At 46.0% G+C, this 72,089-nt stretch overlaps 1 protein-coding gene and 1 long non-coding RNA gene across 10 annotated transcripts; one reads left to right on the top strand and one right to left on the bottom strand.

Moving 5' to 3' along the window:
- The first annotated feature begins 33,070 nt into the window (after positions 1-33,070).
- On the top strand, positions 33,071-68,478 carry LOC144115824 (uncharacterized). Of its 8 annotated transcripts, none has more exons than XR_013311560.1 (3): positions 33,071-35,815; positions 37,825-37,932; positions 67,781-68,478. It is a non-coding gene; the product is annotated as an uncharacterized LOC144115824 (long non-coding RNA). The 8 variants fall into 8 exon arrangements; XR_013311564.1 differs by having other exon boundaries at positions 33,071-36,470; positions 37,825-37,898; XR_013311559.1 differs by having other exon boundaries at positions 37,825-37,898; positions 67,781-68,477.
- LOC144115822 (uncharacterized) lies at positions 43,091-55,433 on the bottom strand. Of its 2 annotated transcripts, XM_077650325.1 has the most exons (5): positions 55,223-55,433; positions 52,929-53,255; positions 46,960-49,182; positions 44,543-46,619; positions 43,091-43,493 (listed from the first exon to the last, which is right to left on the bottom strand). In XM_077650325.1, the coding sequence occupies exons 1-3, from the start codon at positions 55,353-55,355 to the stop codon at positions 48,812-48,814; spliced, it is 831 nt and encodes a 276-aa protein (XP_077506451.1). In that variant the 5' UTR covers positions 55,356-55,433; the 3' UTR covers positions 43,091-43,493; positions 44,543-46,619; positions 46,960-48,811. The 2 variants fall into 2 exon arrangements, with proteins under 2 accessions (XP_077506451.1, XP_077506450.1); XM_077650324.1 differs by having other exon boundaries at positions 44,543-49,182.
- Positions 68,479-72,089: the final 3,611 nt, after the last annotated feature.

Below are 72,089 nucleotides of genomic sequence, written 5' to 3'. Positions count from 1 at the left end.
AAATGGGTTGGTGACATAGATGGCGCAGTGGCCATCGGAAATCGAGACAACGGCGAATGGAATGAGGAGGCTCTGATGGCGAGTGGCTGCTGCGGTAGGTGTGAAAAGAACAGGGCCGCTGAGGAAAGAGTCGGGGCGGAGCGGAACGAGGGCGGAAGAGGAGGGAGGTATGTCGGTGTCGGCAGCTACAAGAAGCTTAGCGGAGCGCACAGGTAGGTCACACAACGAAACATCACACAGGGGAGAAAGCTCAAGTTCCGCACGGGCACAATCAATCACTGCACGGTGGGTCGAGAGGAAATCGCAGCCGAGGATGACATCGTGAGAGCAGGCGGTCAGCACAACAAACTCGATGGTATAGGCGACGTCGTTGATAGAAACGCGGACCGTGCAGGCTGCGATGGGGTGGATGCGCTGAGAGGTGGCCGTACGTAGTGAAAAGTCAGACAGCGGCGTTGTCACCTTACGAAGTTTGCGGCGAAGAGCATCACTAATTACTGACACTGCAGCACCCGTGTCGACGAGCGCGAGAACGGGGACGCCTTCAACAGACACCTCAATCACGTTAGCAGGAGAACACGGAGGACTTAAAAAGTTGGCAAAACACGCAGTTCTTGCCTCCTGAACTGCGGCAGTCAGTTTTCCTCTGGGAGAAGGTCCGGGCGGCGGAGCATCGGAGAAATGGAACGTCGACGAGGGGAAGGCGAGCGACGAGTAGGGTACTGGGAGCGATGTGTAGAGGAGGCAGAAGAGACATTAGGCAAGGGCGGCCCGGAATCGTAGCGGAAATTGAAATCGCCAGAACGAGGAGATCGCTGACGGCAAAAGCGTGCGACATGGCCCGGAAGACCGCAGGAATAGCATATCGGTCGATTGTCCTCGGTACGCCAGGGGTTCGTAGGGTTTCGGCGGGGTCGACGAACCGGGACCTGCGGCGGGGGTATAGACGGCGGTGGAGCATAAAAGGCCGGGCTGCTAGGGTAGGCGGCAGAGGTGGGCGAGCGCCGTGTACCGGTGACTGCTTCAGCATAGGTGAGTGGCGCTGCCACAGGAGGAGGTGGGGGACTGGATGGCAGAACTGCAGCGACCTGCTCCTGAATAGCACGACGGATAGTGGGTGTGAGAGATGGCGCCAGGTCGTGCGGAGGGCAGACGGGGTCGGGAATGTGATGCAGCAGAGAAAGCTGGCGAGCGATCTCTTCGCGGATGAAGTCTTTAACCTGCTGCATGAACAGGGACTGCTCAGCAGACGAGCCACCAAGGGCCAAGCCAGCAAGACCCCCCGCAGGCGCGCCGGACTGCCGCGTAGATGCGCGTTGCTTGCGGAGTTCGTCGAAGCTTTGGCACAGCTGGATGACGGTAGCGACGGAGGTGGGGTTCTTCGCCAGCAGCATCTGGAAAGCGTCATCGGCTATGCCTTTAAGTATGTGGTTGACTTTATCCCCTTCGGACATGGAGGGGTTGACACGCTTGCACAGGTCAACGATGTCCTCGATGTAGCTTGTGAACGTCTCGGAAGGGAGCTGAGATCGAGCACGAAGACGTTGCTCGGCGCGAAGCTTCCGGACGGCGGGGCGGCCGAAAACGTCGGCGAAGCTCGTTTTAAAGGACGACCAGGTGGGAAGATCGGCCTCATGGTTGCGAAACCATAGGTTGGCAACGTCCGTTAGGTAGAAGAGGACGTTGCTAAGTTTCACGGAATCGTCCCACCGATTGTAAGTGCTGATGCGCTCATAGGAGGCCAGCCAATCGTCGACGTCTTGGTCATCGGTGCCACTAAATGGAGAAGGGTCACGCTGGCGCTGCACCCCGTGACAGAGTACGGTGGCAGGGATGGGCTGCGATGGTTCACTCGGACCTTCCGGCATGGTGGCGGAGACGAGGAGCGTTCCACTTCGAAGTTCCAGGATGAGGACCGGGACGGGAACCGAGGCACCTCCACCAAGTGTCAAGGCGTTTATTTGAAGCACAGGTCGGTTGGTCTTGGTTGACCGGCGACACGACGGGCACACTCACAGGCGTCGTTCGAAAAACCCAGCTGCACTTCGTCTGCTTCTTCGTTGTCCCGTTTGAACTCGTCCGCTTCTTCGCTGCGCTGCGCCTGTCGGTCCCATTACAAGTGCAGTATAATTAGTTTTTCACGTGACCACAGAAATCAGAGCTGCTGCAGGCAGAGTAACCTGGGAAATGGGAAAAGCTAAAATGAAATAATACAAATTCGTTCCATTACGGGCTATGAGGGACAGCGCACTGGAACGCTTCGAACTAATTCGACCCCCCGGGGGTAAACAGCCGGAGCGTTGTTGCATTTCGCGTACGCTGAAATGTGGCCATAGCGGCTGGGTCCTGAGCCGGCCTTACATCACCCGGCACCCTGTGCAAGACTTTGCCACCCCCCGCCACCCGCCTCTCCCTCTCTCTTTGAATGTATTTGTGGAGGTGTTTCTCTTGATTTTTATTGGCCGTACTAACGGGGGACACTTCTAGTTTTCATTCTTTTAACAGTCTCAATGTAGTATTTGTACTGGCGTGGGCAGGACACTTAGTTGTTTTTTTATTTTTCTTCCCCCTCTAATTTATACCCCTTGACATCCTTTGATCTTGCTATTGGCGGTCAATTTTTTACACGTTTTCATAGCATTTTGAAGAAGATGAATCTTAAAAGCAAGCTGCTTGCGATAACGCAACTCATCTATTATATTGGTGAAATAGAAAAATTTATTGCTTAAAATTATTACAGCCCAGCCTCAAAGGACAGATGCAAACGTTCTTCAAAGGAGGCTCTCAAGACAGTCCCTTCAGACGATTGATATGACATCGCGACTAACCCTGTTAATCCGTGGTTAACCCTCTTGCACCTGGCGGCCCCTTGCGATGTCACTCTGGGAGGTGCGGGAGAATTAACTGCGATATCATGACAATCGGCCGACGAAGCAGCGTAGCGGCTGGCAGCGTCGCAAATTGCGACAGCCACCATATTTACATATTTATATACAGTCAAACCCGGATATATCGAACTCGTAAAAAAACGGGAATCACTTCGATATATCGTGTAATTCGAAATACAACTTTTAACAAATTTGGCAATGTACAAACCGCACCTCAGTAAAAAGCATTCTTTATTTGATAAAAACATGTACGGTGGGACTATTAATGCGAGAAATAGTCAGCGAGCTCTCCGGTTGTCGGAACATCGTCGTCGACGGAGACGAAGTCTGTTGCTGCAGTCCCATCACAAACAGCACCCGGGAACTCGGCAAGCTGGCTAAACAACTCATCAAGTTCCTCCAGCGGTTCACCGCTATCCAGGGGTTCATGGTGATTGTTTGATGAGCTCGCGCCAGCCTCGCCGGAAACAGAGAGTCCACAATGACGGAAGCAGTTCTGAATTGTTTCTTGTTTGACGTCGTTCCATGACTCATTCAGCATGGTTATTGCTCCCAGGAGGTCAATTTTCAGCTCCCGGCCAGTGCGGAGGTTTAGCAAAAGCCTCTGCACAAGTCGCTTTCTGTAGCCTGCCTTCAGTGCACGAATGACACCTTGGTCTAAAGGCTGCAGCACCGACGTTGTGTTCGGCGGAAGAAAACGAAGCTCGATGTTGCTGACGCTGACGTTGCAATGGTGGGCAGAGCAGTTATCAACCAGTAAGCAGACCTTTCTGCCTTGGCTTACCAGGTCGTCGTCCCAGGACTTGAGCCACTTGCCAAAAAGTTCGCTTGTCATCCAAGCTTTCCCATTCGATCTGTAAGACACCGGGACAGAAAGTGCGTTCTTTAGGCACCGCGGTGATTTGCTCTTTCCTATTACGAGCGGTCGAAGCTTGGTTGACCCGTCGACGTTGGTGGCGAGCAACACGGATATTCTGGCTTTATTGACCTTCCCGCCGTGGGACTTGTCATCACGACAGGCCAGCGTTCTGTTCGGAAGCATTTGCCAGAATAAAGCAGTCTCATCGGCGTTGAATATATCACGAGGATGGTACCATGTTTTAATGTCGTTCCAATTTTCATCAATCCACTTTTGCACGCTGCCGAGATCTACAGCGCGGCTTTCACCGGTGACAGCACGGCCGACAATGCCGTGACGCTCTTTAAACCGCTGCAGCCAGCCTGAGCCGCCTCTGAAGTCGTGTCTGTTCAGCATGAAAGCGAAATCCTTTGCTTTCTGTTCGATCATTGGGCCAGAAACGGGGATGTTTTGCGACCTAACGTCAACAAACCACTTATACACTGCAGCCTCTACGTCTTCAAATGCAGCCGTCCGTACTCGTCGAGCGCTGGTGGTAGCAGCAGGCCTATTGTCCGCCTTAGCCCTAATGTCGGCCTTATTTTTCAAAATCGTACTCAGCGTGCTTCTGGGGATGCTGTACGCTGCGGCGACATCCGACTTCTTTTCTCCGCGCTCAACTCTTCTGATGAACTCCAGCTTTGAAGATATGGTTAGGTTCTGTCGCTTCACAGCAGCCATCTTTCACGAAGCGGACGAGCTCACCGCTCCCACAAAGCAACGAAGCACACGGAACAAAGCAGTCGCAATGGCAGTCGCGCGAGTCACATACCAGAATGCAGGCGCACGTGGCTGCGAGTAAACAGAGTGCGCGGTCGAACCACTTCTGCTAGGGGTGGCTGGGTGGCTGTCTGAGGGAGCGAGAGCAGCGCTGGGACTCTATTTATAGCAGCGCCGTGCGAGCGCTGTTGGGCTAAACCACTTTGGCCAAGTGGGGGGGGGGGGGATGGATGTTGGCGCAGCTCGCCCGGCCGCCACGCGGGAAAGCCAACTTCTGGAGCAGTTTTGCGCGGCTTGAAGTTCGATATATCAAGCGCGGCTGCTATTTTTGTTCGATATATTAGTATTTTTTGCTATATATTCTCATTTTAGCAATACAATGTTCATAAATTGTTCGATATACGGGGTAATTCGATGTAAACGGGTTCGATATAGTCGGGTTTGACTGTATACCGTTATGAACTGCTTCCTTGATGACGTCCATGTAAAAGCGCTTTTTCGTAGCACAGAAGTGGACACAATTAAATTCACCAATTTGTTTGCAAAAATGGAAAAAAGTTGGCGGTATCTTGCGGTATCTTTAAAAGCAAAGTTTCGTACCTCAAAAGCGAAGCCTCATTTTTTCAGTTGTGTTACACAGGATGGATCCCGGCAATACATCATGCATGCATATTACAGAAGTCAGAATGAAAGAACAGCAAAAAAAAAGTCGCCAATAGCTGCAGCAATAAAAGTATAAATAGTGATCATGCGTGAAATTTTTCATTCATACATTCATACTAATATATTTTCTATAGAAACGAGCACATTTATTAAAATTAGTTGACCAAAACAAAAGGTTCTGAACCGTTAGAACTCTAAGTGCAAACTCGAGTCACCATATTCGGACAACGCTAGAGTCACCAATTTGAAAGCATTACAGGTGAACGTGACAGTAACAACCTGAACGTCTATCTAGACGCTATTTGCTTCTAGACTCCAAATTATGTGTTCTGCCCGGCAACAGCTGAACAGCTTCAGAATGTTTCTGAGTAAAGCTATATCAAATTTTCTTAAATAAGTATTAAAAGAATAAACTTATAACATTTATATCCGCGAACACTTTTTGATGTCGGCCGTTTGAATGCCGCTACGCTCTTTAAAAGTAACAAGAATAGCTAAAATTCAGGCGAGCTAGCTCTCATACCCTAATATATCATGATCACATGCCCCAATAAACTTTTTAGATAATAGCAAAGGGCTGACAATTTGCAAAGTTGCTCCACGACAAGCATATTTGAACAGCCGCGAATACTTTATGTAGCTGCGTTAATGCATGGTCATCGTAACAACCTTCTTTATTTAAAGCTCCGGTCGAGACACTGGGTTGGAGCTCTGACATGTGTTCTTGTCTGCAAGGCAAAAGTCACCCGATAAAAAGGTAAGCGTCGAAATGGACGCAACTTCAGCAGTCCGAACCATTTCTGCAGCGTAGCTCGCTACCGGGCGCCGTCTTTCATATTTTAGGCAATATCAGGTTTCAATTAAAAGGCCTCAGGAAGCTTCTTGATCAAAGCTATGCCAGATCGTTGCACACCATTTTAAACACCATATATTTGGGTACCTAAAACCGGGAAGCATTTTCGATATCTATCCGTGTTACGGTGCTATACAGTTTCAAAGTCTGGAAAAATGCCAAATCTTTGGCCCCCTCCCATAGGCAGCATCGTATAATATTCAAACGCGCTGGGAAGCTCGTGTGTTAATAGCACAGGACTGAAACTTCGGCAAATTTCTCAGCTAAGTGTATATTACACAAATCCCCGAAGCATTTTTTGTAGGTGCTTTTGTTCACGTTTTACGATTTTTTTTGTACCCCTTCCCATTCAGTTACGCTCCCTGTCGCCGCCACTGCCGGTAGATGGCGCAAGTAGTAGATGTCCCAGAAAGCTGGGCATGAATCTCCTGATGTAAGGATTCTATGAGCTCCCTCTTTGTTGCATTGTCTTACTTTAACGCCTCGAGTTCTCGATTTATAGCCTGGGAGGGGCTGCTAGCAAAGCTTACCCTTTTGGCTTCTGCTCCATTCTGCTGGCCCCAGGGGTTGTTCGGGTCCCGGGACGGCAGCCCATGGTCTTTCTGTGTGGCCGACAGGCCCTGCCCCCTTCCGTTGGTGGTCGCCTCTGCATCCGCCCCAGGGTTGTCCCTGGTTGCAGAGTTGGAGCTGGATCTCGATGCGGTCTTGGATCCTGGCCTCGAACTCGACCTGGACTCCTTGGATCTCCCCCTGTGGCCTGGGTTGGTTCTAGACTTGGGGCGGCTCCTGTCGAAGCTGCCGGGTGCTCCCCCCGCAATTTGCTGCTGCTGTTGTAGCAGTTCTGTTTTCTCCCATATCTTCTTTGTTAGGTAAGGGATCCTAAAGATGTGCTTGCACCTATTGTCCCCCAAGAGATGTGGCTTTCCGCAAAGTTGGCACTCAGGGTGGCAATCGTGCTCTTTCTCCGGGTTTTCTTGGCCGCATCCCCAGCACGTCCTCTCTGTTGGGTTTGAGCATACGTCTGCCCTATGGCCCAGTTTGCCACACGCGTAACAGACCTCATATTTCTTTCGGTATAAGTAACACCTCATACTCATTCTCAGCATAAAAATCCGCATGGGAACTCGCCAGTCTTCAAAAAGGACCATGATGGTTTGTCCGTTGGCGAATCTTCTCACCCCCAGGATGGGCGGGTTCCGTTCATTCATTCTGATGATCTCCTCCAGCTGTTCATTGGTGCGCGCGGTGTCTATCCCATGGATAACACCTTTCCCGCAGTTTTCTGGGACGGCCTTGTAGGCCGTGACGACCACGTCGCAGTACCCGCCCGTGGCCAGGCTCTTTATCGTCAAGTATTTTCTTGCCCCATCTCCATCCGTGGTAGCGATCAGGATGGATTGCTGCTTTAAGTTCGGGATCACCGTGTCTTTCGCCGCTTCCCTTAGGTCGACTCCAGCTGCCTGGGCAATCACGCAGGCTAAGTTCAGGCTTCTAACCTTATTGAGGATGCTTCCCACTCCTCCGCTCGGTCTCAGCACTATCTTCAAAGCCTCGCTTGGCAGTCGGATCGGTAGTTTTTCTATCGACTTCTCCGCTGATCGTCTGCCGCCTATCGGCCGGTATCCCTTCTTCCTCGCGGGCTCCTCTCCACCGCCGACGCTTGCCAGCACCGGCACATCTCGGTTTTTCTTCCTCTCGAACCAATTTCCTTCACGTAGTTCTTCGTCCGTAGCTGTTCTTCCATCTACGGTAACCACGTTTAAGCTCCCAGCGACCACGTCCGCTGCCGGGGCCGACGAAGACCCGGGTATGTTCCGATTCGGTAACGTAACCTCCGGTCGGCACTTCCTGCTTGGTGACGATACTTCATGGCATAGTTTTGGGGTTTGTGACGTCGCCTCCGGTTTCCTAACATCGCGTGGTGTGTGACGTCACATGACATGTGCATCACCTGTCTTGCTCTTTCCTCCACTTTCCCCCCGTACTTCTTTCGCCTCCTTTCTCGCGGCCCTCCCTCTGAGGCGGCCGCCTTTCGATGGAGGCGAAACGCAAGGCACCCGTGTGCTCCATCGAAAGGCGGCCGCCTCAGAGGGAGGGCGATGGAGGCGAAGCGCAAAAGGCACCCGTGTGCTGACCCGCCGCGGTGGCTCAGTGTTTAGGGCGCTCGGCTACTGATCCGGAGTTCCCGGCGGCTGCGTTTTTATGGAGGCAAAGCGCTAAGGCGCCCGTGTGCTGTGCGATGTCAGTGCACGTTAAAGATCCCCAGGTGGTCGAAATTATTCCGGAGTCCTCCACTACGACACCTCTCTCTTCCTTCCTTCTTGCACTCCCTCCTTTATTCCTTCCCTTAAGGCGCGGTTCAGGTGTCCAACAATATGTGAGACAGATACTGCGCTATTTCCTTTCCACAAAAAACAATTATTATTATTATTATTATTATTATTATTATTATTATTATTATTATTATTATTATTATTATTATTATTATTATTAGAGAGGGAGAAGTTGTTGCCAGGAAGAAAGAAAAGGAAAGTGCACAGGCCTGTTCACTGGCTCAAGCCGAGCCGCAATCGCTACCACGTGCAGATAGTAGGAGAGTTGAAAGATTGGATAGAAAGACAGGATAGTAAAGACGCGCTAAAGACAAGGCCGATCCCGGAGGCAGTGCAATACCGGGCTAACCGGTGGCGGGAGTGAAGCATCCTTCAAACTCTCCGCCAGAGAGAGAGAGAGAAAAACTTTATTGTTGGAGAGGAAGTCGGGGCACGCCCCTGGGTCTCCGCACGACCCCACTGCACTCAAGTGTTTATGTCCCTAAGGTCCATAACACTGGCAGCCCGGCCGGTGGCGATTGTCTGCACGGCCGGGTCCTCCGAGCGCAGCAGGGTCTCCCAGTCCTCCCAGGTCTTGAGGTCCTCTAGGCCGCGCGGGGAAGGGTCCGCCGGGCAGAGGGAGAGGATGTGGAGGGAAGAGGCGAATGGTTCTGGGCACAAGGTGCAGGCAGGAGTGGGGAAGGAGGGGTGATAGTGGGCTAGGGTCAGGGGTGAGGGGAGTGTGTGTGTCTGTAGTTTGCGCCAGAGTGTTGCGTGTTTGTTATCTAGGGAGCGGTGGGGTTGGGGATAGAGCTGGCGCGAGGCTCTGTAGGCCTGCGTCATCTCGCTGAACGAGTGCATTCGCTCCCTCGCGAATCCCCGATCCAAGGCCACCTGAACCCGGTTTAAAGAACCTCGGGCTAAAAGGTTGGCGGCCTCGTTTCCGGGATTCCCGGGGTGCGCAGGCACCCATATAAGCTCTACATGGCAGGGGGGGGGGGGGGGGGGGGGGGGTGCTTCGGGCGAGCCCAGTATGCCAAAAGCAGGGACGTGTACTCGGCCTCGCGCAAAATTTAGAATTGCAGTTTTAGAGTCTGTTAAAATGTACTGGGCTTCCGTGCGGGTAATCGCAATTGCGATGGCGGCTTCCTCTGCAGCCTCTGGGGTGGTGTCAGGAGGGAGAGGTAGTTTGAGGAGGGCGGATGAAGAGCAGTCCACCACGGCAGCGGTTGCTTCGTCACCCGTGCAGGCGGCGTCCACCCATACGGCGTCCGGCTCGGAGCCGTACACTCGGTGGAGGGCCTTCGCACGGGCTCTGCGGCGCTGCTCATGGTGGGAGGGGTGCATATTTTTTGGCAGTGGCTTGATGGCCAGCTCTCGGTGAAGGGATCGAGGAATGGGGAGGAGGGTTGGGTCGTTGGCCGGTATTCTGATTCCGAGGGAGTCCAGGATATACCGGCCTGTGGAGGTTTGTGTAAGCCTTATGTATTGGGCCTGTCGATGGGTCTCCACGAGTTCCCCGATCCAAAAATAAGTCCAAAATAAGTTCCAAAAATAAGTCCAATTGGACCCGTAACAGATACTCTACGGGGTCTATTATTATTATTACCCATGTGCTCATGTGCTGTGTGATGTCAGCGCACGATAAAGAGCCCCAAATGGTCGAAATTATTCTGGAGCCCTCCACATGGAACCTCCCTCTCTACTTCTTCCTCCCTTCTCCCACGGCGCGGTTGAGGTGTCCAACGAAAAGTGAGACAGTTACTGCGCCTTTCATTTCCTCAGAAACCAATTTTAATTGGCACACCTAGAATTCTCGACATGGCCCCTCTAACGCTGAAGCGTTAAAAGCTTTTCTTCTCTCCCTCTTTGCTTAAAGGGTCCCTGAAAAGGGTGTTTGAGGTTGACTATAAATACACTTGTATGGTGTAGAGTACAGGCCACAGAGCGTTCATGCCGCATACAAGTCCTGAAAAGCGGGCCAATCATTTACAATATATTTTTCAAAATTCGGGCTTCTACTATCGTCTAGGCGAATGTCCGAACCCCGTAGAGTATCTGTTACGGGTCCAATTGGACTTATTTTGGGAAATGTGGCGGAGAGTTTGAATGATGCTTCACTCCCGCCATCGGTTGGCCCTTATTGCACTAACTCCAGGATCGGCCTTGTCTTTAGCGCGTCTTTTCTATTCTGTCTTTCTATCCCATCTTTCAACTCTCCTACTATCTGCACGTGGTAGCGATTGTGGCTCGGCTAGAGCCATTGAGCAGGCCTGTGCACTTTCCTTTTCTTCCTGGCAACAACAGACAGACAGACGTCTAGCATACGTGTACAGATAAAGCACTGAATTATGTTCATGCTTATAAACCAAGCGCAGAACAATTTTGGACTCAAAGTTATTGCAGAATAAGTTGCAGTTAGCACTCACATGAAACTAATTTTCAAAAAAATCACGAAATTCATGTCATGGCGCCATCCTACTAGTGCCTGTCAACAGCTGGAGAACGTAGGCTGTCTGCAGTAACACACGCTAAATTATTTTAGTCCCGTACGCATGTATTCAGGCGATGCGTGTAAAGCACACAATACGGATAGAAAACATAAAAGTTACCGCATTTTTATCTACCGCAGTGCTCGAAATATCTGGTCAGCATCATCACCATCATCATCATCATCCTGACTACGCCCACTTCAGGGCAAAGGCCTCTCCCATATATCTATAGTCAACACGTGCTTTTGCCAGCTGCGACGACCCTATGCGCGCAAACTTCTTAATCTCATCCGCCCGCCGAACTTTCTGCCGCCCCATGCTCCGCTTGCCTTCTCTTCGAATCCATCCCGTTACGTTTAAGGACCATCGGTTATCTTGCCTTCCCGTTACATGTCCTGCCCACACCCATTTCCTCCTCTTGATTTCGACTACGATGTCATTAACCTGCGTTTCTTCCCTGACCCACTCTGCCCTGTTTCTGTCCCTTAACGTGACGCCTGTCATCTTTCTTCTCACAGCTCGCTGCGTTGTCCTTAATCAAGCTGAACCCTTTTCATTATCCTCCACATTTCTGCCCCATAGGTGAATGCCACTAAGATACAGCTGTTATATACTTTCCTCTTGAGGGATATTGGTAAACTGTTATTCATGATCTGAGAGAACCTGCCATATGCGCTCAACCCAATTTTTATCCTTCTAGTTATTTCCATCTCATGACCTAGATCAGCATTCACTACCTGCTCTTCCTTTATCACTTCCAGCACCTTGTTGCCAATTGTGAACTGCTGTTCCCTTGCTAGACTGTTGAGAATTACTTTGGTTTTCTGCATGTTAATTTTTAGACACATGTGCACGTTCTGCTCTGTCTAACTCATTTATCATGGTTTGCAGTTCACCTCCTGAGTGACTTAGCAAGGCGATGTCATCAGCGAATAGAAGATTGTTTAGGTATTCTCCATTAACTCTTATCCCCAACTGTTCCCAATTCAGGCCTCTGAATGCCTCCTATAAACAGGCGGTGAATAGCACTGGCGGGATCGTGTCTTCCTCCCCGACACACTTCCTTATAGGAATTTTATTGCTAACTTTATGGAGGACTATGGTAGCTGTGCAGCTCTTATTGACATCTTCCAGTATTCTATAAGGCTCTTCTACAACCTGATTACGCTATTTGTGCATGACTGCTCAGGTTTCGACTGAGTCAAATGCTTTCTCGTAATCTGTGAAGGCTATATATAGAGGTTGGTTATACTCTGCGCATTTCTCTATCACCTGATTGATCGTTTGGTCTATTGACGAGTAACCTTCACGGAAGCCTGCCTGATCATTTGGTTGATTGAAGTCTAAGGTTGTACTGACTCTATTAGCGATTACCTTAGTAAATATCTCATAGCCAACGGACAGTAAGCTGATCGGTACGTCTGTAATTTTTCAATTTCCTGACATCTCATTTCTTATGGATTAAGATAATGTTAGCGTTCTTCCAATCTACCCGTACGCTCCTGGTAGGGGATAGCACAATATCCTCTCCGTTCTTCAATAGATCTGCTGTTACCTGATCCTCACCAGCTGCTTCCCCCACCACTGCATTGCTCCTGAGGCTTTCTTTGCTTCTCTTTCGTTTCTGGCGGGGTGTCCCATTGCTCCGTGATACTGCCTATCTCATTTACGTCCTCATTACATTCGCTACTGTATAGATTTGTGTAAAACTCTTCGGCTACTTTATCGATATTGCCAATGACATTGCTCTCTTTGGCTATTAATGCATACATCTGGTTTTCACGTATGCCTAGTTTCCTCTTTACTGCTTTAAGGCTACCTCCGTTCTTTAGAGCACGCTCGATTCTCTATATATCAAACTTCGTTATGTCGGCTACCTTGCACTTACTGATTAACTTTTATAGCTCTGTCAGTTCTATTCTGTGGGGTCTGATGCTTTCATCCTTTGGCGTTTCTTAATCAAATCTTTAAACTCCTGAGAAAGCTTGCCGGTATCCTGTCGAACCATACTACCGCCCACTTCTCCTGTGCACTCCCTAATCATAGCTGTGAGAGCATCGTTCATTGTTTGAACATTAAGGTCGTCGTTCTCAGTTAAAGCCAAATATGTGTTCTGCAGCGATATCCTGAATTGCTCTACTTTACCTCTTACCGCTAGCTCGTTAATGGACTTCCTCTTCACTAGCTTCTTCCATTCCCTCTTCAAGTCTAGGCTAATTCGAAACCGTACCATCCTGTGGGCGCTACAACACACCTTTCCGAGGACCAGCACATCCTGCACGATGCCCGGGTGAGCGCATAGTATGAAGTCTATTTCATTTTTAGTCTCACCTTTGGGGCTCTTCCACATCCACTTCCTGTTTTCTCTTCCTGTTCACTCGTTTGCGGAAGAAGGTAATCATGATCCATAAATTATTTCTCTCCGCGAACTCCATTAATAACTCCCCCCTGCTGTTTCTAAAGCCTATGCCATGGTCACCCACTGCCTGGTCTACAGCCTGCTTCTTTCCTATCTTGGCACTGAAGTCACCAATCAGTACAGTGTAGTGTGATTTGATTTTATTCATTGTTGATTCCGCGTCTTTATAGAGGCTTTGGACGATTTGGTCATCATGGCTGGATGTAGGCGCGTAAGTCTGTACATACCAGCTTCCGTTTGTACCTGTTATTAAGCCCAATTAGAGTAACTGCCATCCTCTCGTTAATAATACAGAATTCCTGTATGTTGGCTTCTATATCCCGATTGATGAGAAATCCCACGCCTAGTTCTCGTCTGCCCGCTCATCCAGAACAGCATAGTACGTACCCACCCCTTAGTACTGTATACGACTCATCTGCCCTCCTAACCTCACTAAACCCTATGACATCCCATTTAATACCCAGTAGTTCTGCGAACTGCACTGCTATAGACTAGCCTCACTAAACGTCGCCGGATTCAGTTTCCAATGGCGGCCTGTCCGGAGCCAGAAATTCTTAGCACCCTTCGCTGCGTCACAGGTCTGACCGCCGCCGTGGTCAGTTGCTCCGCAGCCGCTGGGGACTGAAGGCCGAGGGTTAATTGGTTTGTTCATGGAATGTTGTGGCCAAGTACTGCACCAGGGTGGCCAAATCCTGCTCTGGTGAGAGAGTGCGTTGTCGGTTCTGGTCACCGAGATCAAACCGCACCCCAGGCCTGGTTATGCAATTCGATCGACTGGCAGAGTGTTTTTCTGTTTAGCACCGAGATTTCAAACCCCAGTCCTCTTGCACACAAGGTGGATGATCTACCTCTACTCCATCGCTAGACCATATAATCCTTTTGAATTAATAATCACTTAACTAAACGAACTTTCCGAATGCACAAGGCAACCACTTGGCAGCTAGCTGCCTAAATACTAAATGTATGTTACGTTGAAAACAATAAATACCGTATAATAGCCTTTCAGAGAGAGGACAATTGTCAAGAGAGCGTTCATTGCACTATGCTTGAAGTGAGCTGAAGACAGAGATTGTAATAAGCTAATGTTATTTTACCTGAAAATGGCATTGGTGTTAGTTTTATTTTTCCCCCGTCTCTTCTTTTCTCACTGTATCCCTCAGTGGCTGCTAGTTGAGTGTTTTCTTCTGATTTTTGCTTTCCATCCTGCTCTGAGTGCCAGCTTCGAAGGTACCCCGAGTAACTGCACTAGCGCTACGCTAGTGCCGTTACACGGGAGTCGCTGTGGTTCGCGGTCGCTACAAAAGTTCGTCTTAACCAAAGGACACGCGAAATAGATCATCTTAAGTGGTATTCTTTTTTTTCACATTGAGTCCTTTAGGAAACCAACCAAATGGGTCTCACTTGTTCATCTTATTCGAGGATTCGTCTTAATCGAGCTCGTCTTAACGGGTCTCTACTGTACTCTTCCTTTTCACTGACCAATGAAACATAGAATTCACCACAGCGTGACATTGCGAATGCCATTCCTGTCGATTTATATTCACCGAGAAAACTGAACTGTTATTTTCAGAGATGAGATGCTCGTGTTGTTTTTATTTTGCTTCGCATAACGATTGCAAACTTCTGTGCCTGCTTCACCGCTTACTTTTATCAACCCACTGCTGCGTGGGCTGTACTGATGCACCCCTTTCGACTAATTTCACTGTACACACACTTCAGCAAGGAACAGCCCCTGAGCAGTAAGAGAGACAGGATAACCTATTCTCGCAAATGAAGGACACAATGCTGGCTTTCAACTACATGAAAAGTTGAAAGTTAGCGCCGTGTGTGTCCGCGTATGCCCTCGTCCGCATCCTTTGTGCTGTTTCAATTGGATAATACAGTGAGTTAAATGAGGTTCTGTCGTGTTTCGTTACCTTTAAACCATGATGGACCTCGGCCAACTAGCCCAAAAGCCAGTTCTCGTCCTCCCTCAGCACTGTCAATGCTTGTGGTGCTTACCCCCTGCGAGAAATCAAGGCGCTGGTGCTGTGGAGGCGAGGGAATGCCATGGCAACACGTGCCAGTTGCAATGGGTTCGCCTCCAGTGTCAGGTGTCCAGCATTCTGATGCGACATAAAACCGGCTCCCTCACCAGCGCCAGCTCTGTTGGAGAGGCAATGTAACCTGCACAGATTCCATCTATAGATTCTAAGCTGAAGAAGGATTGATTAATCAAGCTCGTATTGGAAAGACTGTGAGCTTTGCAGTGTGCATTTCAGCCCCGCTGATTTCTTTTAAACTGCCACCGGTGGGCAATGATTTTGGCTGACGTAAGTCGTGCTCAAACCTTGACGGGGAACCTTTTCTAGCAGCGGACACTTGAGCCTAGAGATATTAACGCAGGAATGCATTTAACGGCTACACTTGAGCCTCTCTTTGCCCCAAATTCTGTCCGTCCGGTTTCCGTCTGTCCACTCAGACCCGACCTTTATATAAGACCTGCATATGTGCACCAAAATGAAACGAGGTTCAAAAGTTCTCGTTTCCTGTCTCTTGCAAGTGTTAGTTCACGATATCGTCGATTTGAGGTGGGGGCCAAGTACGCAGGTTTTTAAATTATCACGATGCTATTTTATTTTTATGTTCTTTATGTTTTCTCTTTAAGCGAAGTGATGGGGCACGCACTTGTGATCTGGTGGTTTTAGGCTTCTCTCTTGCGCTTATATATTTGTGCTCATGTGATTAAACTATCTGTTGAAGTTGAGCGTTTTGTCCTGCGCGTGTCTCTTTCCAACGTCCTGTCTATTTTGCACTGAAGAAATGCATTCGAATTAAAATAAAACGCTACGCACGCAGGGCATCTGAAAGGAGATTACTGTAACCACGGTGGATGGAAGAGAGATGCTCCGACAGCGCGGCTGTGCTGTGGCTATAGAGAGCCGCCACTTAGTGTGACCGGAAGTGAGCGCCGCCCTACTAGCAGCACGTGTTCAGGCGGCTATCCTCTCCGCCGGTCTGCTGGCGTTGCTATGGGGCAGCGGCACCCGCGCGGAAAATGTACGACCTCAATCAGCATCAAAGACCTTGATATCTTCCTGTTTTTCGTTATTTAACAGCCCAATTCTGGGCATGTAGAAGCTTTCATACCGCCCACTGTCCAAATACATCAATTTTCGACCGCGAAGAGGCGCGTCGTCTACAAGGCAGACGACGCGCGGCGCTCGGCGCCTCGAAGCGGGCACCGCAGGCCACGTGCCGCAGTGATTTGTTGCTTTGTCTGTGCAGTCGAAACGCTGTTGCATGACATCATGGCCCCCGATACCAATGCCTGAGTGGGGCGACCGGCAGCTCAGCTTACACGTGTACGACGATGGGCTGGACCGTTTAACGCGTTCCCTTCGACTGTAGACACGTGCTTTGAACCATTGTCTTGAATTTTTAGTGCATTTTGATACTGCGAAAAATGCATAATTATGTTGTGTTAATACGGGCAAGAAGTGTTTTGTACCTGGCCGCGGTAGTGGCCACGCGTCCCGGAAGGAGCGGGTATCGCACTCCACTGCTCGCAAAGACAGCACAAAGACAGCACTCGCCTGGAAGAGTGGTGAAAGGCCATTTCGCTTAGCGACCGTGTTCGCCCGAGTGCGAAAAGCATTTCGACGTTGGTTACGTCAGCCGAAGTGGTTTTTTTTTTAAACCTGCTGCAAAGCGTGATGCGTACAATCGTACCACCGCTTGCATCGCGTTGAATTTACATGCGCTGCGCACAAAGTGGATCTAATAGTGCACATTCTAAATTAACACTTTGCAGTTAAGGATTCCACCATTTAGCAAACAAAAAATCTGTCAGCAGCAATTCGTGCAACTTAGGAAAACTCGCGAAGCTGGTAGCTGAGGCGTCAAATGTGAAACATGATCTAAGTTCAAACAGCCGACTTCAAGACTGAAGGAGGGCACATCACGCGCGGGTTCTACGAGGCTCAAAATTTCCAGCAGCGCACAGTAATGCAAAATTGTTGAACTGTGGGTGGAGCAGCTTAGCAAAAGGGCACCTAGGGCGTCAGCTCGTTGATATAGTTGATGTGTCCTGAGCTTGTCAGAGAGTATACGTACGTCTGCCAACCAAACCAAATATATGCAATGCTGGTTGTGTTTCTGTGTTTCGTTTCTATCTTTTCACCATTTCAAATTCATTCAAGTAAAGGGATGCAGTTTCCTTAAACGAGATCAGCGACCTCACTGAATTAAATTTAAGCGATAAGAGACAAAAGGAAACGTGTGTGGGTGGCTAGCGCGCGTGCACCTTTACATTATCCCTACTCATCTGTTTGCGTCCCTTCCCACCGACTCATGTCGTTGAAATGTGGCTTACATTTACGGCATTTTCTGCATTATTCATCTAGGCGGCCAGCCGCTGTTGAAGCTTGTACTGCGTCATACTGGTCACCTAACTGAAAGCTGCAAGAAGTGCCGCATATATATATATATATATATATATATATATATATATATATATATATATATATATATATATATATATATATATATATATATATATATTATATATATATATAAGTGTTACGACAAACGCGACTGTTCGTTTTAAAGGTTTATTGCGCCAACAGTTTCGAGAGTGGTATTCCCTTCGTCAGGGAAGGCTCCCAATGAGACAGTCTTGTCAATATAAGGACACAATGCGGGGGGGGGGGGGGGGGGGGGATGTATAAACTCCGCCCTCAAAGCAAACTTGAGAGTGAGGGCAAGGGGCCGTATAATGAACCGCGCAGCAGCTCTCACAGGGGCAGTGGCTGAATAAAAAACAGAAAAACGCAGAGCAAAACGGGGAGGTGGAAATAGTAAAGGAGTAGAAAAGACAACGAATTTGAACAGCGATAGAAAAGGGAGAGGAGCGATAAACACGGCTCTCGGCGCACCGGGAATCCGCACTTCCCCCCTCCCTCTCTACGACACTCCCGCAAGACGCCGCCGGGACCGCGCGGGCGGCCGGCCCGTATCAGGTATCCTGACACGCTTGCTGGGGACGCGCACGAGAGACACTTGTTGCGCGCCGCAGCGGCAACCTGCAACCGTGTCGTATGCGTATCTTTGCTTCTTTTCTTCGGTAGGCCCTTCCGTCGGGCTTTTCTACCAGACATCCTGGCGCCCTTCTTCCCATAAATATACTAGGCCGTTTCAACCCGTGTCCGGCAGTGCGCTTCCCGTGAAAAAGTGGCAGCCGTGGGGGAAAAAGACAACAAATATTGAGCGAAGCCCGAGTGCGTAATGAGAAAGCAGAGAGGAATTTGGGAGAGAAAACGAAAAGGAAAAAGAGCAGAAAAAATTATTAGCACAAGAGAACTTTGAAAGAAGAAAATATTAACACACACAAAAAAAATGAATAGAATGTGGCGCCAAACAAATATCAAATGGTTAATGAGAATGAATAAGGCGCGGAAGACATAGCACAGAATACAAGAAATTTATCAAACGGAAGTTTAGAAAGAAGAAAATAATAATAATACATGTGTGCGGAAACCGTGAAAGGTTTGCGGCCCGCGGGGCTGCCGCGTGGTCCCAGTGGGCTAGGTGATAGAGTTAGAATATAGGTGTCTATTCCAGATAGAACATGGAAGCTGGCTGTAAGTTGGACAAAGGAGATTATTGACAAAATAAACAGCTACATTCCCAGCCATTTAGAGCGTGGTTGAAGTTGTCAAGAACAACATCCGGCGTATTTTGATTGATAATGCTGTGCAAATCCTATGACGGGTGAAATTTCCTGCGTTGTCTCCCTCAAGCAGGTGAGCCTCCCAGGAGTAGCGTTCATGCCATGGGAGAACGTGCCAAACTTGTGAATGAGGTATGACTCCCTTTGTTCCCTGTAATAGGTGCTAGGGAACCCGGACTGGAGAAGGATGACGCGGATGTTTTCGAAACTGCAGAGTGGCAAACGCAGGTGCTTGGAAAGGGGTAAGCTGGGTAATGATGCACGTGACCTTTGTGGTTGTTAAAGCGGAAGCGAAATGATGTCTTGGTCTGACCAATATACTCTTGTCCAAACACCTCACAATGAAGTTTGTAAATCACATTGCTTGAGTCGCAGTCGAGGTCTTCGCTTATGTGAAACACAAAGTTGTCGAACTTGGATTTTGCCAGTTTGGTGTCTAAAATGTACGGACAGACTTTGCACCGAGGTTTTCCGCATGGGTGGCACCCACCCTGGGTAGAGTTCTTCTTTGTTTTCGCATTGACAAGCAAGTCTCTCAGGTTCTTGTCCCGGCGGTACACCACTCTGGGCGGTTCCATGAATATTAGTGACAACTTATTACTCTGTCTGATTATATTAAAATGACGGCTTAGTATGTTACTTACTCTGGGAGCCGTTGAGGAGAATGTAAGGATTAAGTTTGTTTTGCTGTCGTCTTTGACCTTGTTTTCTGCCAGGATGGATGTGCGCTCTAGGTTGCGAGCACGTTCAGTCGCGTCATCGACTATTTCCCCGGGGTATTTCTGTCGTGACAGAGCGGGTTTGACAGTCCTTGTATGTTGGTCAAATTCCTCTGTTGTAGAACATATTCTTCGGTATCTGTGTGCCTGAGAGTATGGAATGCTTGTTTTGCAGTGTTTCGGATGGCTGCTCTGGAAATGAAGATATTGCTGCCTATCCGTGGGCTTTTTGTATAGTGTAGTCGAAAGGCAGTTACCGTCTACCGATACCTCCACGTCGAGAAAATTAATTCTCGAGTCGGAGATACTATGGGTGAACCTGATTGAGGGGTGCAGGGCATTAAACTGAGCTATGAATTCCAACAGGCTTGCCTCATCATGTTCCTATACAAGAAATATGTCGTCCAGGAAACGCTTGTGAAAAGTGGTTTTTTTTTTGGCTGTTTCTCAAGGAACGGAATTTCTAGTGACGCCATGAAGATTCCGGCGTAGTTAGGTGCCATTTTTGTGCCCATCGCAGTACCGCTCATCTGGAGGTAGTGCTCACCATGAAACTCAAAATTGTTCGAATTCAGGACCAGTTCAATAAGGACGGAAAGAGTTCCATTGTCCAAATCTACCGAAGAATTTGAGCTTTCGAAGGCTGCCAGCGTTGCTGCTATGCCGTCGGCGTGCGGGATGTTTGTATACCGGGAGAAAACATCCATAGTCGCTAGAAAGCCTCTTGTGGGGATGGTCAAGTTGGAAATCTCCCGAAGGAAATGACTTGTGTCCTTGATGTTAGAAGGAAAACAGGGAACTCTTCATGGCGTCACTAGAAATTCCGTTCCTTGAGAAACAGCCAAAAAAACCACTTTTCTACAAGCGTTTCCTGGACGACATATTTCTTGTATGGGAACATGATGAGGCAGATTTCCCAGTTTTCCTTCTTACATCAAGGACACAAGTCATTTCCTTCGGGAGATTTCCAACTTGACCATCCCCACAGGAGGCCTTCTAGCGACTATGGATGTTTGCTCCCTGTATACAAACATCCCGCACGCCGACGGCATAGCAGCAACGCTGGCAGCCTTCGAAAGCTCTAATTCTTCGGTAGATTTGGACAATGGAACTCTTTCCGTCCTTCTTGAACTGGTCCTGAATTCGAACAATTTTGAGTTTCATGGTGAGCACTACCTCCAGATGAGCGGTACTGCGATGGGCACAAAAATGGCACCTAACTACGCCGGAATCTTCATGGCGTCACTACAAATTCCGTTCCTTGAGAAACAGCAAAAATAAAACACTTTTCTACAAGCGTTTCCTGGACGACATATTTCTTGTATGGGAACATGATGAAGCAAGTCTGTTGGAATTAATAGCTCAGTTTAATTCCCTGCACCCCTCAATCAGGTTCACCCATAGTATCTCCGACTCGAGAATTAATTTTCTCGACGTGGAGGTATCGGTAGACGGTAACTGCCTTTCGACTACACTATACAAAAAGCCCACGGATAGGCAGCAATATCTTCATTTCCAGAGCAGCCATCCCAAACACTGCAAAACAAGCATTCCATACTCTCAGGCACACAGATACCGAAGAATATGTTCTACAACAGAGGAATTTGACCAACATACAAGGACTGTCAAACCCGCTCTGTCACGACAGAAATACCCCGGGGAAATAGTCGATGACGCGACTGAACGCGCTCGCAACCTAGAGCGCACATCCATCCTGGCAGAAAACAAGGTCAAAGACGACAGCAAAACAAACTTAATCCTTACATTCTCCTCAACGGCTCCCAAAGTAAGTAACATACTAAGCCGTCATTTTAATATAATCAGACAGAGTAATAAGTCGTCACTAATATTCAAGGAACCGCCCAGAGTGGTGTACCGCCGGGACAAAACCTGAGAGACTTGCTTATCAATGCGAAAACAAAGAAGTACTCTACCCAGGGTGGGTGCCACCCATGCGGAAAACATCGGTGCAAAGTCTGTCCGCACGTTTTAGACACCAAACTGGCAAAATCCAAGTTCGACAACTTTGTGTATCACATAAGCGAAGACCTCGACTGCGACTCAAGCAATGTGATTTACAAACTTCATTGTGAGGTGTGTGGACAAGTGTATATTGGTCAGACCAAGACATCATTTCGCTTCCGCTTTAATAACCACAAAGCTCACGTGCATCATTACCCAGCTTACCCCTTTCCAAGCACCTGCGTTTGCCACTCTGCAGTTTCGAAAACATCCGCGTCATCCTTCTCCAGTCCGGGTTCCCTAGCACCTATTACATGGAACAAAGGGAGTCATACCTCATTCACAAGTTTGGCACGTTCTCCCATGGCATGAACGCTACACCTGGGAGGCTCTCCTGCTTGAGGGCGACAACGTAGGAAATTTCACCCATCATAGGATTTGGACAGCATTATAAATCAAAATACGCCGGATGTTGTTTTTGACAACTTCAACCACGCTCTAAATGGCTGGGAATGTAGCTGTTTATTTTGTCAATAATCTCCTTTGTCCAACTTACAGCCAGCTTCCATGTTCTATCTGGAATAGACACCTATATTCTAACTCTATCACCTAGCCCACTGGGACCACGCGGCAGCCCCGCGGGCCGCAAACCTTTCACGGTTTCCACACACATATATTATTATTATTTTCTTCTTTTTTTAACTTCCGTTTGATAAATTTCTTGTATTCTGTGCTATGTCTTCCGCGCCTTATTCATTCTCATTAACCATTTGGTATTTGTTTGGCGCCACATTCTATTCATTTTTTTTGTGTGTGTTAATATTTTCTTCTTTCAAAGTTCTCTTGTGCTAATAATTTTTCTGCTCTTTTTCCCTTTCGTTTTCTCTCCCAAATTCCTCTCTGCTTTCTCATTACGCACTCGGGCTTCGCTCAATATTTGTTGTCTTTTTCCCCCACGGCTGCCACTTTTTCACGGGAAGCGCACTGCCGGACACGGGTTGAAACGGCCTAGTATATTTATGGGAAGAAGGGCGCCAGGATGTCTGGTAGAAAAGCCCGACGGAAGGGCCTACCGAAGAAAAGAAGCAAAGATACGCATACGACACGGTTGCAGGTTGCCGCTGCGGCGCGCAACAAGTGTCTCTCGTGCGCGTCCCCAGCAAGCGTGTCAGGATACCTGATACGGGCCGGCCGCCCGCGCGGTCCCGGCGGCGTCTTGCGGGAGTGTCGTAGAGAGGGAGGGGGGAAGTGCGGATTCCCGGTGCGCCGAGAGCCGTGTTTAACGCTCCTTTCCCTTTTCTACCGCTGTTCAAATTCGTTGTCTTTTCTACTCCTTTACTATTTCCACCTCCCCGTTTTGCTCTGCGTTTTTCTGTGTTTTATTCAGCCACTGCCCATGTGAGAGCTGCTGCGCGGTTCATTATACGGCCCCTTGCCCTCACTCTCAAGTTTGCTTTGAGGGCGGAGTTTATACATCCTCGCCCGCTTTGTGTCCTTATATTGACAAGACTGTTTCATTGTAAGCCTGCCCTGACGAAGGGAATACCATTCCCGAAACTGTGGCACAATAAACCTTTAAAACGAACAGTCGCGTTTGTCGTAATACTGTACTTACACTTGTAAACTGGCGCATTGGAACCCCTACAGAATACTATATATATATATATATATATATATATATATATATATATATATATATATATATATATATATATATATAGTTCAACGGCCCACCAGACTGTAGATTCAGGAGCCTATTACATTTTTCTAAAAATGGTAGGGACTTAGTTAAACCGAGTAGACGTGCGAAAGCAGGCGTTCATTCTTCAATTGGAGCAGGCACTTAAGCTGCGCCTTAAGGGGATGACGTGTTACCTTTGGAGGGTTAATTAATGCCCATACATGCAGAATTGGTCATTCTCTAGTTGACCATATGAGGTGCAGTTATGGTGTCGAACCCTTGACCCCTGACCTTTGACATTAGGTTACATTTGGGTTGACCTCTGACCTTAAGAACATCCGATGGGGTGATGTGAAGCCACGTGATGAAATTCGATGGGGGTGTCGTAAGACCATGGGATACCACCTCATAGCCACGTGGTCGTGCGGGTATATATAGAACGGCGGTTGCGAGCGTGTAGCGGAGCTGCCATGGACGAGCCTCAGACGCTTAGCAAGCGTGCTTGGTTTTCGCTGAATTCCAGGGTTAGCCAAGTTAAGCCGCTGCCGGTGAAATGAAATCGGAAAAGCGGTCGCCTTACTCGGCTGCCATGTTGACCAAAGGCAGGCCAAAGGTAGGCCATGCCAAAGGTAGGCCATGGGCTACCTTTGGCATGGCCAAAAAAGTGCGCGTTTGGCGACAGGGCGGCGTAAGGTTGGTTTCTGCAGCCCGGAAAGGAGCCGCAAAGGTATGGACCTCAAAAGGGAAGGTAAAGGTTGATTTGCGATAACGGGGCGTTCCACTATTGTTGTCATTACGTGACAAGCCCCCGGCACGCAAAACTCTTCGTCCCATCTCTCTCACTTCATGCGTGGGTGAAGCAATGGAACGGATCGTGCTGGACAGTTTTCAGCATCATCCCCCTCAGAATGGCATTCGCCCGCACAAGATCTTATTCTCGTTCTCCAGCCTACCTTCCTCTCCACACACAGTAGATGTGTAAAAACATCCGATAATATCTCCATACTTCGCTGTCTTCAGGAAATTGAGGGCATGGTACACCTGTACATCCGTAACTTCCTAAAAGGTTGCATTGCACATCTCCGCATAGCAGGCGAAAATTCCCCACCCTCTGCTGTCCCCTGTGGCGCACCACAAGATGATGTCCGTTCTCCCATCCTTTTCAATCTTGGAATTCCCCCCCCCTTCTTTTACGCAAACTCCAAAATTTACACGCCTGTCCCACATCTTTTATGCTGACGACATCATCCTCTGGTTCATCCAGGGCTCCCTTGGTGAGGTCGAGGAAACACTGCAACAAGGCAGACCTCGATATCACATAAGAGTTCCCGATTTCTGCAGCTATAGGGCTCCAGCCAGCGTCAGAAAAGTCCGATCTCCTCCTTTTATCGCGTATCCACTGTCAGCAAATCAGCACATATCTCTTTGGTTCACCATTCCATTCCATGGGTTTCTCTATGCAAAAATTTAAGCATTCATATTCATGAAAGATCTTACTAATTCGGCCATTAAAGGGACAGTGAGGAGAACTCTATCAATTTTTTTTTGTTCGCAAAATCTGATAGTTCGTCATTTTATGGCTTTGTTGCCGCTTGTCCAGGAGCAAAAAAATGCATTTATTTCAAAGAAATTTGGATTCGAAGTTGAAAAAGTTTTTCCCGCCCTCCGATTCAAACTAAGCGCACTCTTATGACGTCACGGCGTCCTCTTCTGACGTCACATGATGGAGTGACGTGAAACGTGACGTAAACGCAGACTCCGTGATTTCTGTAGCTAGCGGTGCGGTCTAGCAGCTGCCGAAATGAAGGCTACCGCCGCCGCACGTTGAAGGCATCTATCAGAGGTCGCTACCGTCGCTCCGTTTACGTTTGCACCGGCGTCTTGCCAGCGTTACGGTGGATCCCGTTCCCGAACCCGACGACGTAGTTCTCGCAAAACTCCGGCCTGCGTTTAAGCGACCTCAGCCCCACAGAGCGTGTGATGCTTCTGAGGGAGCACGGTTAGGTTAGGCGCCGGCGGGTCGTTTCCCCCTTCCGCCGTGAGCAGCCGTTGCGAACTAAATATCATAACCCCAGTGCGGGGATTCTCGAGGGGCCAGGACAAGGTCGGCGCGTTGCGCCCACCGAAGGCTGGCCGGGGCTTTGGGACCAACGGATTGTGATACCTTGAACGGCGCGGTTGCACGATGCAGCAGGCGGCGTCGAGGTCTCCCACGGTTGCAAGGGCCAAGTTATTTATTTTTTTGCCACAAAAAAAACGGATGGGTGCTCAAGGGCGGTCGCGTTTAAAGTTGGCGGCTTGTAACTAAAGCCGAAGTCCACGACGCTTCAACGGCTTCCGCTAGATCCAACGGGTCCGCTGGATCGGGCTCTCTCGCCCACTTGCATGTACCTTCAGATGTGTACTGTGAATGGATTAAATTAGCCGAGAGCTCGAAGAGAACAGCTCCGCCCAACTGCCGAAGCTATTGAATGGAGCCGCAAACAAACGAGTTGGAGGAGAGCGGAGTCACGGTCTCTGCAGGTTCCAAATCTCTTTTTCTTAACTGCCTTGTATCTTGTCTCCCGTCCCTAATAAACGATTTCCGTTAAGTAGTTTGAAGTTGACTGGCACAGCCGGGAACGTTTCTCCGGGCGAGCGTACGAAGACAAAAGTGCTCTTTATACAGCTAACTGCCTTGTACGATCACAGACCATCGTGCCATCACAGCTTTTCATCGACCGTGGCGATCATCTGACCAGCCTTAACAGACTCCTTCAAAGGTTAACTAGCACTTCAAGTGGCACTTGGAGTGCCTCTGCTGTTCGGCGCTTGTAAATCGAGGCGCGTCAAAAACAAAACCACGGGGCACGCAAACTTCATAGACGCGAAGCTCCATAAAAAAACCGAAACTCTCCTGGCCGCCTGTGGCCCCACCAAGCATCGGTTTTCTTTGCTTCCAACATTCAGGTTGTCTTTTGTCTGTCTACCTTGTGTGATAAAAGTACACTATCGGTTTCAAAACAAAACTTACTTCAATATTGAACCGCACAACCTTCCTTTGTCAGCCTCAGAGATTCGTAGCTACCATTGAGTAAGGAAAATTCCTCCAAGGTGGCGTCTCGCGTAGGGCTAAACGGAGGAACCTGATCCTCATGTCACGTGGTTTTTAATGACGTCATTTCAAAATGGCGTTTATCTCGGTACTTTTTTGGGTACTTTTTGTCGCAAAATTAGGTAAAAATGGCGCTGAAAACTTTTGAAACGTCCCTAGCCACAGTTCCTAGGTCGCTGGCGTCTCCATGGTTGCCACGGTGACCATCGCTGCCATCGCCACGGTGGTTTGTTTACATGGTTTTTTAGCGCGCGGTGCATTGACGTGTGAAAGAAGTGGTGTCGTCAAAGGCATGGAAGGTTAGCGCAAAGGCGAGTGATATTGACCGCGCTAACGTCCGGACTTGTGCCCTAGTGCTGTCTTTATTATGTAAGCTTGCAGTGCGACCGGTTCCAGCTAGTGGTATGATATGGGAAGCTCGTAAAGACTACATTTGGCAAGGCGGTGCCTGCATTGAATGAGTGTGTCGAGAATTATGGTTTCCTTGTGTTCCGCGTAACTGATTCGGACCTGTACGTACTGATACGGCAACCTCGCATGCATAATGTCATCTCTATGCCCTGTGCGATGTCTGTATTCTGTCATCCCATTTGTCAGTTGTGGTATTTACCATGTTCCTATAGTCCTGCATATGTGCCCACCGGCGGCAAGCTATGCGCAAAAAAGGCACTTGTGTACCGAAGGAAGGCGGACAAGAAGTACTGCACTAGCCTGTGAAAGGACATATCTTCCGTCTTACATGTTTGATATGCCTGCAAAGTCTAACCACCAACTAGCCAAGCTGTAATGGATTACTTCGCATTGACGCCCATGTTGCGCAAAGCACACGGTAGGCCACAGCTGCTTTGCACGACGCCGCAGCGTTTCCCGCGGAGAAACCTCACGCAACGCGACGCATCGTGCCACATATGAGCTGTGGTCCCTACGCCGCTTTCTTCACTGATAGGCTTTTAGCGAATTTTGTAGTATGGTCACACCACCTAACCTTGTAATATCTGTGAAAGCTGTTAGTGAGGTGTTTTTATAACCTATAAGTAGAACTTGTGAAAGTAACATGGTTCTTGGTGTATTTTTTCTAACGTTCAGCATTGGAATGAAGCCAGACAAGGCTAAAACTTGTTTTGCTGGCTCTGTCATTCCTGTAGTGGTTTGTGATAATGTGGGAGGCATGACAGGCTTTCAGCATCTGCGTAGCCAGAGTCAGCACAATGTGGCCTTAGGGTTCGCTTGGAAACGTTGGGTTATTGCATGGTAAGTAAAACATAATACAGAGAGAAAAGTAAACACTCTGAATGAGCAGTCTATTGCACCTTCTGTGTGTAACATTTTCTGAGCTTAAATTCCTAGACACCATGAATGCATTCCAAATTTCACAGCTGTTGTTTCTGCTGCTGCAGTTAGTAAAAACGCAGACTGATAGGCTAGTTAGTATGGCATAATAAGGATAAAACAGCACACCTGTACAAGGGCGAGACTGTGTCTTGTCTTATCTTCCTTTGTCCTTGTGGAGGTGCGCTGTTTTAGCCTTATTAGTAAAAGTATGCTGTACATATGGACGTTGGATGCCATGCATGCTGTAATCTGTTGCATGAACTTTGTGCTAGCATTTGTAGCTAGAAGGGTTTCTTTTTGACGTTAGCGCTGTATAAGTGAATATAATTTATGCACGTACGTGAACAACATGCTGGCTTGGCCTTATGTAGGTCAATGGATCATTACGAAGTGCATGAGGTGTCACATTAATTGCATGCCTGGTATTACAGCATGTTGCCACTTTTGAGGGGAAAATCTGTTTTTTTTTGGAATGGGTACTCAGAAGTGACTAGGCAAGCTACCTTTAACTTCAAATGAGCTTGCACCTTAGATGGCAGCTCGATGGGGCAATGGACGCTAAAAAAAAGAGTAGCCATGATCTTTTAATATAAAGTGAAGAACCAGCATAAACCAATATCAACACATCATACATGTGACATGCTTCTGTGCATATAGTGAAGAGCTTAAAAATGCATGAAAATGTAAGCATGGCTTGTCTACTTATATTTGGTTATTCCTTGTAGAAGGAAGCATGTTGACAAATTTTTCTATGGTTTAAGGCAAACGTCTAGACTGGAGTGCAATTTCAATAAGGAAACAGTTACAATTGGCCACATATGAGTATGAAGTCTTCAACTTGGAAGGTCTGAAAAAACTGTGTGCCTTTCCTTTCTATCTGCATTCTATTTTTACTTCCTCACTTGACATGCTGCTGAATGGATGGATCTGCTGGTTTCTGAATTACTGGTTCTGTAACATGCACAGTCAGAACATATGCACACCACAAGTATGAGGCAACGTGGTTAAAAGTGCAATGAGAAAAGAGCTTATCGATACATTTTTGAAGGTAGACAGCTCAGTTTGCTGATATGTTTAGGTGCGTTTTATATTGTTAAGGCCCAGTAGGTATTAAAGGAGCAGAGGCACCAAAATTTTAGTTGTTTTCTTTCAGTTAGAATGATTCGCAGTAGCTTGGAAAACCTAGACAACTGCATGGATTGCTCCAACAAGAGACACTATATTTATAACTGTATTTTTCTCTCACACTGTTTAGCTTAAACAACCGAACGACGACTATGAAGTCAGCGGTGCGTTCAGGTCACGTGAGGCATGCAAAGACTGCAGTATTGTCACAACTTTGTTCGTTGTTATTTATATCAACTCGTACACAAACCTGCGAAGAGTTGGAATGACATAAAGTGAACTGGCAACGATTATATCTCAATTTTTTGCATGCCTCACGGGACCTGAACTGACGAAAAATTAAAAGGCTCAAGTGTGTAGCAAACCAAGAGCAATGGAAACCAAGGAGGGCTTTGGGCAATTGTAATAATTTAAATGAAGTGGGTAAATTGCCTTTTGTTAATTTTTACATTGCAGGTATAGTAAAAGTACACTATGCCGCCACCGTCGTGCTGCCACAGTGGCTGAATGGTTAGGGTGCCTGACAACTGAGCCCAAGGACACGGGCTCAATCCCAATTGCGGCAGCCGTGTTTCAGTGGAGGTGAAAGGCAAGGCGCCTGTGTACTGAGTGATATCAGTGCACGATAAAGAGCCCCATGTGGTCAAAACTAATCCGTAACCCTGCACTATGGTATCCCTTATAACCCTGTTGCCTTGGGGCATTAAACCTCATATTCCATACCATACCATAACTTTGGTGTGTGTTCTGTGTGCTTGACCATTTAAGCTGCAGTAATTGCTAGCACTCTTGAATTTTGACGCCATCAGATGTGCGTACACGTACTCTCACCTCTCTTCTCACCAGATCGGCACCCATCAGGACCCTCTTTCTTCTCCTCCTCCCCTTCCTGAGTGCAGAGAAGCAGGCCAGATATCAATCTTTCTGGCCGACCTCTTTTCCCTCGTTTCATTAAATTTACCTATCTTAAATTTTCATGAGTATTTGTGTGTGCAAATGCACAATATGTGGTGTTGACGAGGTGCATATCAACTATTACATATGCATGCCACCCATGCTATGATTGGCATGCATGTGTGCATTCATGCCTGTCATGTAAATAAATGTAAGTAGCACAGGCTCCATACAGTGGCCAGAGAGCGCTGCGGAGCAGCACTGCTTTCAGCACTACCGTGGCAGGTATGACGATACTGGGAAGGCGAACACGCTGGCTGCACTACTTGCTCTCAAGTCCTTGCTGCGTTTTGTACATGACCGCCGGCCGTGTTCTTGCTGCATCATGCGCTGTGCTTTCCAATGTCGCAAGTGGCCTTTTCTGGTTTTATGCCTATTAAAGGCTTTTAACAGTGCGTTGTTCCCACCGCTCTGAAGGGCTTAATTCAGTTGCGCTTTATTTTATTGCGGAAATTCACTCTTTGGCATCAGTGGAATGTAGGACTCCAATGAGTAGTGCATACCATGGTTGTTAAGGGACGATTATGGTGTATGAAACATGTCAGATACCTATCATCTCTTGAAGGTCTCTTGGTTGCATAGACTCGGCTAACTGTAGTAATTGGCATGCGTTCAAATTGCACTTTTTTGCATATTTTCACGAGGTGGTTAGTGTAGATGCTTGTTGACTAATTCGACACAAATTTGCAGCCATCGCTCTGAATATAAAATAAGATGAAATAAAGCGACAACAGCTAACTTGCACTATGGCGCGGTATGCGTAAGCCGCGCAACACAGGCAAACACTAAAGTTTATGGGACATACAGATTTAAAAAAAGCCCAATTGCTTGGCACTCGATCTAAGCATGCAGCCACAAACTGGAACATGTTCGTTACACTTCCCTGCACGAACTGCACAGTGCACCCCTCCTCCAGCAGGCGAGGAAATCCAGCTTTTTCGTGATTTCGATATTCAGAAAACTTGTGGGCGTCAGTACGTGCTATTGGCAGCAACGGTTACAGGATGCAAGTTCTCGGATTTAAAAAGAAGTTGTAGCGCTACCTCTTACCCAGTCGCTAGGTGGTATTACCAGTGGAAGGAACGCCCCGTCATGCATTCGTACATTTCAGGTGATATGCTTGCGTGCTGAAATAATCCCACAGTGCTGAAATAATCCCACCCCCTCCTCGCATTACGTTAGCTTCTGATTCCGACAGCACGTACGTGTTTGATATGTTCACAAACATCAAAGAAACTAAAGCACGGTGAGAAGCCACACAAACGCCGAAGGTGCGGTTAGATGCCCACAATTAGAAAGTAGCTCTAGCGCTATCAAAATTCTAAATGCATGTTGCAGGAGTTGTAACGTGTATGCAATTTGAAAATGTAGCTTTAAATGCGCGGCAATATGACTGACGTTGAACTTGACAGAGGTTGTTGACTTGACTCTCCGTACTGCTACAGTCCACCTCTCGGTCGTGCAGCCTACCAGAAAACTTGCACATTTTGATGCCAAGCTTCCTGCCCGGCTGTAATAATTCTGGACGCAGCATAACCGGCAGTAGTGTATTTTGCTTCCTGAAATTTCTTAGGTCGTTTCCGCTAGTACTCGCAATAGTTGCAGTGCCGTGAAAGCATCTGAGAGAGTGCTGCAGCACACGGCGCTTCCGCTCCCCCGCCCCACAGTTTTGTGAAAGCTGCGCTAGTTGGCGCAGGGCTCGTGACTAAACTTGACTGTACGGAGCCTATAAGTAGTGAACTAGGCGTGGTGTCAAAATGTGTGTAAAGCAAAAAATTCTCGTGTTTACATGTGCTGATGAGTCATTTTCATTGTAATGGCAAGCATGATTATGTTGAAGATTGCAGCAATATATCAGCACACTATGATTTTGAATGGTCAAATCTTTTGACTTGCATCTGTTGCAGTGTAAAGTACACATTACTGCCAATTAACATGATTAGTGTGAGTGGTTTTATTGTACACTGTTGGGAGTGAGGCTTCCAGTCCATCCGAAGTGCTCTGATGAAAAGTACCTTTTATAATGGTACTTGTGGTTGCTTCATGTCATTGAAACTAAACTCGAATAACAAATAATGTGATTTTGAGCCGTATAAGTGAAAATTATGTGACTGCTTTGTTCATGACACTACATTTGGTTTGGTTCTATCCGCTACAATGATAGAAGACTGTGCTGCTTTGAAACACCAAAAAGACATGCACTGAAGCCTTGGATGCGCACCAAGAGACAAAGCGTGCATATTGTTGACCATGCAACGTTGACCCTTTTGTGTCGTACGTTTCCAGCTCCTATTACAGTTTTTTTTGCTTAATTTTTTTATGGGCCGATTTAGAAATCTGCTAAACATGGTCGCACGTCTCAGCTTTAGTCTAACCAGGCAGCTTTGGAGAAAGCGCACATATTTATAATGTTTTGGTTTTATTTTCGTGAATGACACTGCTGTATCAATTTTATTGGCGCTTCCTTTCAATGAGTGTGTTGATTATCGACAGCTGCATAAGTGACTATCTTATTTATAATGTAAATTCTAACTCATTGTTTTTTTTTTCTAGTTTATTCCCAATATAGGCTATTTTTATTTGCGCCTCTTTGAGGAAGATCGCGATGATGATGATGGATGGATGGATGGATGGATGGATGGATACGGCTGAACCCTTTACATCGGGCGGTGGCTCAAGCCACCTAGCCATGTCTTGTGAAATTTTACTCCTGTCTTGCTTTTAGCCACCAATCAGATAACCTTCGCTTGGTTACTTCTAACCTCTTAAAATCCACTTTCCCTTCACTATCCCTAAACCCCAGTGCCTTGGGTAAGTCAGCCCCGCTGCCTTCCACTGTAGGGTGAAGCCCTTTACAGAAAAGTATCAAGTGTTCAGCTGTTTCCTCCTCCTCTCCGCACGCAATGCACAAAGTGTCTATCTCCTGGTACCTGACTCTATACGTCTTAGTCCGCAAAACTCCAGTCCTGGCCTCAAACAACAAAGAACTTCCCCTACAATTATCATAGATATTTTCTTTGACAATTTCCTGTTTAAAGGTCCGGTATGTTTCTAGTGCCGATTTCGTCAGCATCCCTGTTTTCCACAAAGCTCTCTCTGTTCCTTTAACCTTTTTCTTAACCGATAATTGCTGATTTGCCCCCTTAGTGCTGTCCAGATATTTGCTTGTCAATTTTCTAGTTCGCTTTCTCCATTTCGTGTCAACGTTCTTTATACACAGGTATCTGAAAACTTTCCTAGCCCACCGCTTTTCCTCCATCCTTCTCAATCGTTCCTCAAATGCTATCTTACTGCTAGCCTCTCTGCTCTCGAAAGACGCCCATCCCATATCACCCTGTACCCCCTGATTTGGTGTATTGCCATGTGCTCCCAAAGCTAACCTCCCTACTCCCCGTTGCCTAATTTCCAGCCTTGCTTGAACATCTGGCCTCATACACAGGACCGCATTCCCGAAGGTCAGGCTAGGGACCATCACCCCTTTCCAGATTCCTCTTACCACCTCATACCTATTGTAATTCCACAGTGCCCTATTTTTCATGACAGCTGCATTCCTACTAGCTTTAATCATTACATATTTTTCATGCTCTGTCAGATACTCAACACTGTTATTTATCCACACCCCAAGGTACTTGTACTCATTCACTACTTTTAGCACGAACTCCTGTATTCTATGCTCGCCGCCCTCTTCATTAAATGTCATGACTGCAGATTTTTCCTTACTATACTTGAAGCCTAATCTATCTCCCTCTGTACTGCATATGTCTAACAACTTCTGCAGGTCTTCCTTGTTGTCAGCCATTATCACTATATCGTCCGCATATATTAGTCCCGGTAATGTCTGTTTAATCAATTCCCCTTGCTTGAAAAAAGATAGGTTGAAACCTAGTCCGCTCCCCTCTAGCTTGGCCTCCAAACCTTGCAGGTACAACATGAACAACAAAGGGGACAGAGGACATCCTTGTCTAAGCCCCCGCTGTATCTCTACAGGCCATGATACATTTTTTTCCCATTTTATGAGCACTCTGTTACCTCTATATATATCTTTTAAAAGATTAATTACTCCATTTTCCACATCCAATGTGCCCAATATGTCCCACAAATGCTCCTGAGTAACGTTGTCATAGGCTCCCCTAATATCCAGAAATGCTAGCAATAATGGCCTATGTTCCTTTTCCGCAATTTCTATACACTGTGTCAATGAAAATAGATTGTCCTCCAACCTCCTTTGTTTCCGGAACCCATTCTGTAGTTCCCCTAACACCCCCTCGTTCTCCACCCAAGCCTGCAGTCTATCCTTTATAATTTGCATCACCACCCTGTAAACCACAGATGTCACTGTTATGGGGCGATAGTTACTTACGTCTGCTTTGTCCCCCTTTCCCTTATATATCATGTTCATTCTACTTAATCGCCATTCATCGGGAGCTTTCTCATCCACTATCATTTTATTCACTACCTGTATTAATGTTTGCTTGGATTTTGGTCCTAACTTCTTTATCAACATAATCGGGATACCATCTGGTCCTGTTGATGTGCCACTAGGAACCTTCTTCTCTGCCCTTTCCCACTCTCCTTGCTCAAGTGAAGCTATTGCTGTAACCGGTCTATCCTCCTTCGATAAATTATGTACCACGTGCTTTGCTGAAAATTTTTCCGTCATCCTTGTTCCTATGTGTTTTATTGCTTCATCCCCTTCTAGTCGAATACCCTCATCTGTAACAATAAACCTTTGTTCTAGTCTAGTCTTATTACTCATTGCATTTAGATGTTTCCAGAATTTTTGGGCTGCTTTTCTATCCTTTTTATTTACTTTTGACATCCATTGGGCACCCTTTCTTCTAATTTTCTCATTAATCAAATAGGATGCGTCCCTTCTACACTTTAGGAAGGTGTCCCATTTTCTGTCTACTTCGGGTTTTGGTTCCCCCCTCTTTTTGGAATATCTGTGTTCCCTGGATGCTTCCTTGCGCTTTTCTATTGCCCTCTTGGCCTCCTCATCCCACCAACTCTTGGGTTTGCATCTTTTCCCTTTTAGCTTTACTCGCACCTTAGCTAGCTCTAGCTCCAGTAATCGAGTTAATTTGGTAAAAGTCCATTCTGTTTCACTATCCTCAAAAATTACTTTCTCGATTTGTTTGGCTGCTACTTCCAATTGCTTTTCTGAGTAAAAATTTCCCCCTGATTGTTTATCTTGATTCAGTCCTACATTGCTTTTTCTTCTGAAGCTCAACTTGATACGCTTGTGGTCACTACCTAGACTTCTGGAACCATCTTCATCTATGCTCATTACCCCTAATCTGTTATACATCCTCTGTGACATTAGTGCATAATCTATCGTCGAGTGCAGACTCCCCGCCTCCCATGTTATGAGCCCTTCGCACTTCTCGGTGCTGTTGCATACAACTAAATCATGCCTGTCACACATGTCCTGCAGCATGCTTCCTGTCGAATCCGTGTACCCATCCAGGTCTTCTATGTGTGCATTCATGTTGCCTAATATAATTATCTCGCCCTGTCCTCCTAGCTCATCAATGTCGCTTGCAATACATTCTAACATTTTCCTGTTTTCCTCTTTGGCATTAACCCCTGTCCACAGGTATACAAAGCCAAGGAGTGTTTGCTTGCCTGCCACTGTTCCTTTTAGCCATAAATGTTCCCTGCATCCCAGTCTAACCCTTTGAAAATTCATACTTTTATGAATGAATGCCCCAATTCCACCTCCCTTTCTGCTGCCCTCTGTTCTATTGCAATATTCCCATGCGTAGTCTCTGGTAGCGCTCTTAAAGCGCCCCCTACAGTCAGTGAGCTAAGAAGAAAAAATACAACATGGCGGTTGTTTACGTGCTTCGAATCGCGGTCGGCGGTCGTTGCGAGTGAAGAATTCGCCGGCGTCGCGTCTTTGTGGCCTGTGTAGATATTTAAATTTGCCCTTTTTGTTTGTGACCAGCAGACCGCCCGTAGAATGCGTGTTTACCTCCCATGCGCCCCTAAAGGTGAGTGAACAGGATGCAAGCGCGTGCCGTCCAGTATTGGCGTCCCAGATCTGGGTGTTTCAAGCTCATTGCGGAAAAGATCTGTACATATAGCTCTTGTTATAATCATCACGATGCAGTGTGTAGGCTGTGATACGTCATCGCCGTGACTATCTCATGGAGCAAGGGTTGGAGAACGTTGCAGCATGTCTTTTCTAGCCCGCCCTCTAACAGTCCAAGGCACTGATCTGGACACCAAATGTCGACAGTACCGATTGACGACTGTTGTGGGTGCTTGTGTGCGAAATTGCATTGATCTGCCAGATCGCAGAGTGAAGCAATTGTCGGCAGAACAATCGCAAGGCTTACCCGACTGTAGCTTGCAACCACCTCAGCGGTCCCAATGCTTGGGACAGAGCGAAGAAATAAAGCTGCACAGTGCGAACGCTGGATTATCGAAAACCGTGCTTACGTCTCGTATAGTAGCTATTGGAATTGAGTATTCTGGAATGCACTGGCAATGCGTACTTCTGCTCTTGGGGCCGAGTGACCCGTCTTCCTTCATGGCGCAGGCAGAGTGTACTGAATGCGTGTGCACACGCTGAGCGGCGCATCTGAAAAAGTGAAAAGTGTTTCCATGTTCACTGCACGCTTTCATCGACGTAGGAGTTCTAAGGTAATCCTGTGAGTTCACGTTCTGTTGGTATACAGTCATATTTGGTTTGTGCAATCAGTGACTGCCCACATACTGTTGAAAAGCGAGATTTTTATTGTCTGCCAAAGATGATGTGGTGGCATGTATAAATTAATATAGCATAGTAACAATGTGACACTGAACACTTTTGTTAAGATGTAATAGCAAGTAATTTCGATGTTTGTGTAAGCCAGTGTGTTTGCCTTCATTGCTAAAGAGACTGAAGCAAGTGTTTGGGTGTTTATGAGTGGGGACAGAACTGGTGTATCAAGTAGGTGATAGACAGGTGCCCAGACCATGCATACTCTGATGCTATGTACAAGTGTCGCATTTTGTCAGACTTCAGCTGCGAGTGATTCTTCGTGTCCTGCATCTTTTTGTTCAATGTAAAGAAAGTTGGTAATAACAAAGCAGAGTAGCTCAGAATGGAATAGGCTTGGGCAGGTTGGTAATTCATTGTAACACAGTGAGCATAGCGCGGGAAGAACGAGAGGGGACAAGCACTATTCTTGTCCTGTTTCCTCTTCGTCCTGCGTTCTTTCCGCGCTATGCTTACTGCGTTACAGAGCAGCTCAGTGCGGCCAGACTTCACGGGATACCAAGGAGGACACATTAGAGTTGGGTCATAGCAATGATAGGTTACGTCATTCTAATGAAAAGGGGCTGCTTTTGCTGAGGATGAAGCTTTTATAGGCTATAATAGGCCAAAAGGTGAAATGGAAGTGTCATCATCCTGGCCGTTTTTACAAGCAACCTGTGCCAAGTTTTTGAGCGCAGTGCACCAAAGCCAGACAACATTGCTATTCACTTTCTAACAGTAATCACGGAGCCCTTCTCTATGTTTATATCACGAGTTTGAATCGAGTGCTCGAAAAAATTTGTAAATCTGATTTTATTTTTGGTGAATGCAGCAAACATCAACATAACCAGAAGACCAGACGTTAGATGGAGTTGTGCTGGCATGGTCATACTTGCCAGCCTAATTTAGAAGACTGTCAAAAAATGGTCGCGCATCTTAGGGTTTAGTTGTAATCAAGCAGAGTAAGGAGGAAAAGAATCTGGAGTCGTTTTTGCTGTGAATTTCGTGACTAGAGGAAAGGGGAAAAGAGGGAAGGTAGTGCTGAAATTAACTAGTGTTCAGCGTTAGTAAGGCAAGTCAGGAGGCATGCTGGGTGCATTCCGGTAAGTTGCACGTTGTGAAGACAGCTGTGCCAGACTGCACCAAGCGCGCATCAACTCCACTGGCCGCACTGTGCTCTGCTGGTTTTGCACCGGTGGCTGAAGTGGCGGGCTGTGTGATTTTGAGCTTTGTTCGGAACTCCCTACTTGTCTGCAGATGGTATAGCTGTGAGCGAAGTTCTCAAGGAAGCCAGTGAAGTGCGAATGCATGTGAAGGCTGCTGGTGATGCGGTATGTTGTAACCACCTGCTGGGCAGTGAGACTCGTAAGAGCTTTTGCATGGCACGCATGCAAATTCGAGAGCCTATTGCAGCAAGTGCAGGAGGGCGGAATTATGGGAATTTTCGTGCTTTAGAAGAAAGTGTTATATAATGCCTAGCATTTGTGTTTTCAAACCTGTTATGAGCTCTGTGTGCTGTTGTAATGCTTTTGTTAATATTCTGTTATGCTTTTATTAATCAATTGTGGTGTCATCTGGGCGCGCCGTGCCCGAAATTTTAGGCAAATGGACCACGGAGTAGGCACTCCTGGGACTGTATGTGACCTAATTGGCTCTTGCATGGGTTTACACATGTGTAATACTAGGTGTTTGCATGAACCTGACAATGTCGGGTCAAGTTGGCCGTTCAGGCTTGTGTAAATGCTTAGTAATCGTTGGGTCGGGCTAAGTCAACCAAATTGCAAGCAGTTCGTTGCTCAGCCCCATCTTCTTGGCAATGTGCACACAAGCATTGTCAAGTCATAGAGTCAGATCATTCGGAAACTGTTTTGTACTGGCACTTCTGGGACAGAGGGAGCATGCCACAGTTGTGGGTGGCACTTTTGCATGTTCTGTCTTGCTTAACACTGGGCATTACTGTACCTACGCCGGTCCTTACTCACCAAGATTAAGTTCAGGAAAATTCGCCATCAAGTACAAGTGTTCTTGTTGAGGCCTTTTCCCGACTTACCTTGGGTTCCTGTAAACGAAGCTGTAGTAGTAGACTCCTGCCATACTTAGGCATATGCATCATTAGTGGAAACCACTGCTGTATGGTTCACTTGTGTCCCTTAAGGATACGTTTGTTGTTTACAAGCACATGATGTTAGCTTTATATTGGCTGCATCAACGAGATGTTGGCTCTGAATTTATCGTATGGAAGCTCATTTGCCATTTTGCTGGATAAATAATCATGTTCTTAAATGTGGCAGGTTTTGATTGCTGATATTAGCACCATTGCATTGCTGAGTGATAGTAACAAACTGGTAGTCGTGTTTGTGCAGTAACCTTTTCTGTGGCACTGCTGTGCCAGCAATAGCTCAGCAAGTCTAGTAGGCAAGTCTGATGCGTCTTGCAGAATGTTTTAGAAGTTGGCAGGCATCACAGAACACCTTTGTGTCATGCTGGTATGCAGAAGGGTTGAAATGCGGGCCAGTTGGTGCATTGTACCTTGAAAAAAAAAAAAACAGTCACAAAAGACAAGGGACAAGAGAAGGAGTGTTCACGCCACAACGACAGGACCAGTCGTTGGACCAGTCGTGAACACTCCTTCTCCTGTCCCTTGTCTTTTGTGACTGGTTTTTTTTCATGCTGGTAGTGTGAGGTGCTGTAACTTCGTACATGTGAGCCAAATACGGTTTAGCATTGAAGTATTATTAGGATGGTTTTTGTTGGCTTTTCTCAGAAAGGAGCAGGAGGTATGTGCACACTTTTCATTTCTACACTTTTCACATCCATTTTAGAGCGCCACTCTTTGCCACCCGTTCTTGGATTCCACGTCGTAGTCGGCATTACACGCCACCTGCCACGGCAAGAGCGGATGAATGGAAAACTGGAAGGTGGCTGCCACGGGAAGATCCCGGAGGGCGGCTAGTAGCGTAACGCGCCACCTCCCAGCTGTGGCAGGTAGTAGCAAAGCGAAATGCCACCTATCACTGAATCTTGCCGTGGCAGGTGGCTCTCTTAAATTTTGTACCTTAGCATATTGCAAAACTAAAATACATAAACAGCTGCGCTTAAAATTCGCATTACCGACTATCGCAATTGGCTGTGTATACATACAACCTTTGTCCGTAAAGTTCCGAGACTTAGTCCATTAAAAAAAAATGCGTTGAAATCATTGAAATCATTTGTGCAGCACCCCTTCGAAATAATCTCTCTTGCAGTCTATACACAGCTTCCAACGCTTCTTGAGGTCTTGGAAACAGTTGGAAAACGCTTCTTTTGGCAGGGCTGCCAGCTCCTATGTCGTGGCGCCTTGAATGGCCTCCCCACTCCCCATCCAGCGACCTTTTAGGGCTCTCTTCACACGAGGAATCGGGAAAAAATCGCATGGGGTGAGGTCAGGCGAGCATGGCGGATGGGGAACTACAGTAATGCTGTGCTTGGCGAGAAATTTTGTCACGCTGAGAGTAGTGGGCGGCCTTGCGTTATCGTGGAGAAGGCTCCATTGTCCAGATGCCCATAAGTGAGGGCGACGGCGTCGCAGTGCATCACGCATGTGTTGGAGCACGCGGATATAAAACTCCTGATTCACCGTCTGCCCTTGTGGGACGAACTTGTGGTGTACGACACCTCAGGCATCGAAAAAAACTATCAGCATCGTCTTTGTTTTGGTCTTCTGTCGCTGCACCATTCTCGACGCCGGAGAGCTTGTGGACCGCCATTCGGCGTTCTGCCTCTTTGTTTTGAGGATCGTATTAAAAACACCATGTTTCGTCTTCAGCAATGATGGTGTCGACGAATGCCAGCATCCTTCTCTGCCTCAGAGAGTAAATCAGCGCTCACTGATGCCCGCGTGTCCTTCTGGTCCTGTGTGAAGGAGTGCGGCACAAGTCTGGCATTCAGCTTTTGTTTCCCCAAGTTCTCACATAGAATTTGGTGGCATGTTGTTCTTACTAATGTCGAGAGCATCTGATAGCATGCGGATTGTAATGGTGCGGTCTTGCTGTATGATTTTCCTGATCCGAGCCACGTTGTTTTCATTCTGTGAGGTTTAAGGGTGCCCCTGCCTTGTGTTGTCTTCCACAGACGTTCTCCCCGAAACGAACCTCTTGTGGAACTCGAAAACTTGTGCCCGCGATAATGTCTCATTGCCGTAAGCGCCACGAAGGAGCTGCTACATATGTGTGGCTGTCATGCCAAGCTTCACACAGAATTATAAGCTTACACGTCCATCTCTCCACATTCACTCACAGTAGAATGTGCAGACGACAAGTGACAACGTATTTACATGTAGTGCCATCTAGCGGCTCCCTCAGCAACTAACATAAATAGCTCAGGTTAGCCCGAAAAGATTGTGCTACACATACGCACCAACATTTGTTTTGGGGAATTATTTCTAGAGAAGAAAATAAATCAGTCTCGAAACTTTACGGACAAAGGTATTTTTTGTCCGTGGTTTACTGCTGCTACAATAGCACACATGGCTCAGTCTGTGCACTCTACTGCGTGCTAGCGCATGGTATGCTTCAAAAGCAAGGGTTCGGGCAAGTTGTTTGTTTTAGTTAAGGTTGGTCGCAGAACAAAAAGGGATGACACGGGAACCAGACGCATAGCACTGACCATCGAAGAGTTGAGTCAGTGCTGTGTGTTCGGTTCTCGTGTTTGTGCTGTCTTTATTCGTTGCAATGTGATCAACCTTAGCTTCAAAAGCAGTCTTCACACTCTGTACAGGGGGAGTGCACATGCAACTGCTGCACAGAAAAGGCCTTAATAAGGTAATAAACATTGTCCATTTCGCGCTCGTGTCTGTGTACAGCACCTGGTGCTAACTGCTCGCTACACTGCACATTTCAATTTAGGCGCCAAATGTACTTCCTTGTGATGCATGGTGTAGCGAGTACTTTTCTACTTGGCATGTAACAAACTGTAGCTGTGATTCAAAAATATCATTGTAATGCGTCAGCATCAGAACCCCCATGTTGGAATAATTCGTCCATCCATCCGTCTGAAGCCTCAGGTGGCAAAGTGGAGAGAGTGGAAAGAGAGGAGAGGGTAGGTGGAGATGGTTGGCAAGCGGTTGACAATCACAGTCGAGGGGTGGGGAGAGTGGATGTGTCACAGATAGCTGGATTTCATTAGGTGAGTGGAGTGGGCGTGTCACGTGGTGATTGATGGGACCCATTCGTAGTCTGAACCTGTCAGCAGCTGCTGCGCTCCGTCTGGCAGGAACATAATGCTGACGCATACTGTGCCGCATGAGTCACATTGATGGTCTGTGATTTATTTTTAGCCTTAATTGATCAGCATTTAACACATGTACCATTCGTGATTAAATTTTATCGGTTTTCATGCGGCACTGCAGGGACCAGCTTCGCGACATTCATGCGTATGCCATCTTCACGTTTGCTACAAGTAACAAGCTCATGCATTTTGTACTATATTTCATGATTAATTTCAAAAAAACCTAATTAATGTAACAGTCCTTATTTTGACATCACCTTATACTGACACCACAGGCTGATTGTGACCATTTAGATTGAACTAGCGAGAAACTATTTTCTGCAAAAGAAGTGAGATACTACTACACGTGAACAATATTGACAAAGGCTTTGACCCTACAGGCACGTTTTGTTCAAATGAAAGAAACTTTTCTAATCTTCAAGTATTCCCATCATTATTGTGTTCGGACAATAACTGGAAGTTGCAGCAAAAATGCTGTTAATGAACATGCATTGAACACCTTGTCAGTTGTGCCCATGTGATGTGGGTATTGCAATTAATAGACAAGTTGGTTGTTTGGTTTATGAGGTTTAACGCCCCAAAGCGAATCAGGCTACGAGGGGCGTCGTAGTCGAGGGCTCCGGTAATGTCGACCACCAGTGGTTTCGCACAGCACACGGACCTTTAGCATTTTGCCACCATCAAAATTAAATCACCGCAGCTGGGATCGAAGCGGCGTCTAATGGAATCTATTGAATTTCAACGTTACACACACAGATTAGTTTTTGCTATGTGCAAGTTGTATTTAATGTCTGTACTAGGAAGGGTAGCTTTCTAAAGCCACAGATGGGCTTGTAGGGCATCGTAAACATCCATTAGAATCAATGTTTTTGTACAGTGATCACACAATGGCAGCGTATCTATGACTGCAAATGTTTAAATCAAGCGTAGTATCTTGAAGCTTATTAAAAATAGATCATATGTAAAATTACCTTCCAACTTCTCAGAAATACCACATTCGTGGAGAAATGCAATTGAAAATTGCCAAAATGCCTAGGAAAAGAAATTTTGGCAGCCAAGAAAGGAAAAGGAGCACTTTATGCGAGGACTGTGGAAGGATGAGTTGCACCCAATTGTGGAAAACGATGAACCCTAAGAAATGATATGTGAAGGTGTTGCAATTCACATTTCGTGCATACTGGGCTGCCTTGCATTACGACAACTTGTCCAGGTTGACTGCCACAAGTCAAGGAAAACCCCTGATACATACAACCGCAGCTTTCTGTTAGACATTTTATTTGCAACATTCGTTATCTAGCTGACAGGTTATCAATATCCCGAGGTGAATGTGAGGTGCAGGATGAAACGGGTGCCATGTCTGGATACTGGAGAAAATGTGGTGTGATGAGCCTTGGGAGCCTTCCTCTTCACGTGGCTCCAGGCAGTTTTGCGGCCACATATTACGGTTGACAGTGCTTCATTCTGTAACCTAATACCACAGTTACTTGCATAATGGATGCAGTCTGTGGGAAAAAATTTGAATGGTAATTTTGGTGCATTTATTACATGCTGTAAAACTTGGTGTGGTCAATTAAACTTCCCCAAATTTTGGCGACTGAAGTAGGCAAGGCATTTATTATGCAAGTGCATCCATTATGTAAGTAAATATGGTGTACGAAAGCCTGAAACAAAAATAGAAATAAGTATCTGCATGAGTGGAACAAATTCCTAGCAACTTTGCCACAGCACCATACCTATGACTGCCAAGCAAATTCATTTATGAAGTGCTTTACTATTGTGAGGGAAGGCCATTCTCAACTAGTTCTACCACGGCAATATAAGTCCGTGTGACACATTGCACCAGCAATGTTCCGAAAAATGAGTAATACTGTTTGTCTGCTGCAGCAGTATTGTCTTTGTTAAATAAGATGAATGGTAGTTATGTGCTCCACGATAACTACATATTCTCAACTGTCCTCTAAAAGGGCAGTTCACTGTGACATCACGACATGACAAAGAGGTATGTATGCAGCATGGAGTGCCACTTGATACTGCTTTTCCTGAAGTGCACCACATGCAAACAAAAATGATAGTGAATGCAAGGCAGGTATGAACAAGCAACAGAGTGCACTAATTGCCTAAAGATGAGAAATGCTTGCTAATTGTCAAGAGGTTCTCTGTTGAGCAGCACCAGAGAAAATTTACTCACACATGCAGATTCTGAGTGGGGAATGAGGGGCCTGAAATATCTTATTTTTAAACTGTGGGGTTTATATTTGAGAGCGACACATGGGCTATGAGGGACACCATAATGGAGGTCTCCGGATTAATTTGCACCCCCTGGGGCTTTTTAACGTGCGCTGACTTTGCACAACATATTGGCATTCTTGTATTTTTCCTCCACTGAAATACAGCCGCCACGGCCAGGATCAAACCCTGGGGTAAGCAGTCTAAAGACGCCAGAGCCACTGAGGTGCCACAGCGGGATGAGTTCTCCATTCCTAGGAGGAAAATTTCGGGAAGAAAGAATGACTAGAAAGGAATTACTTGAGGCCTGTAGTGTACCCTTATTGGTGCTGCTTGACATGGGATATCAGTTCCCTTGTTATGACCATGCGGGCTTCAAGAAAATTAGCAAATGGCACTCCTCTTCCCTGCTGTGTTTTGAGCTTGCTATGCTGAAGAACTTTGTCAAAGCAGCCCAGCAACTACCTCACAAAATAATCCTCACCTGAAATCTGCCATCTTCAGTTGGCAGGGTCTACAAACAGCCAGCACATTCAGGTGCTACTTTCTGCATTAAATATTTTCCCTCATCAAATCTGCAAAAAACAAACACAAGCAAGGCAAGCACACAACTTGTGAAAAAGCTACATTTTCTCTAGTCAAGGACAAGTGAGCACCTGTCCCTATGACCAGTGTGGTTCAGCCTAAAATTTGGATGGCTAGTCTGGTGTAAAAATTTAGTTCTCTATAAAAAAGTTTTGCAGCCCATTCTGCTCTGCACACAAAGATACAGCAAGCTTCCTGCAATGCAAGCATGACAAGGACTATGTATTGCTGGACTGTATCAACAATGCCTAGGATTAGAATGCCTCCTTATAGTTAGTGGAGGTGCTGGCTTCCCTCAACCTGAACCCGCAGCTCTGCAGCTGTACATTGCCCCAGATGTTAGCATGGCTCAAGTCAGCAACCTGCAAGCCCGTAGCATTAAATGGAGTTGTACTCAGGATCATTGATATTGCCACTTGAATGACAAGGTAGGCTCACTATAATTCAGGGCACCAGGGTTCTTCCGTTACCTGACTGCACTTTATACAAACAGCCCGCTTTGGCCTGCTACATTAGAATTTTATAAGTTCCACCCAAATACTGTCTGGCATTGCACAAACCTTTTGCTTAAATAGTTTTTACTAAGTGAGAATGAAACATACAGTTAGGAAAGAGTTAGGCAAATACTTCAGTACATTACCAGCAATGCATCCATATGCACTTAGGCTAAGTCTTTACTGTAAGCTTGCCTATGCCACAGCAACTGGTCCATCAAAACAACAATATGGCATTTGCTGCACTTTCCTTGGAAATTGTTCAGTGCAGTCATGCTGCGAAAATAAAATTCAGACTCTTTGAGAACAGCCATACACATCACTGGTGCTCCCTCAGTAACGGCATCTCTGGTGTCCGAGTCATCATCGGCAGCTTGTGAGCATGTCTCATGGACATTTTCAGCCAGTTTTTTTTAAATCTTAGTTCCCTTTGTGCTGTCCAAATCATCAACAGCTTGTGAGCTGAAAACAGTGATGAAACATGCTAACACTTCATTTGCTGCACTTTCCTTGGAAAGTGTTCAGTGCAGTCATGCTGCGAAAATAAAATTCAGACTCTTTGAGAACAGCCATACACATCACTGGTGCTCCCTCAGTAACGGCATCTCTGGTGTCTGAGTCATCATCGGCAGCTTGTGAGCATGTCTCATGGACATTTTCAGCCAGTTTTTTTTTTAAATCTTAGTTCCCTTTGTGCTGTCCAAATCGTCAACAGCTTGTGAGCATGTTTCATCGCTGTTTTGAGCTAACACATCTGCTGTCCTGTGCTTTTTGACCTTAATGGCATGTTATACCTGGGCAGAAGTATTGCAACAATGTGTATTGTGAAAGTTCTGGTTAACAGAAAAGTGACAGCTGAGTTTAATTTGCACATGCTTCCTTAGACTGCATATATACGCAACCAAAAGACTGTTTTCTCACTTCAACATATTCTAGAATTTAACTGGGCTTGCATTGAGAGCTTGCTATATACTTTATGTCAGCTCCACCTGTGGCACTGTTGGAGATGCCTCTCATGCTCTTCAACACACACACCATCCAAGCCACTGCCACACCGCTGTACACTATGTTACACATCTATGTACACTCCATGCACACACTTACCAGCAGCACACGTGACAAGGTTGGAGGTGCCTCTCGCGCTCTAACGCACACACCATCCAAGCCACCGCCACGTGGCTGCACACCATACCACACATCTATGTACACTCCATGCACACACTTACCAGCAGCACACGTGACAAGGTTGGAGGTGCCTCTCTCACACACCATCCAAGCCACCGCCACGTGGCTGCACACCATACCACACATCTATGTACACTCCATGCACACACTTACCAGCAGCACACGTGACAAGGTTGGAGGTGCCTCTCTCACACACCATCCAAGCCACCGCCACGTGGCTGCACACCATACCACACATCTATGTACACTCCATGCACACATACTTATCAGCAGCACACGTGACAAGGTTGGAGGTGCCTCTCTCACACACCATCCAAGCCACCGCCACGTGGCTGCACACCATACCACACATCTATGTACACTCCATGCACACACTTACCAGCAGCACACGTGACAAGGTTGGAGGTGCCTCTCTCACACACCATCCAAGCCACCGCCACGTGGCTGCACACCATACCACACATCTATGTACACTCCATGCACACACTTACCAGCAGCACACGTGACAAGGTTGGAGGTGCCTCTCTCTCACACACCATCCAAGCCACCGCCACGTGGCTGCACACCATACCACACATCTATGTACACTCCATGCACACATACTTATCAGCAGCACACGTGACAAGGTTGGAGGTGCCTCTCGCGCTCTAACGCACACACCATCCAAGCCACTGCCACATGGCTGCACACCATACCACATCTATGTACAAGTGCAGGCAGTATAAAAAGGAACATGTGGTCAAGAACAGTTATTCCAATTTATCAATTCAGTGAGCACTGCTGTTCCGCTTTTCATGGAAGACAACTGAAAAGCATGACATACTTGTTTTTTTAAGACATGTTGGGTAAAGCACTGGCTCGCTTTGGGGCATGCTTGCGTGTTCCCTTTCATAATGGTTGCACTTGTATGTTACACAAGCAACAGCACAAATTAAGTTCGAGATGCCTCTTATGTTATAACAGATGCACTATCTATGACTTCCCTTATTTATGCTTGCTATTTACTGTTTTCAGTCAATGCACTCCATGAACATTTTGCTACACAGGGATAAACTGCACATTTCTTAGCTTTGGACAAAGTTCAATCCGCAAGGAAGCATTATTTTACTTTTTTACTTTACAGTAATCGTGGTCATTTCCGGTATGAATAATCAAGACTTCTTCGTCCAGTCCATGAGAGAGAAGCTGCCGTTTTACTGTTTCCTGCTGCAGCATAGTGGGAGGACGGCCCAATGCAGGCTTGATTTTGCCATATTTCAGTGCTCCATACCGCGGCTGCTTTTCAACGTTCTTATTTGCAGGCACCAGCCGTGGTTTTTTTTCTGTTGGCTGCTTTGCGGTTGCAAGGCTATGCTTTGCAGCAAACTTTGTCAGGTCTTCGTCTATCATCTTTTGCTCCTCGGCAGTTTTCTCTGGAAGCTGGTTAATCAGCATTTGGAAGGTAGACCCAGCTTTCAATTTCAGCACATTAGTTCTTTCTGGTGATATTTTTAGTGTGGACAATTGGAACAGGTGGCCTGGCTGCTCTGCAACTTGCACGACTGCAGCTCCATTAAAGCAACAGCATGCATGTGCTTGCACATGTGCGCATGCATTGCATGGTCAACACATGTGCATGTGAACATGTTGTGGCAAGCCTCACACTGCTTGCAATGAAGCTCACAGCCACTGCATGATTTGCTAGTCCTTTGCACTGTGTGCTTGAAGTTCACCAAGCTTTGTGACTTTACATGCCACTGGCCATCTCCCACTCTCTCAGTACTGGTCTTACAAAGCTCAATCCCCACTTTATGCCTCCCAAATAGGGCAGATTTGCGGTGGTCTGCTCCTCCTTTCATAAGTGCAATAGCCCTGTTGTAAAGCTTGTCAGACGTCAAATAAAAAAGTACTTTGATTAATTTATCCAGTCGCCCATTTATCTTGCCACCAAAGTGAGAGTACTTCAGTGTCTTGTGCATTGACTCCAAGTGATTATTTGTTGTTAATCCAATGTACTGCCGATAGCAGTAAGCCCACTGACATGCCCTCTTTGCGTATGTTTTTTCAAAATATCTGATGAAGCCATCCAGCTCTTCCAGCTCCTTTGGAGCAAGGCGATTAAGCTGCTGCTCTTTGGAATAAATGCTAAGAAACGCAGGGAGCAACTGTTGAAACTCTGTCTCATCTGTGCACTTCATCAGAGTGTGTAGCATGTCCCTTATTGTATCCCTGCAGTCCTTGTTTGTGACCGTATTCAGGCGCGCGCCCCAGTTGTGCAGCACGTGCCAGCTGCAAAGCAGTCGACTCTTCAGGGTACCCATCACCTGCTCCCATGCATTGCCATAAACAGGGGCATCATCAGACATAAATGCCTGACACTGTACTGTGTTTGTTTTTTCTTTGATGGCCTCGAAAAACCTCACCATGGTGCCCATGTTCACCCTTTTTGAAATCACATAGGTACACGGGATACCAGATCCGTCTTCAGAAATTGTGAGCAGGGTTGTCAGTTAAAATTTGTACTTATTTGTGCCATGGGTGGAGTCAATGCACAGTTTCTCTGTCCCCAATTTAGAAAGTAACTCTCGTTGTGGGAATGTCATTAACGCTAGCTCAAAGTCACCATCATGACTGTTGGGGTCACCCTTCTTCATGTAATACAACAGTGGTGACTCGTTTTCCGCCCTCATTTCTTCGACCCATAAGTCAACACTTTTAAAATCGTCTGGATCTCTCTGCTCTTCTTTGCCAATCCTAAACTTATCTGCAATGTTGCGGAGGTCCTTAGTGGTCACAAGTTGCATCCGTGGGCTTGATCCACTTGTGCCTGCTCGGATGTTGTGCACAACGGTTTTTGCGGGCACTCCTTCTGCTAACCGACCTGAAAATTGTACAGAAAAAAAAACTGTTAGCATCTCTGGTACATTTGCTTACTGCCATGTAATAAAGTGACAGATACTTCTTGTCAGATTCCTTTGTCTTCAGCCTTTTTCCTTTTTTACAGATGACACAAATTACATCATAACTTTAATTTTACTTTTGTGGCACTGCACAGCACACGACAAAATGCTTGTTTCACAGCCAGATGGTATTCATTTTATGTGCTTGAGTGTTTAAACATGCATAGAATGCAAAACAGGAAAGTTATATACAGCCTGTTATAAATGCAGGATATAAAAGCCCTGAAAATGTGGACAAGAAAGAACAAGGACATCTGGTTCTCATTCAGTCCCGTTTCATTCTACATATTCAGAAAGTGCACCAATTGACCTGACTGCACCTTTCAAGGAGTAGACAAACCAAATTTCTGAATGCGTTCTTTGTTTCTTTGGACTGGAGCACAATACTGTGCATGAGGCGCAATGTAAAATCCTGAATAATTTCTAAGTGAATATTTTTCTCAAGCTGTTTCGGCTTCAGCAACCGAATGACTGCTGCTAAGTAAGAGACTATTTAAGGGTGTGCAAGTTATGCATAAACTGCAATACAATCTGCTTGTTCTTTTTTTTGTGATTTGAACTGTTGTCCAGGCTTGTGTTTAGTGGTTTTTGAGGAATGGAAATGGCACTGTGGGCACCTGAACGTGCCATGAGGGAAGGCAGGAACGTGGGAGTGAACGAAGCAAGGAAAAGCCGTAGTGGAGGGCTCCGCAATAATTCCAACCATCTTGGAATCTTTGGGCACTGACAATGTGCAGCACATGGGCACCTCTTGCATTTCGCCTCCATCGAAACGCAGCTGTTGCGGCCGCGTTCGAACCCGGGTATTCCGGCTCAGTAGCATTCAAACCACTGAACCACTTCAGCGGGTTAGGCTTGCATAACAAATGCTGCGAATTAAAACGAAAGCAGTGACCATCAAATCATCTGTGACGTCACAGCCACCGTTCAGCTGTTGAAACCGTAACAGCATAAGAGAAAAACATTCAGTTATTGTCGCTTGTTGGCACAATTCACATGGTTGTCAATATCTTCTCATGTGCTGTGCATCGTTGCAAAGACTGAACGTACAGCTAAAATTTGGTATCTCTACTGCTTTAATGCAGCCTGTTATAAGTACTCTAAGCGGCTTATTAACATGGGTTCACGAAACAAAAATTTTCTGCACGTAGTACAAAATTTGGAGAGGATAGAAATGCAGTTATGGTCACGCAAAGTAATACATGAAAAAACAAAACCTTTAACTGATACCATAATAACCTTTAACTATTTATGTGGCAACAGCGGACGCTGGTGTCTCCCACCTGCACAACTTTACAATTTGTGTATAGCTTGTGAGATGGCCATTGCCACTCTAGAACCGGAAATTCCTCATATGAACACTGCACTGAACTATAAATGTATTATTTTTCTTTTGTGTCATGGTGAAAGCAATATCAGCAGTTAAACTTCGTGCTCATTTCTGACGAGTGATGTTTCCAGCTGGCATTTTTTGGAAGCGACACAATCTTGATCCGGGCTTCCAAGAGCATTTTTGTTATATTCCGCATGTCAACAGGAATGTCGGGACCCTGTTTGTGAGTGGATTTCGTAACTGGATGCGCACTACTCTGTTTTATGTTTGAAAGTGTGGGCGTCAGTGAGGAATCATTACGATTAGCAATGACTCTGTTCCAGGCATACATTTTTAATGCAACGAAACTCTGCAGTGGCGTTAACCAGCAGTGATCCCAAAAATCCCAGATGATGTCTCTGTGACATCAAATAAAAATAAAATTTCGAAGGTGCAGGGAATTGAGCCCAGGACTTCCAGATTGCAAAGCGAGCGGGGAACCCACAGGCCACAAAACCATGTTGCGTCTGGGCGAGCAGAGGTGAACCAAGTTTATGCGTTACCTTACAAGTGTATGCTAATGAGTAGGTGTGTAAACAGAAAGAGAAAAATTTGAAATGAAAAGGAACTGAAATAAAAATGCTTTCACACTCATGTAAGTAGTTTAAGCGCCCTTAGTAATTTTTCTTGGTATTGCATTCACCTAGTGACCTAACAGGTTTTCATTGTTCATAGTTAAGGGGGATCCGATAACTGAGGAGACCTTAGAACTGTTCTTCAGCTTTCTAGACGATTAAAAGCAAGGCACTGAATGATTTGGGCAGTGGTTTTCGAGCACCCTCCACTTTGGTTCTCACGGAGACATTAGATTGTGCAAAGCCAACACCAAAGGAAGCTGCAGGATCTCTAAATGCATGCTCAACCAGTTGGCAATGGTAGGGAAAATGACAATGGGATGGGCTGCTGTAAAGCTTACTGACATTCCTGCGAGCATTAGTAATGAAGTGACAACACAGTGAAATAGTCCAAATTAATGAAAGTTCACTGCAGACGAACCTGTCTTGTGAGAAAAAACATGCCCCTTATACAACCGTTAGCCTGGTAGCGTTGTTGCTCTTATCAGAACAAAATGCCTACGCTTTCGACAGGCGGCCAAAATGGGGGCTAGCATTTAATTTTTTATTTGGCTCTTGATGCTGCAATTGTCATTCAAGACGCATTTCATGGAGCTCAAGCCAAATTCTTGTGGCTGAAGTTTAATGTCAGCCGACTGAGAGACAAACCTAGGATAGTCAATGAAACCAGCAGAAAAAAATTGGCGGTGGTTTAGCTCTGGTTAAACCTGGTGTGACGCGATAGCTACAGCTGGCCGAGTAGAACTCGCTTAGTCGAATTGCAAAGTCAGTCTTTCGCCGCTCCGTTTTGCTGGGCGTTTCATCTTCACCTTCGTCCCACTTGACATGGCGCATGCGCACAAATGTTGCAGCTCGGTTTCGCCTGCTCTGCACCATGTGGCTGGTCACGTGACGAACCACGTGGCCATGTTGCGGTGGCCATGGTCACGTGCCACCACCACGCTAAAGGCTCGAAATGCTACCGTAATGTAGCTATCGCTACAAAAGAAAACAGACACTGCAGTGGTTCAGTTCTAGACGGCATTCCTAATCATGTTCAATTCGAAAGACTGGACCACTTCCACAAAGCATCTCTAAACTAAACAGCATGAAGTTCGTACGCGCAATGCGCCTGCAATGTGCCATTGTGGATCAATTGTTTTTCACCCTTCCATGCGACCAAGCAAGCTCAAGTGTATTGCACTATAGTCAGATACAGCTCAAGAACAAAGTGGCGCATGGCCCTCAAAGAAGACCCTCCATTCAATGGTATCAGCTGATTTTCATGACCCAGCAGTTAAGCCGCAACTAATCCCCGTTCATCTGCCACCATCCTGCAATGCTACTCCTTAGGATTAACGTGACATCATAAGAATTGGTCGACACCACTGCCTAGAAGGCTTCCTTTGAGGGGCATTGGTCACTTGGTTCTTAAGTTGTATCCTACTATAACTTATTCTGCCCCCTCGTTTTGTGGGACATACCTTTTCCCACTTTACAGTAGGTGTTTTCATGTGTCGTACCACCTCTTTTGTGCCATGAGTGCATTGCAGGAGAATGAAAATTCATTGTAATGATCACTCTTCAGTTCAATGAACAAATTATTTCCCTAAATTTCTAGTAATGCACTTTTGTCTCACACCATATGAAGGGTTGATAGAGTGTAGCCTCTAAATGTTTTTACATTCTGGTACAGTGAACACTGCATGCACAAACGCTTTGTACATGAGGAGTGGCTAACCTGCAAGCACTCTGGCCTCATCCTGGGACAGCCTCTGGTGGCAGACTTCATTGAAGTGTCCGTAGTGTTTCTTTTGAAACACTACATATACTTTGCTGTCTTTCTCCGTAACCTCTAGAGTTGCAAAGCAATGCTTGCCAATTCTGCAGCTTCCTTGCCCCTTTTTCTGCCTTTGGCGCTGTTCTATAGGAAGCTCTTTGTGCGTGCCGGAACGGTGGCAATGCAGGTAGCGTTTGAAAACGCTTGATGCGCTTTCTTTCCTTCCTGTTGAAGCTATGAAATGACGGCAAGTTCTGCTTTCTTCTCCATCTTTCCAGGTGCAAAATTCTGAAATGGAAAAATTATAAACATAACTAAGCACTCCACACAGTAGAAGTTATTTATTGGTGCAAGAGCACTATTCTGATGCGTAAACACATGAGCAAGATTTTGTGAAGTATGTGGGTCTGTGCCAAGAGCATAGCAACGGCAACATAGCAACCACAGTGTCATAGCAGCATTACAGCATAGTTATGATGTGATCAAAGTCCATGACTAAAAAAGTAAAAGAAAAAACAGGCCTGAACATACATGTGCTTCATTTTGATAAAAATGTACACAATGACAGTGCATGAAAAACGGCATAAGGCAACATTAGAAAGCCAACAGTGAAGTAACAAGACAAGGCAACGTTCATGCAATTCTGCTTTTGCATGTTTATAGAATTTTGGCAAAAATTCTCTTTTTTTTTGTGCATCACACCACTTTCATTTTTTTGAAAGGCAAATGCAAAGTGAAGTTTGCTCTTTTTACATGGACTAATGAAAAATGCAAGCACTATGGATTGGGAACACGGGCAATACTCCCGCGCTACTACTGGCGCTCTGCTTGTGCCAAGTGCACATGACAATCACGGATTTAGTTGACCATTTTTTGCCTTTTGCCAGTAGTGCAGAACTGCGTTTCCCAGCTTATTTTTACTATTAAAAAATTGATCAGTCTTTCACTTACGGTTTTTTCATGCTACTGGTGCATGAGCAACAATTTCTGGAGAATATTGTTTAATATACTAGGTTAACTGATTACACGAACTGTTACATAGTCTACCTCTGCAAAGCTCATTCCTGCATGGCAACCTTTTACGTGGCCCTGTCCTTGGACCACAAATTCAGGGCAGCTTTGTTGACTTCCAGAGGCTAGAATAACACTGGGCATTCCTCCTGCACACTTCTGTGTGTTGCAACTGCGATGGCTACAGCACTGCCAAGCCAGTGCATGCCGCGACAATGTCGTGTGTCCTGTATGTGTGTACCTCTGTCACATTGCAGTTGTGATGGAGATATGAAGTGCAGTTCGGTCAAGACATCGCAGGTGCAACAGAGCATAAGCAAGGCCTGTAGCACCGAGTCTTGCTGCTAGGATAGGCTGCACGAGCAGTTTTTTTTCCTGCAGTGGCTAATTTAAATATGAGAGAGAGCCCCTTATGGAGGACCTAGGATACAAAAAAAAATCTGCAAACACACTTAAGCGAGAATGCGAAATCATTGAGTCACGGCTACGTAGCATGACTAAGCAAACTTTGTACAACCTCTGTACACATTGCATTACTTAAGTGCTGAGTCATGCTATGCTTCATAACCATTATGAGTCGCGGCTATGACTACGCATACTTTGTAAATTTCATTACGTCGCTTGTATGATGATTATCGATTTTTATGGCGCAAAGGCATCTATGGCCAAGGAGCGCCATGACACAAGGTATTTTTGACTTCTCAGGGTGGGGTCAAAGACCCCGTTTCCAAGCAGTTCACCCCAGATAAGGCGAGCACCAGGCCAGGGGAAAACTTGTACCCATTGTATCACCGGTGAGTGCCCGGCGGCACTGGGGATCGAGCTCCGCACCTCCCGCATGCGAGGCGGATGCTCAACCACTTGGCCACCGCGGCGGTCATTACGTCGCTTGTAAAGTGCCGAGTCATGATACATTGCAGAATGACTGACTACAATCATGACTTCCATAGGTCATAGTACGCTGCGTTTCAAATTTGACTAAAACGCGCATGTCATCGCGAAGTTTTTATGCGCAAAACCACGTGCACGTTTCCCCGGGTGAGTGTAAGCTCGTAAATAAAAATAAAAAACGAACGGGCTTTGTATTAACACACTTCAAAAGCGCGCACTCGAAAGGTCAGTAAACTGCAACTTTTAAAACAGTAATCGAAGCTATAACGAGCGTCCGACTGCCTCCCGCTCTGCCCCTTTGTTGTCGTGACCACTGCGTGCATGCATGCAATAGCATCGACTTCGTTTCTTACCTGTATTAGAGTCGAAGACTAGATTCTCCACTTCTTCCTCGAAGTTGTGTTCGTCCACATGGTGCCGCCGCAGGTCACGAAGAATGACAAAATGCTTCGGACACAAGTCGCACGAGAACGACCGTACCTTCATCGTCAGCGCTTCCTCGTCTTTTACATGCTGCAAAGCTCCTTACCCGTGAACGTTCTTTACGTGTTTTCTTAAATTACTAGTGTTCGAGAACGCCTTGTCGCAAAACTTGCACCACTTCCGTTCGGAATTTTTGCTGGTGGTCGCTGAAGCAGCACCAGCGCTCACGTCCGTCTGCATGCTTGAGGCGAAAGGAAATGGCGGGAGAGAGAGAGATGCACCTTGGGATATGGGCACCTATCGTACCAAGGAACGCGGCGCAAGCAAGGATTTTCGCAAAGAGTTGAAATTCTCCCTATCGGTTGAAGCACAATGCTCCCCAAAAGTCCCCACAGAGTGACGTAGCGCAGAGCAGTGACGTCTGTTTTCAGTTGGCCAATCGCAACGAGGATCATCTTCCTCTGAATAGCCGCTCCGTGGCGTCTCTTGTCCTATGACGTCATCACGCTTCTACTTGCGAGATAGGCCTGTGGCGGCGATACCTGTATTTTGGTTCTTGCTATTTTCTACATTACAAGACCTTTGTTTTCAGTAAGAGGGCCGTTTTTGTGATCAGGAGCTGGTATTCTAACGATAAAAGCCAACTTCAATTTCTCGTCAGTGTCCCTTTAACACGTGCTGCTCTGTGAGGTCAACAACAACAACTACTCACCTGGTCAGGCATGTTGTTAAAATTCAGTCCGGATTGCAAGATTTCTAGCAGTTCGGTTTTCCTTTCCGTTCCGGTGTTGAGATCCAATGTTCACGGATGACATTTGTTCGGATAGCGATAATGGGTTAATACCCATATATGTGGAATTGGTCATTATCTCCATTAATATATCCCTGGGAGAGCTCATACCACTCCTGGCGCAGTGGTTAAGTGGTTAAGCGATGTGCCACTGCCTATGTCAGATGTTGGGTTGCGACCCAGGCTGCTCTTCCTGACCGGCTTCTCATGATAAAATGAGCTGCCGCCTGACACGGTGGGCAGGTTGCTAGGTGTGTATGCTCACCAGCCCACCACCCGGTGGGCAGGTGAGCAGCCTGCCACAAAACTGGCTTCAGACAAACAGACAACGGCTAAATGCTGGGAATGGCCACTAGAAGTGCTAGCGCACTAAAAACCAAGTCGAGGGCAAATTTTCCTTACCGGGACCCCCGCGCACCAGGCTTTGGCAGGGAATGAAGGGGCAAACGAACTGGCTCGAGGTCTCACTTTCCGGGATAGCTCCAATCCCCCCTCACACAAAGGCTGATAGGATACAAGGAGATAGCTTAGCGCTATAGACTAAACTGGAAGCTATATCCTGAAGCTTATCACAAGTTCAGCAAAAAGGAGAAAGTAATTTGGAGGTGCTTATATACAGGCATATCCCCAAATACACACAAATTAAGCGAATGGTACCCGGGGCAATACGACGGAAAATGCAAACTTTGCAAGGGGCAGGCAAACATAGTCTACATGATATGGACATGTACACACTTGGAAAACAGTTCAGGAACCACTAGAAATTAAGAAACACGGGAGGCTCTGACGCTCAGCTCGGACCCAGATAAGAAAAAAGAAGTCATCAAACAAGCCCAGGCAGCCGCCAGGTTCCAAGGGATCCTGGCTGACTCCTAGCCTTGGAGGTTAAAACCTCCTTGAATTTGATTGAAGAAATAGCCTTCTCTCTCTCTCGAGCAGTCCAACTGGTATCCATTTTTCCGTCCGTTGCGCATACTTGGGATGTCTTAAGCAGCATGTGTGGGGACGTTTTCAGTACTACAAGATTTGTATCAAGGACTTTTTTTTTTCTTAGGAGGGCCGTATGCAAAGCTAATGCAAGAGAAGCTAACCAGAATAAGCAAGAAGCACAGCACGAGTTTACTATACCCAGGTCCGCAGAGAGCTATAGCTCCATCTGGAGTTGAATTTTACCGCCTGAATCGAAAAAATCAGTGGCCCAAAAATCGATACAGTACAGCCTCATCAGAAGCATGTGGTAAATAAGACCAGGTGTAAAAGCAAAAATATCTTAAGAAATCACCTCAAGGCATATAATATTTGGGGTCACAATGGTTTCCGTCATCATCACTATTGTACACACGTCTCCTAATAAACCTGCAGTTTTTAATTAATCAAAGCCGAGTTCGAAAGATAAAGCTGGTTTGATCTCAGTTTAATTCCGCAATATTTCCTTGCGGAATTGCAGGACATTCAACGAATTCTCATCCTGGAGTCATCCAGCAAAGTACAAAGTGAGGACATCCGCACGAAGACTTTTAGCCATCAATGCACTCAAAAGGCAATCAGAATGTCCTGTTCGCAATGAGGACGTTCTAACCATTTGAGGACATCCTCATGTCGTTGTTGTATGGGTTCCTTGCGCAAGTACGTACAGCCTTTTTCAGAAATACAGAGCTCAAATGGTTTGCTTCTGAGCATTGCAGCAGGGCTCGTTGTGCATCATCGGCGGTCCAAATTACTTTAAGGTGAGAGGAACTCTCGTCCTCACCTATCTAGAGGGGAGGACACCTAAGGACGCTAGAGCGCCCCACTGCACGTCTTAGAAGCAAACCACTTGGGCCGTATATTAGAGCGTTGGCTCTACTCTGTGCGCCAACCCTGCTCACCACGTCCCCTGTCCGCTACGAACGAATGACATTCAGCTTAGACAAGGTCGAAATGCAGCTAGCAACAAGCGAAATGGTGCCTAGATGGTAGTGCTATGCTGGGCCGGACTAACAGACCGCCTGACCAAATTCGAGCATGGGCAACACGACAGTGGTAACCAAAATATAACGGGGCCACCCCCAAATTTGGCCCGCCCATCCCCAAAATCCGACCTCGGTATAACAGGACGAAAATCAATGTTTAGCATAACCACATATCCAGCTTATGTAGAGCACATTTGAGCTGTAGTAATTACGCATCATAATTAATTAGTTAAATGATTAATTCACTAAGAATAAAACTTTATGCTACAGTGTCGTCATATATCGCTGGATAGCCTATGTAGAGTACAAGTGCATTGTACTAATTACGTTTAATTGCCGTTAAATAGTTAGTTGTGAAAAAATTGAGCTTTATGCTATAACGTCGTCATTATTGCTGGAAAGCTTAATCCATTGTACTAATTACATGTCTTAATTACCATTGTATAGTTAATTGTGACTAAAAATAAACATCATGCTGCAATGCCAAGTCATATATCGCTGTATAGCTTATGTCGAGTACAATCATGCCCAGCTTCCTGGGACATCTACTACTTCCCATCTACCGGCAGTGGCGGCGACAGGGAGCGTAACTGAATGTGAAGGGGTACAAAAAAAATCATAAAACGTGAACAAAAGCACCTACAAAACATGCTTCGGTGATTTGTGTAATATACACTTAGTTGAGAAATGTGCCGAAGTTTCAGTCCTGTGCTTCCACGAGCTTCCCAGCGCGTTTGAATATTATACGATGCTGCCTACGGGAGGGGGCCAAAGTTTTGGCATTTTTCCAGACTTTGAAACTGTATAGCACCGTAACACGGATAGATATCGAAAATGCTTCCCGGTTTTAGGTACCCAAATATATGGTGTTTAAAATGGTGTGCAACGATCTGGCATAGCTTTGATCAAGAAGCTTCCTGAGGCCTTTTAATTGAAACCTGATATTGCCTAAAATATGAAAGACGGCGCCCGGTAGCGAGCTACGCTGCAGAAATGGTTCGGAAGTTGCGTCCATTTCGACGCTTACCTTTTTATCGGGTGACTTTTGCCTTGCAGACAAGAACACATGTCAGAGCTCCAACCCAGTGTCTCGACCGGAGCTTTAAATAAAGAAGGTTGTTACGATGACCATGCATTAACGCAGCTACATACAAAGTATTCGCGGCTGTTCAAATATGCTTGTCGTGGAGCAACTTTGCAAATTGTCAGCCCTTTGCTATTATCTAAAAAGTTTATTGGGGCATGTGATCATGATATATTAGGGTATGAGAGCTAGCTCGCCTGAATTTTAGCTATTCTTGTTACTTTTAAAGAGCGTAGCGGCATTCAAACGGCCGACATCAAAAAGTGTTCGCAGATATAAATGTTTAAGTTTATTCTTTTAATACTTATTTAAGAAAATTTGATATAGCTTTACTCAGAAACATTCTGAAGCTGTTCAGCTGTTGCCGGGCAGAACACATAATTTGGAGTCTAGAAGCAAATAGCGTCTAGATAGACGTTCAGGTTGTTACTGTCACGTTCACCTGTAATGCTTTCAAATTGGTGACTCTAGCGTTGTCCGAATATGGTGACTCGAGTTTGCACTTAGAGTTCTAACGGTTCAGAACCTTTTGTTTTGGTCAACTAATTTAAATAAATGTGCTCGTTTCTATAGAAAATATATTAGTATGAATGTATGAATGAAAAATTTCACGCATGATCACTATTCATACTTTTATTGCTGCAGCTATTGGCGACCTTTTTTTTTGCTGTTCTTTCATTCTGACTTCTGTAATATGCATGCATGATGTATTGCCGGGATCCATCCTGTGTAACACAACTGAAAAAATGAGGCTTCGCTTTTGAGGTACGAAACTTCGCTTTTAAAGATACCGCAAGATACCGCCAACTTTTTTCCATTTTTGCAAACAAATTGGTGAATTTAATTGTATCCACTTCTGTGCTACGAAAAAGCGCTTTTACATGATCGTCATCAAGGAAGCAGTTCATAACGGTATATATAAATGGTAAATATGGTGGCTGTCGCAATTTGCGACGCTGCCAGCCGCTACGCTGCTTCGTCGGCCGATTGTCATGATATCGCAGTTAATTCTCCCGCACCTCCCAGAGTGGCATCGCAAGGGGCCGCCAGGTGCAAGAGGGTTAACCACGGATTAACAGGGTTAGTCGCGATGTCATATCGTCTGAAGCGACTGTCTTGAGAGCCTCCTTTGAAGAACGTTTGCATCTGTCCTTTGAGGCTGGGCTGTAATCATTTTAAGCAATAAATTTTTCTATTTCACCAGTACAATAGATGAGTTGCGTTATCGCAAGCAGCTTGCTTTTAAGATTCATCTTCTTCAAAATGCTATGAAAACGTGTGAAAAATTGACTGCCAATAGCAAGATCAAAGGATGTCAAGGGGTATAAATTAGAGGGGGAAGAAAAATAAAAAACAACTAAGTGTCCTACCCACGCCAGTACAAATACTACATAGAGACTGTTAAAAGAATGAAAACTAGAAGTGCCCCCCGTTAGGACGGCCAATAAAAATCAAGAGAAACACCCCCACAAATATATTCAAAGAAAGAGAGAGAGAGGCGGGGGGGGAGTTAATGAGAATATCAAATAAGCAGGGATGTCATTATAGCACGTAGCGGAAAGCACAATGTCAGCAAATTACCATGAATGAAGGGGAAGCCTTCGTAACGATAACACTCATGGGAAGTGATCTGTTACGTTTACAGTAATATTCAAAGCACTGGAGGTTATATTTCTTTTCTCCTTTGCACCTTTGGGGAGGAAATCGAGCAAATGTAATAGGTCTATTTTCATGGCGTCCCTGTCAATAAACTTGCACTTGTCACACTATCTGATAGCTGGTGCGGAAGGGGTTATAAATTCCCCGCAAAAAGTCAAGGACAAGGGCTATAGTGCCGACATAAAATATTTTATTATACACTTTTTATACAACATTTGGAAACAAAATGTGTACAGTCAGAATCACATAGCGTCATTACCTTGTGTTCATGTTACCTGTACAACCAGAACGATGCACTCCAAACGTAACAAATATGAATATAACGTAAACACACTTCACAGCAACATGGCATACAAAAGAAGCAATACTTTGCGAAAAGAATAAAGAACAAGGCAAACTTTTAATCGGTTGCCAAACAAAATGAGTCAGCAAAGAAGGACATACAAATGAACATAAATGATGGCATTGAATGTGCGTAGTACTGCTGTCGTAACTTTTCTCGAGCTTGTTTGTGCGCATTGTGCACTTGATGCCAGTATCATATGATCTACGCCCGATACGCCCAATCAGTTTTCTTAAATTCGCTGCAAAATTTTTTCCTGCTGCCCCGCAGAACTTAAAGGCGTGTGTGCATGTTCATTTTCAAAGCAACTCCCCCCCCCCCCCCCCCCAGGTACTTTTTCTAGCTGTACTGATTGCGTTATAAATCGGTTATCCATGGTTTGTTTACATAAAAGAACTTTCTTACGCAAAAGACAAGCCAAAAGATCATTTTAAAAGTGACAACGGCAATACTTACAAAACACACATATCACATTTATATTACACCAAAAAATTGCTCAGGGCATATATGGCAGGTAAACAGTCACATAATACAAATACACTATTTTTAGTACACACCGAACACTCCTTTAGGGGCAGGTTACATAAGGAATCAGGAACAGTACTCTTCATCTTCAAGCAGTGATGCACTTTCTAAACTAGAGGTACAACACAGCACTATAAATATAGGAGGAAACACGCAAAACTAAAAGGCACATCTCACCACATAGCTGTTATCTCCTCCTATGGCTACAATCATTGCTTTTCTCTTTCTTTCCTTACAAGGTTGCGAAGTTTTTCTATTGATTTGACTTTCGTCGACATTCCCATAGCCCGAAGCTCCGTGCGCAATTCTCCTGCATCCATGTCGTCCACATTTTGTAGACAGTTTCCTTCACTCACTTTTTCTTCTGCACAGCATAGCCTCTTCGCCCGTGTCTCTTGAATAAGTCCCTCAAACCAACACTCTTGGTCCCGCTTTTTATATACACAGCTTAGTCTGATATTCTCACTCACTTCAAGCCTTTTCGCCAGCTTGAGAGCGTCAGCGGCTGCATTCCACTTGTTAGACTTCCCATGGTGTAGATGCTTTAGTACGTTTTTTTTTCTCTAACCCTTGGCTTGAAAACCAACCAAGGCACTTGAACCTTTCGTGCTTTGCGGAAGCGTGGTGCGCGAGAATATGAATGTACGGCGTAACTCTATCGCCACCATAGCCTTTGCAACCTTGGGCTCCTAATTCTAAGAACGTGTGAAAGAATTCTGAGGTTTCTCTCTCTATGCTGCGACCTTCAACATCATTTTCCAGGTGGTACAAAATTTTCTGCATAAGCTTCCAAAGGAGCAAAGTTTTTTCTTCTGTTTGAGGGTGCAATTTCCCGGCCAGTTTTTCAGGCAAAGCCTTCAGCAGGCGCTCACAATCGCCCCCCGATACCGACGTGAATGTTTTTCCCTTGTTTCCTTCATTGGCTTCCCAGACGAGAAATTTAATCCCATAGTTATTTATGGCGTCAACGATGTCCTGAACGTGTATGGTCATACAACGTGGGTTGCGGACTTTTTCACGGTAATCTCTGTCTTCTGCTTCTGAAAGCAATCCATCTGCAAGGCGGTTAACTATTATTAACTTCATGTGCAATACATCAGTAATTATTAAATCAGAGTCGAAGTTAAACAATGGCACGTTTTTCATCCCGTTCGCCTCTGCGCAGCAATCAGCTTTGATGTTCTCAAGAGTGCGGATCAAAGGAGGCTCATTAAAGCGCCTGTTACTTGTCAGAACTGAGCACCTTGTCTGTGGGTGTGCTCGACAGAATGGACAAGGATAGTGTGATGCAGATGACTGCACACCCTGAACAACAAGCAAAAATTTCAAATCTGACCCTAGACAGATGCGAATCGGAATCTCGTGGTCCCCTACAGATATGCTACCCCTTCGTGCGACAACATTAATTTCTTTTATCAAATCCCGAAAAGCCTCTCTTATTTCAAAATAACCCTCCGAGATCTCCACCACACCGAGAAGGCGATGAAGGTTATGGCTTTGTAGCTGCCGCGTTTTGCAAATGATGACGAATGATAATGTTGTCCAGGTCGTGCGTCTACTCACAACGCAGCCATCACCCTCTATTTTTACAAGGAGTGCCTCGGTGGAGATCTCTGTCACACTTATGCCTACATCTTTAGCTAGCTCTTGCGCAGCTAACGCCAAGTCTTCCTCAAATGAAACCCGAGCGCCAGGTGAGGTACCTGGTGTCTTGAAGACAGTTATCCTGCTATTTAGGTGCTCTCTGTAATAATTTATTAGCCTTATGGTAGGCAGATTAGGGACGCTCGCGGAGAGGTGCTCCCAGAAAACGTTACTGACAAAATGTACGTCCAAGAGGGCTGCAACTTCTCGCAAGCTTTGTTTGTTTGGAGAAAAAAGGGCATTATAGTTAACTTGACCATTGCTGCAGAAACCTCTTTTTACACTGCAATTACAAATAATTTCTCCATTTTCCTTGAATGTTACTTTATGCAGCAGGCCTTTTAAGTCAGTTATGAGAAGCTGGCATACATCTAAGCCGTAGCTCTCCAGTACAGCGTCAAGTGCTTGCGCGATGAAATATTCAGCGGCATTAAGCTTCCTTCGGTCTGTTTTTTTGCACCCCTCGCAGACCATTATTCCTTTGTTCAGTAGCATTGTAGTTTTTTCGGATTTCAGCTTTTCATTCTCCTGCTCTAGGTTAAGGAGCTTAGCCTTATAGGCAGAGACGGTGTCTCTGAGCTCATTTATGGCCTTTTCTGAAACTGTTCCTACTCTTTCGAGTTCTTTTTGCAGAGCAGAAATTATGTTCTCTATGGATTCTCCGGTATTCGTATCAGGTGGGCTAGATTGAGACTCGAAGTGAATCTTTATGAACCTTTTATTTTTTAAGAAGGACGCTTTCGCACGGCCTGTCAAATTCCTGTAGCGCCTATCCGCAATATTGCACAGTGACGTAAACCGGTCTTCAAAATATTTACCCATAATGGGAAGCTTTACATTCGGGGTAAAAATGATTGCACAGTTTCAAAGTATGTCTTTCGAAGAAGGTCCTTCTCGTGTCTTGTCTTTATAGCTGTCTCATTGGTCAGCGTGACGTGACACTGCAATTGTCAAAGGTAGCAGACAAGATTATATGGTTATCTGGCGTGGCCATTTCGTGGAGCTATAAACAACAAGCTAAATAAAAACTAGAAAATTTGACGAACAAGAAGTCATAGCAGTGGAATAGAGACAGTAACACTCAGTGAGCTAAACAGGTGACACGTTGTACATAAGCCAAAATAACGCGAAAACAAAACAAATAGAACAAAAGTACAACTCCATGGGAATAAACACTTATCACTGTATTACGATGCGCCAGCAATGATCTTTGTCACGATAAAAACCTGCAAGGTCTCACGAGGAAATCCGCAAGGAAACCTCTTGCAGGACTTCTGAAGTGTTACCCCACCCTTAATTCTTATTGGAAACTCAATCGCCACCGTGTTCCCAAGTTTCGTTTCCCGTATCGACCATGCAGACGGAAGTTGGAGCCTGGAGAAGTCTTGTTCCTCACAGAGTAGCCATCTTTTTTTTCTAATGGTTGGCCTTTCCCGTGAAAAGCCCATCGATAAATGTCCTGGTCAAGTTTCACCTTCAGGAGACCGCTTGATCGACGGCAGTTGGACAGCTTTTTTTGAATTTCGTACACGATCTCTTCAGAGGCAGACTGGGGGCGTCGATTCGATGGTTTCCTTGGGGATGTGAACTCGCGCAGACAGGCCTCGTTGAGATTCCTCTTAGGCTCCAGGGTACAATTCCATTTGGAGTACCCTTTCCAATGGATCAGGTATCCTTTGCACTAAATGAAAGACAAATGAAGACATTTTGTCAATACTTTAGGAAACGATTTCATTTATCTGAAGATAGCGGGAGGGGGGGGTGAAACCAAAAGTAGGGAAACTGAAACTGAGTCTCAGGATTTTATTTGTTGTGGTACTTATTAGGTTTATAAGATCCGCAAGCGCACGTGCACCTTATTACGAGGAAAATTGGCATGTTATCTCTATGAAACAAAAAATGCTGCTGCTAATATGAAGGCAGCAGAGCGTCATCACGACAAACGCTAATAGAAATCGTCCTTGGCAATCGCGAGAAAGGCTAATACCTGTGCTACACGGGCACGTTCGAATGACACCTGAGTCGAATGACATTCGCAACTTGGAATGGCATTCGGACTCGACGGACTTCCGCGGCGCTACACGACACTTTCCAAACGCATTTCAAATTTCCTCAGCTCGTTTTCAGTGTACGATGACGACGGCGGCGGTGGTCACACTAGTGCGACAACGACACTATCACGGTCAACAGCAGCATATATGACTGTAGTGGGACAAGTTTTTGAGGCCAACGACACCAAGGAATCCGACCGGCGGACTCTCAGCCTTCATGTCCTCGGCAGGCCGGCGGCTGAGCGAAAACCCGCTGATGAGGCGACGGTGTGAATATATTCGCCCTTCTACCTTATCCATATTGTTAATAAGCGAAAGGAACGGGTATATTTCACATGTGCACACTCGAACACTCACCAGCTATAAGCGCTTGCCAAATTAGTTTTAATCGACGGCGACTCCCTTCCCTTCCGCGACGACTAGGCCTAGCGAGTCCGCAGGGTTACGTCTTCGAATTCGGCGGTTGTGAAGAGCGAATTCACAAGTTTGAGCGAACGCAAATGATCGACGAGTGTAGTTTTGACAACAGTGACCTCAAATCAACTATTGCTCACATCGCAGGGCGCGCATACGATGAACGGGAAGCGCCGGTGTGACCCAAACCGCCGAGCACTGGTTTACGACCAGCAGCAGTCATCGCCGTTGCTATTTTGTGGATAACAAGTTATGCCTTTTCAATTACCGCGAACGGTCCCCAATCATACTTCTGAATAAAGCAGTTTAAAATAAACTACTGATCGCGTCGGACGAAGTCGGGACAATTAGCGACAAGCGCCGATCGTACACGATGCCAGTAGCCCAGCTGTCAAGTGTTTCTCAGGCGAGCGATCGTATCGGCGCTTCCTCCCAGATTGTCGCACTGCCTTAACAAGCCACGGGTACAACCAGTACAAAAAGGTGAGATTATTTAATAGAACTAAAGCGCAGAATGTGTTTTAAGTCATGCAAACGAGCGCTAGCTGTTCGTACGCAGCGATGTAAACAATAGTATATGCGCGCAGGCGTCCTCATCGGCACACTGCTGGAGAAATTTCATGCTCACGCGGTAAATGTTCTTTGGTGCACTGTTATCTTCAAGCACTTACGTAGACAGAACACGAGCTATTTGCTAAGCAAAGAGCAGGAAAAAGCAAGCAGCAGGTATCAAAATGAGCAGCCACAGAGCTGAAAGCACTCGCGCGGCTGTGGGTGGGGCGAAGCGATGGCGGCGGCAACGCCTATTGGTCGGTTCGGGCTGCGTTCGCGTTACGACGGCATTCCAAAATCTGCAATGTCTCCGCCGAGCTCCGTCGACTCGAATGTCATCCGAACCGAATGCCGTTGAGAAACTTCATGTAGCAGCGTAAGTTCGGCAGTCGAGTCGAATGACATTAGGTTGGAAGGCATTCGAAGCACTCGTGTAGCAGGGGTATAATACTAAATTCGGTATACTAAGGTCGGTGCGACTTACTAATATCAAATACTAAATTGAACAACTATTTGCCGGCACGCAATACTACGCGAAAATGTTGGGACCCATAACAGAAGCGCAACAAACATTTTTATAACATTACAGAAAACGATATGTACATGAACTTGTACATTTTTGTGTATGATACGATGTTGTCTTGCTCGGGACTAGTCCGGTGCAAAGTGGAGCAAGTGCATTTGAATATGGGAATGCAGTTTGCACCTCGTTCCTAAACCAGGTGAAAACAGTCACAACTATTAGACTAAATGATGCGTGAGCGCAGTAAATATAAGTGACCCTCAATGTTGTGTTATTCCCTACCATATGCATACTGTCCTTAACAAGTCTGTGTGTTCGGTGATAGATGAATCATCCACACTTAAAGCTGATAATCTAATACAATGCGTAATTATTTTTTGTTCTTGCGTTGCCGTTATTTTAAATGGAGCGAGTTTTCCAGAGTACCTTTTTAACAATCTCTGAAAGACCATTACTTAGGTTTCAAACTCAGTGCTGCAGATGGAATAAATGCACTTTATTTTTCTGATGAAGTATATGGCTGCACACACCAAAATCAAACCACAGGTAATGACTAAATGTACCCAGCAGTGCGTTACATATTAAAAAAAGGTTTTAATGTTACAATATTCAAACAAAAAAGTTAAAAACTTAACGTTTTCGCGATGACTCTCTCGACGGAGTGGTACATCAGTTGCTTCTGGCAGAAAGGTTAGGCTGCAGTTGCTGGGTGTGGACGAATGGTGTTCAGCATCTCGATGGTACTGTATTTATAGTACGCCAGCGAACAACCTAGCATAAAAACAGCGTCAAGGATTCGAGATCACGTGCAAGGCTCACGTGCTTTCCCTTTTGTCCCAAGATGCCTCCCGGAAACTAAACATCGCAAGAGTGTTCCTTTTTTTTGGAATTTTGCTTTACCTTCCGACTAAACCGGTTGTGTAAACCAAAGCATTGTCACTTTCTTTTCAGCGAGGAGAGACCTATCCCTGGGGTAAACAGCGTGACGTCGAAGGGGAAAGGCCCGATGAGCAGAATCGTCAAGTTTTTCTTCTACACTGGCTTTGCACGTGACGAGCACCTGCTACCCATCCATGTCAAACCGTGCATTCCAGCCGCCTGAGTCGAAGCGACAAAGGCGGCTACGGGAAAAGCCAAATACCCATGTGTCCCCCTCATTCCCAGCCCATGTTCTTTCAGCTAGTTGCCGACGCCATTTATTATTCGCCATTTTTTTCTACTTTATTGCCGTGCTCCCTGTTTTCCTCTTTTTTTTTATTTTGGTGCGTCTCTGTCAGGAACTCTGTCAGGCGCGTCAGTCCTATACTAGTACTGTCGAATGTGGGCGAGTAATTCTTACTATCCAAGCGGCTTTGCCTCCCCAAATCTCTCGCGGCGCACAGAAGAAGGCAGCTGGTCGGCCCGACGATTAAGTATCGCTGTTTAGTTATTGCGGCGATAAGCTCATCCCCATGGCATAAAGTGGAGATGTGCTACTACCGGCGCATTTCGCGAGTGACTTTGGGAATTGGATCCTTTTAAAGACTTTGTATCTATTAAAGAATTTTGAAGACTTGGTTAACTTTCGATGTTTACAGCCTTCAATTTATAGTTCATTAATAGTCTTTTTAATGAACTTTATCACGGACATAATGTCCGCCTTGGCGCACAATCCACCTGCACGGACCACGACGATGCATCTTTTACGGCTTTTAAAAGAAAAATCTGTATACATTAGAAAAAAAAAGCACGCGCTATTTGCTGCAGCCAACACGATATTAATGAACATCCGTCACGTCTGCAGCTTGGCAGCGTTCATAACAAGGAACAAAACAAAGAAAAAATTCAATATACACGCAAAAAATTTTGAAAAGAGTATGATACAAGCAAGAACGCGAATTCAGCTTCTCATAACGAGATGAAGGGTAAATGCTTACCCATGTATTCTCTCTAGTGAGGCTATCTGTTTAGTTATTTTTTTGTTAAAAGATTTCAAGAGTGAGTTAAGAACGAATTCTTCTCACAAGCGAGACACTATCCTAAAATCGGGTCGCAAACACTTACTAATAGCAGTGCATTGACAAGGAATCACCGTTCGAAGTCTTTACTTTATTGTTATGGTGTCGCCGCCGGCAACTAATACAGCAAACGGTTTCATCACTTTTGCAGGAGCATAATAGTATGAATGCAAGCATGCAAATACTCAGAGAGTAGTTCTACCATCCCTCCGTTCCGCAACCAAGCGTGCTAATGACTACGCTACTTCCTGCCAACGCATATGTAGTTCTGCTTGTCTAGGACGCTGGAGAGTGTTTGCAGAAGGGCGTCGAATCAGATGGATGCCTCCCAAATGCCCTGCAGTGTCTCCAGCCTTTAAGATTCACAAGCAATTGTGTACTTAATTAACATCTTAACCCCACATCAGTAACACAAGCAGCAACACCGCGCTAAAGGCTCACCGTACTTTAGTTCAACAAAGTGCCCCCTGAATTTTTTTTTTTCTGGTTCTAACGTAATAATTGTTTGCAGCCTGAGACTGCGATGCAAATGTTACATTTGCGCAGGTAAGTGTATTACACTCCGCGTATTCTGTATAGCAACGTTGTGTCCATTTTCGGGAGGTTACGTTGCTGCATGTCCCAATTTTATCCACAGATTCCCTTCTGAAACTATGCTGCAAATGTACAAACTGCATGCGGCAACCATAGAGGGATATAAAGTCGGAACCCGACGCATGGCGTTGCAGCGCTTCTAATATTGTCGCAACACTGAAGTCAGTGTTCTGAATAACTGTCCGGCCCGATTACGATGTACAAGAGCTGTAGTACACAAAACATGGTGAGGACGGTTAGTTTTTTTCTTTTGCTTCGGGCTAGTCTGGTTTGGTTTATTGGGTTTTAACGTCCCAAAGCAACTCAGGCTATGAGGGACGCCGTAGTGAAGGACTCCGGAAATTTCGACCACCTGGGGTTCTTGAACGTGCACTGACTGCATGCGGTGGGAGACCGAGACAGGCAACCATAGAGGGATATAAAGTCGGAGCCCGACGCATGGCGTTGCAGCGCTTCTAATATTGTCACAACACTGAAGTCAGTGTTCTGAATAACTGTCCGGCCCGATTACGATGTACAAGAGCTGTAGTACACAAAACATGGTGAGGACGGTTAGTTTTTTTCTTTTGCTTCGGGCTAGTCTGGTTTGGTTTATTGGGTTTTAATGTCCCAAAGCAACTCAGGCTATGAGGGACGCCGTAGTGAAGGACTCCGGAAATTTCGACCACCTGGGGTTCTTGAACGTGCACTGACATCGCACAGTACACGGGCCTCTAGAATTTCGCCTCCATCGAAATTCGACCGCCGCGGCCGGGATCGAACCCGCGTCTTATTTCGGGCCAGCAGCCGAGCGCCATAACCACTTAGCCACCGCGGCGACTCTTCGGGCTAGGATAATTTAACAAACAAGCGCAAACAATGGTACATGGATTTGTTTGATAACTACGTAACAGAACCAAGAAACAATCCTACTCATGCTCTGTGCAGCTTGTTGGGAGAGCAGTGGTGGTGGTTTCAATGTACATGCGGGATTACCCTTACTGTGGTCTGTCGGCAATTGCTCCATCTGAGCCCCTTAATTTAAACAATGTGTTTCTACCACTGTCCCACAAAGCCATTGTTGGCCGCTCAGTTCATGAACGCTGAGGGTACACGATGAGAGAGACGGTGTCCAAGAGAATGTTCAGTCTCCTCAGATTGCACAGGAGTGTCTCACTACGGTCACAAAAAAAAAACCTGGAGTGCGCTGCTATTCGTGGTTTCACCAGTTGATGTTAGATACGCTAAGTTCTGGACACGAAGTCCTGTATTTATTTATTTATTTACTTATTTATCCAATACTGCAGACCTCTTGCTTGGGTGCAAGCAGGAAGGGCACAAAGATATAACATACAAGGGCAATAAGTCAGTAATAAAAGCATGCACGACAAATAAAACTGAAGAATATCTCTATACAATAACTAAAATACATCATCAAAGGCCTTCAGGAAGTCAACAGCGGATATCACTCTCTCAGGGAGAGCATTGCAGTCAGTAACCGTCCTCGAAAAAAAAAAGAAAAAAAAATTATAACCGTTACTTTTCGCGAAATATAGCGCTGAACTATAGTCGTGCTGATGAGGAGTTCGACGTGTTTCTGAAAACTGTACATGGCATTACGCCGATAAAAGAGCTGGTTCACTGATCCGCCACAAAGATAGGCGACAGCAATTACACAACCAAGACGGCATCTTGCAACTAACTCCCCAAATGATTGTTGAGATTGGCCTTTTGGACGCTTCCATTGCGTTCGCCCAAAAAATTCTTCTACAAGCATCTGACATCCCTGCATTCGGCGTCCTTGATTTTTTTTTATTTTTATATATATTAATTTGGCTTCTAATCACGAGCCTGAATCCAAGGGTTCACTAAGGTGGCACTTTGGGCTAGTTGTAATGCAGCGAAAATATATGGCGCCGGTGAGACATGACACACTGTATCACTGCGTCCTGCTTCTGCTGGGATGTATCTCTTCTCTACCTTACAACTCGTCAAAAAGAACCACGCGTTTTCACTCCACACAGCGTCCCTATCGAACGGCCTCAACAAGCCCTTCAGCCATCTTGCCTTTTCCGTCCCCTCTTTCTCTTCTAACTGGGCACCTTTCTCAATATCCTGCTACTGAACATGCGTTCCTCAGGCGCAGCGAAGGCTTCACGCCGCATTGATAGTTTTTTTTTCGCCCACAAAGCCCTACTTGCTCCTTCCTCCTCCTACAGTGTGGAATCCGAACAATGGTTAACCGCCCAACCCAACCCCACAGCTGTGCGCCCTCCCGTCTGCCTGCGTGCGGCTATGCGAGGCAGGAAAGGGGAAAAGAGAAAGGAGTTCAGGGTGAAGCGGCCCGTGGTGGCAGTTTGACGAACTAAACGCTTATGTCCCTGAAAACGGCTTGTGTATTGTACTAGTTACATGTCTTCATTACCGTTAATTAGTAAACTGTTACTAAAAATTAAACTTTACAATATCGAGCTATATACCGTTTAAAAGACCTCGACGAGTAGAATTCGATAATATATATCATCGTACAGCTATCGCTCGATCTTGGGTGTCATTGTCAGCCTGACTACGCCCACTGCAGGGCAAAGGCTTCTCCCATGTCTCCAATTAACCCCCCCTTTTGAAGCTGCGGCCACCGTATCCCCACAAACTTCTTAATCTCATCCATCTAAATTTCTGCTGCCCATGGA

The sequence above is a fragment of the Amblyomma americanum genome, chromosome 1, assembly GCF_052857255.1.
Source record: "Amblyomma americanum isolate KBUSLIRL-KWMA chromosome 1, ASM5285725v1, whole genome shotgun sequence".
Classification (NCBI taxonomy): domain Eukaryota; kingdom Metazoa; phylum Arthropoda; class Arachnida; order Ixodida; family Ixodidae; genus Amblyomma; species Amblyomma americanum.
Note: the sequence above shows the minus strand (reverse complement) of the source record. Positions and strands in the feature narration are given on the sequence as shown.

What these genes read in the sequence shown, in the direction of transcription:
- LOC144115822 (XM_077650324.1), bottom strand. Translation starts at nt 55,355, where the DNA reads ATGAAGGTACGGTCGTTCTCGTGCGACTTGTGTCCGAAGCATTTTGTC. An exon ending in AGTCTTCGACTCTAATACAG is followed by an intron (nt 53,256 to 55,222) that starts GTAAGAAACGAA and finishes TTTCCATTTCAG; the next exon opens with AATTTTGCACCTGGAAAGAT. An exon ending in TGAGGCCAGAGTGCTTGCAG is followed by an intron (nt 49,183 to 52,928) that starts GTTAGCCACTCC and finishes TACAATTTTCAG; the next exon opens with GTCGGTTAGCAGAAGGAGTG.